Source organism: Hyaena hyaena, unplaced genomic scaffold (genome assembly GCF_003009895.1).
Source record: "Hyaena hyaena isolate Hyena2069 unplaced genomic scaffold, ASM300989v1 scaffold_1397, whole genome shotgun sequence".
Taxonomy (NCBI): domain Eukaryota; kingdom Metazoa; phylum Chordata; class Mammalia; order Carnivora; family Hyaenidae; genus Hyaena; species Hyaena hyaena.
Genome location: NW_024082027.1, coordinates 161,426 through 233,514, shown reverse-complemented (window position 1 = coordinate 233,514; position 72,089 = coordinate 161,426). Strand labels below are relative to the sequence as shown.

The 72,089-nt window shown below is 39.6% G+C and overlaps 2 long non-coding RNA genes across 3 annotated transcripts; one reads left to right on the top strand and one right to left on the bottom strand.

Annotated features, from left to right (window-relative positions):
* Nucleotides 1–31,354: 31,354 nt before the first annotated feature.
* On the bottom strand, nucleotides 31,355–32,278 carry LOC120225419. Its single transcript, XR_005526800.1, has 2 exons — nucleotides 32,197–32,278; nucleotides 31,355–31,881 (listed from the first exon to the last, which is right to left on the bottom strand). It is a non-coding gene; the product is annotated as an uncharacterized LOC120225419 (long non-coding RNA).
* A 2,074-nt stretch (nucleotides 32,279–34,352) lies between these two features.
* Nucleotides 34,353–55,103, top strand: LOC120225420. Of its 2 annotated transcripts, none has more exons than XR_005526801.1 (5): nucleotides 34,353–34,488; nucleotides 38,418–38,684; nucleotides 42,615–42,697; nucleotides 52,418–52,528; nucleotides 54,937–55,103. It is a non-coding gene; the product is annotated as an uncharacterized LOC120225420 (long non-coding RNA). The 2 variants fall into 2 exon arrangements; XR_005526802.1 differs by having other exon boundaries at nucleotides 52,415–52,528.
* Nucleotides 55,104–72,089: the final 16,986 nt, after the last annotated feature.

Genomic DNA, 72,089 nt, shown 5'->3' with positions numbered 1-72,089 from the left:
CTTCTTTTTCTTCTCCAGGTCCTTTACAGGACTCCAGCTCTGTATTTACCATGTTGAGGAGGAACTGTTTGCCTTCCCTATTATTTGTAAGTTGTTTGCAGATGGGCACCATGTCTTTTTTCTTTCATTTTTTAAAAAAATTTATATTCAAGTTAACATACAATGTGGTCTTGGCTTCAGGAGTAGAACACCCAGTGATGTATCTCTTACATAGGGCACCCAGGGCTCATTCCAATAAGTGTCCTCCTTAATGCCCATCACCCATTTAACCCATCCCCCCACCTACCTCCTCTCCAGCAACCCTCAGTTTGTTCTCTGTATTTAAGAGTCTCTTATGGTTTGCCCCTCTCTCTTTTTTTAATCCTTCCCTTCCCCCATGGTCTTCTGTTAACCATCAGATAATCCATGCTGAAAATATGTTGAATTCTCCTACCTGAAGTGGCCCATTTAAACCAGAGTTTCTCAAGATTGAAGAGCATAATATTCACAGGCAGGACTTACTAAATAAGCATATACCTGGTTCTGCCTCCCAGAGAGTCTGGTCCATGAGGTAAAGAAGGAGCTCAGGTCTATACTTTGAACAAGTGTGCACTCTGGAAAGTTCTCATGGTACACACTATGAGAAAAACAGCCATGGACACATAAAACTTCTGGCTTTCTAGAGATTATAGGACACTGAATGCTAACTGAATAATGGGACATGCCCTCTCACCTAAGAGGAGATCACCACAGTTTTAGATCCCCACCCCAAGAGTTGGGGTCTCTGGTGAGTCTATCAAGAGAGGAATTTTTGGAAAAAACCTAGATCCAGTGGCCTCGTATAATCCATTAGATTCCATCTTTCTTTGGAAATCAAGAGGGACACAGCATCTCTAATACAACTAAGGAAACAGCTGCTACAGCTAAGCCTCTACTTCTGAGGTAACATCTTCCTGTACATTGGGAATAAAAGGAAGCTCTGTGAGGTTCAATGAGAGATTTTTCTTTTTTTAAAAAAAGATATTCAGGGACATTTTTGCCAATTGTTTTTTGGAGGTAGAGATCTTAAGGACATGACACAGACTGACAAGAAGCCGAAAACTCCAAATCAAGACTGGCACCTTGTCCCCAGTTTCCATCAGTAAGTTGAGAATGGGTTGTCAGAGTCAACGTTTTCCTTATGTTGAATTATTTTATCAAGTAAATGGTGTTCTTTGGAGAAAATATATAAAAACAAGAGAGATCCATCAGTTTGAAGGTTAAGTTTCTCTTCTCTAAGCACAGACATATCTATATATTACATATACATATATATTATGTATACTTTATATGTATGTGTATATTATATATACTTTATATTTATGTGTATGTAATTATATGCATACATATTATATATGTTTTATGTATATATATGTATATATATACATATATATATACACACACACACGTGTATATAGAGAGAGACCAAGAGAAGAAGAGAGAGAGAGAGAGAGAGAACATAACCAAGTCCTGCAGGCAGTGGTTATGCTTTACATAATCATTACTCTATGGAGAAACCACTCAGAATCCAGCCACTCCTATAATGTATCTGGGTTAATGTGTCTGTAATACAAAACCAACAAACCAAATATAAATACAGAGATAAATAAATATATAGACAAACCACGTGCAAACACATGAATGTATGTCACGAGCAAGTACATGGTCATCCAGGAAAATTTAGCTTAGTTCCTCTGACTGGAATGTAACAAATAGTTTTTTAGTTTTGCTTTGTCATCTACATCTTCCTAATGCAGACAAGGAAAATATTCTTGAAAAGCAGCTGTGAATGGATGGTGACAAGTGGTTTCCTGTGGTCTAAGAACAAGCCAGCAATTACTGCCCGTTATGTTCTTTTAAATTCCAGAGGCAAAGGAAGTTCGATAATGTTGTATTGGCTTTATGGTTATTGAGCGAAGAGGAGGAATCTTGAGATAAAACAGGGTTGTTTTTTTTTTCCTTTTAGAATGAAGTTATAAATATTTTCTCCACAGACACTATAAAACATCAGGGGAACTCTGAGCTTCAACATGGCTCCCTAGATCTCTTTGAACAATATAAATGGTAGAAATGATAGAACTCGGAGCAAATGTGAAATTTCCCCAAAGAAATCCAGCAATACCAGTTTCCTAGGAGACCTTAGGGTAGCCCTTAACCTCTCTAGGCCTTCAACCCTGCATTGACAGCCTTCTGAAAATGCTTTCTGGTCTACTGACTCTGATTTCATTAAGGTAGGACAGAACCCAGGGGCTACAATGAACTCTTGGGGAAGAAAGGGCTAGAATCCCAGGGTATGAGAGTTTATCCTCTGTGGGCTTAGGCTTCTGAATTCTCTCCTCTCTTCTTTCCATGTCCAATATTGTAATTACTGGGTAAAGCAGAGGGGTATTCTATCTTTGGAATTCCAGGAGAGTAGAGGGAAGCAGAGGGAGTGGAGAAAAGGCTTGAGGGAGAAGGTGAAAGCTGAAGGAAAGGCACAGAAGATGGGAGAGCATGGGGTGATTATCCACAGGCAGGTCCACCCACTCAAATTCTGAAACAGGTGAACCATCTTCCCTCAGGAATACATGTGCAGGTGTCTCCTCAGAGAGACCACCTTGTCTAAAGGGATGCATGCCCACAGTCATAGCCTTCCATTCTGCACCTTAAGAACTCTATTTTTTTTCTTCATGACAATTATCATTGCCTGAAATCATAGCATATAGTTATTTCCTTGTTTATTTATATTCCTTGTTCCTGTCTCCCTCATTATCTATGAGGTAGCACCAGCAACTTGTTTACTGCTGAGTCTCCCAAAAGCTGGAACAGTATCTAGCACATAGTAAGTGCTCAGTAAACACTGAGCTGGTGTGCACTGATGAATGAGGCCACAAATGGTTGGGTAGAGTCAGGCCTCTGTATGCCCCTGTGTCCCTATGGGGCTACTCCAGGCAGCACCTACCCATAGCTTAGAGCCCAAGGCCTAGGATGAACAAGTAGAACCGTGGGGGTTCTTGAGATGAGAAACCTTCAGTGCTAAGGCTGAGGAAGTCCTGGGCAAATCTGGACAAGTTGGTCACTCTACCTAGAGACATTTTTTTTTAAGTTATTTATTTTGAGAAAGAAAGAATCCCAAGAAGGCTCTATGCTGTTAGCACCGAGTCCAATGCAAGGCTCAATCCCATGAACACTGAGATCATATCCTGAGCCAAAGTCAGGAATCAGATGCTCTTAACCTACTGAGCCACCAAGGGTCCCTCTACCTAGAGACTTCTGAAGGTCTTTGATAGCTTACATGAAAGGAGAGTAGGATCAAAGTCTTTATTATCCTTTCAAGGTCACCTCAGTCTGGCTTATCCTCTGACCAAAGGTCATGGCTCCTCTCAGGTGGTACCCAACTCTTCCCTTACAGGCTCCTGTAATTGTTCTGTATCTCTGCGGCCTTGGGTGGTGACAGCTTGGCTACTTCTAAGCTTGAATATCTACACCATCCCTTGTGGTTCTTCTCTACTCTCCATACTTTAGTAAATAGTCTTTTTCCAAATAAACCTTCCTGGAATTATCTAAAGTTGAGTGAGCCACTGTTTCCTATGGGGACCCTGACTGACAGGGAGAAAATGGGAAATGTAGAAATAAGCATTCTGAGAAATCATTAATATGCAAAGGCATTTAACCTTCTAAGCCTCCAGGTTCCTCATCTGTGAATCCGGGGCCACCTCACAGGGCGGTTAAAAGAAGTGACTGAGAAAATCTGCCTAAGGCTGTTTGTTAGCATATCAAAAGCACTCAGCACTATTTTTTTAAGCCACTGTTATTGGCTACTGTTTTTCCTTCCCTCTTTTTCACAACAGAACAACCAGGGAGGGATCAGACTTGCCACAGGTTTGAGGAGGGTCCCAGAATTTCACCTCTCCAAAGGGCATGAAATAATAAGCAGAACTACTATAGATTTAAAAATTTAAACATGCATGAATTGCTATTCTCTTAATATTGTTACTGCAGGGCCTTGAGTGAAACCCTTAATGTTATATATGTTTTGAGATTTAGTGGTAACTGATGTCTGTTTTGGGGGAGGGTAAGAGGTAAACTTTGTAAATTTGCAGGAAACCCCCTATCTGATGAATGAATCCATACCTCCAGACTAGGCCTTGCTGCTGAAATCAATAGGCCACAAAATGAAACAATTTTGAACTCAAGAAAAAGGTTTTCCATTTCCAATTTAATAGGCTGTGACCTGTCTGCAGACCTTAGGTGAAAACAGGCCATTGAAAATGTCCCTGGGGTGGGAGCGTGGGGAGTCGATCAGCTTGGAGGCTGAACATTAGCAGCTGAAAAGATTTTTCTTCATTACTATAAAGAAAGTACAAGCAACAACATGAAAATTCTGTGATGAAATAAGATGATTTAGAAAAGACAAAGGGGTGGACAGAGCACTCAACTCATTCCAAAGTGAATGAAAACACACACATATACATGCACACATATGCATACACACACATGAAATGCTTTGCACATAACTAAGAAAAATGAGAAAAAGGAATATATGAGGAAATAACACCCAAGTTCATAACAGGAAGGCCCAAATTAAATCAATTTGTAGTGTATTAGATAGTGTCCTCCACCAAAATCCACATCCACCTGAAACCTCAGAATATGTCATTTAGAAATAAAGTCTTTGTGGATGTAATTTGTTAAGGGTCTCAAGATGAAATCTTCCTTTATTTAGGTAGAGCTCTAAATCTGATTACTGATATTCTTGTTAGGCAAAGGTGAGGGAGATTAGGACATAAAGACACATGGTCACATGAAGGTGGAGGCAAAGGTTGGAGAGAGGTTTCCCCAAGACAAGGAACACTGGGAAATGCAAGAATCTGGAGAAAACAAGGAAGAAGTCTTCCCTGGAACCACTGAAGGGAACATGGCCGTGCTGGCACTTTGATCTCAGATTTCTAGCCTCCACAATTGTGACGGAATGAATTTCCAGCATTTGAAACCACCCAGTTTGCAGTAATATGTGACAGCAGCTCTAGGAAACCAGTGTACACCATCAAAGTTCCTTCTATACTTTATACAGCAGGAGCTCATTAAATGCGGTTGCTTGGAAAAGACATCTGGATGAATCTGCTGCACTGTGAAACCATGAAGGTCCCACCATGCTCACATTGTGGTCTTGTCTCAGAGTGAAGACCCAGCACTTCATGCTTCCTGTTTTAAAATTTTGCAACCAGTGCGTTTCATGTAGAACGAGCACAGAGTTCAGAATATGGAGCAGTCAGATTGAGATTGACGGACCTGCTAATCAAATCTGGCATTCTATTTCCAAACTGCTCATTCCAGCGGAAGTCACTGACTAATTACAGCCCACAGGAGACTGGTATGCAGCCCTGGAGGGATGTCTATATTTCCCACATCTCTCTCAAACAGTGCCCTATGAAGAAATCTTGCCTAACCTTTGCAAGGGTGTAGGTGCAATCCCAGGCCTTGGTCATCCATCCATCCAGGGCAGAATCCCAGCATAAGACCCCCTTGTCTGGGAATATTTTTAATCCCTCTTCAATGTCCAGGTGCACTTCACATGGCCCTCGTGAGGATTCTTTTCTCTATTTCACTGCCCACCTCTTTCCCTGCAAAACTGTGGGTTTCAAGCCCACCTGTGTTTTCCCTTCTTCTGTTCTTAAATCACACTATTTCTTTTATCACTGCAATTCTGATTTGACTCCAAGTTGGCCACACTGGTGACTGATGACTGTGATAGTGTTTTCCATTTGCCTCACCCCATCCCTTTCTGCTCCTCTCCTGGGTACTCAAGTGTCAGCCTCAGTGGCTTGCCTCATCAGCCAGGCCTCCTTGCCCTAGCTTATGGTTAGGTGCCCTCGCTTAGGGTTAGGTAGGGGAGGTACTACTTGAAAATGGGAGGTTGGAAGGAAAGACGAGTCCAATCAGGGTATTGATTCCCCTCTGCTCACCCTCAGTGTCCAACCTCTGTCAGCAGTTACAGCTCCTACTGGAGCCCCCCATGCAAGGCTGAAAAATCTGCTGATCCTTTAGGCTGGAACTACAGACCGCTTTCTGCTGGAGCAAGTCCCTGACTGTCAGCCTCTCTCCGGGGCTCCCTCAGCTCTGTCCCCACATCTATAAACAGTGCCTCCATTAAATTCTTTCCACTTACACCTCTGATACAGTTATCAATATCAGTCCTTATTTAACACTTTGCCTAGCTACAAGCACTGAACACACACGCACGCGCGCATGCACACACACACACACACACACAAAGTATCTATATCACATGAAAAATATGACTTCAAAATCACCCCTAAATAAACAGTCATGCCATTGGATTGCTCTGTTCATCTGGGTTATTTAGTTTCTGTGAGTCCCAGTTAATTCATCTGTGAAATAAGACCATATGCCTTGTAGGGTTATGAGGAAACTGAAATGAATGAACACAGAGCATTTCTTGTGTGCCTTTTCTTCACATCTTTATTCAACTTCCTACAAATATTCCAGACCCTGCCTGGTGATCACCCTCGGAGCTGACTTCTGAGCTGAGGCTCTCTGGTTGCCTAACCTGTTTCCACTTGTTGTCAAGGTAAGGCCCTTGCTAACCAGTCTCTTTGTTAGGCTGGCATTTGGGTGATCCTGCCCACATGGCAAAGCACTTTCCCATAAGGATTCACCCCAGTCTCTGTACCTCCACATCAAGTGGGATAGATATGCTATTTCCAGAGGAGGTCGTTGAGGCAGACAGACAGGTGAAATGACCTGTCCACAGTCACCAAAATTCCATTGCCACAGCTGTTATCTCTTATGCTGGGACTCTGTTCTCACCCTGTTGCCTCCATTCTCCTGGAGGAGATCTCATCTACCGCGAGGTTTCTGGTTCACTCTGCTGGGTGTGATACATCCCAGAGAAGATGATGACAGCAACAACTCTTTGTCACCAGCCATGTGTCAGGGTGGGGAAGGTTGGAAAAAGAACTGTGGAGGAAGTCTCTGTGGGCACAGAACCAGCCCCCATGCCTTACACACAATGACTTGGACGGAAACAGACTAGCTTCTCAAACTGATGAATTGGCAGATGGACATCCAGCTGCTGGGTGTTTCCATCCTGATTGAAAAGCCTGCGTGACATGGCCATGACCACTAAGCCAGGAAATGAGTCCTAAGTAAGACCCTGGTCATCCCTCAGCCCTTAAGAATCGTGGCTGGTGGGCACAGCAATGCATGACAGAGGCTAGTCTGTAAGGAATGCAAAGTTGTCATTTCACAAGTAAGGAGAAAGTTGCACACATCTCCAAGATTTCTGAAAGAAAGAGAAATTAATTCAGAAAATGTGAACAAAGGCAGCATAGAATGGGAAAACTCAAGATTTGCTCATGGAGAATTCACTTTTAAGATTCATTTCAGCAAAACAGAAAGGAAAAGAGACACTAATATCCCTTTCAAGAACGATATAAAAGTAAGTAGACCCATGAAAGGAGGTTGAAGAAAGACTCCAACCCATTCGCTCACCAAAGAATCGTCAAGAAAGAAATATGCTTCCTTTAACAATTCCCAAATATTCAATAAAAGGTTTAGAAAGAGTTGTTTATATCTGCTTTGTTTTGGAATTTAATTTTCGAATTTAATCTATTTAATTTTTTAAAAACCCCAAATTTACAGAAAGCAAGTTAAATGGTGAATAACAGATTGTGATGGGTTCTATGTTCAGCAAACAAACCTTAAATTGTAACTTCTGGCAATACTGATGGTCAGGATAGTCATCCAGACTCACAATTAAGACCGAAGGACAGATCACCCACACCCATTCATCAGAAAAGTGGGAAGCTCTACCTCATAAAAGCAGTGCATGCTCACTGCCAGAAGCTGAAAATCTAAGAAAAATCTCTCAGCAAAGTAAATGAAAATAGCCACTAATTTCACATTCCAGAGGTACTCTTTGTTAATACTGGGGAACGCTTTTCCATAGCTTTCTAGTTCTTATATCAATAAAATAAATAAATAAGATTTAAATATAACTAGCAGGTGAATATAAATAAATAATGTGAAATATAAAGAAAATAAAGTTGTGCAATATGTGTACATTTTATTTCACCTCTACCCTAATTTATTTTGTCTGCTTCTTGTTATTAGTCCTGTGATCTCAGATCTTTCCATGATAAAGCCAACAAAGTTCTGCTTCCAATGTTTAAAATAAATTTAGGGTTTGTAACTTGGTGCAGCCACTATGGAAAGCAGTATGAGAGTTTCTCAAAAAAATATTTACAAATAAAACTGCCATATGACCCAGCAATTCCACTTTGGAGAAGTTATTCAATGGTGGTGAAGGCACTAACTAGCAGCATTATTTACATCAGCCCAGACATGGAAACATGAATCGATAATGAAGATATGGCATATATATTTATACTTACAAATATATAATATATGAATATTATTCAGCCCTTAAAGAAAAGGAAATCCTGCCATTTGCAACAACGTGGATGAATCCTGAAGGACATTACACTAAATGAAATAAATCAGATGGAGAAAGACAGATTCTGTTTGAACAGTGTGGATATGTGGAATCTAAAACAGAAATACCAAGTTCATAGAAAAAGAGATCAGACTTGCAGTTACTAGAAGCGGAAAGGAGGGAGAGGGGAAATTGGGGGAAGGTGATTAAAGGCACAAATTTCCAGTTATAAGTGGTAGAGGTATAATGTACAACATGATGATTATAACTAAAACTGCTATATAATCTATAAGAAAGATGCTTACAAAGTAAATCCTAAGAGTTCTCACAAGGAAAAGTTTTTTTCCTTTAATTTTTTTCCTTTCTTTTCTTTTTATTATATCAATATGAAAACTGGATGTTAGCTGAACCTATTGTGATAATCATTTCACAATATGTGTAAATCAAACCATCATGGTGTGTGCCTAAAACTGATACAGAGATATAGGTCAGTTATTTCTCAATAAAACTGGAAAAAAATAGGGTGCCTGGGTGGCTCGGTCAATTGAGCATTTGACACTTGATTTTGGCTCAGGACATGATTTCGTGGTTTGTGAGCTCAAGCCCGACATTGGGCTATGGGCTGACAGTGCTGAGCCTGCTTCAGATTCTCTGTCTCCCTTTCTCTCTGCCCTTCCTCCCTTCATTCTCTCTCTCTCTCTCTCTTTCTCTCAAAATAAATAAACATTAAAAAATCTTTTTAACTGGAAAAATAAATTTAATCTCCTATCCTAACTGAAAAGAAAAGCCAAACAACTAAATTCCATGTCATGCATCTATGAACTTTCCATGTTATTTTAGACCTCAGGACTTTTACACATGCTATTTGCACTATCTTAAATGCTCCCTGCTTTCTGTTCATCTGACTACAAACTCCTGGCTTTTGGTGAAAGGTGCTTGATTGCTTGGTCCCCTATGTTTTCATTAGAGGCAAAATAAATAAATAAATAAATAAACAAACAAACCAGACTTACAGTCATTCCCAGAAGGGCATACTATAAGAAGCATAATTCCAGGTTTCCTCTCCTCCTTTGCTCAGTGCTTCTAAGAGGTATCATGTAAGAAGAATGTAACATTAGTGAACCTATCTTTCTCCACTGCGTGGAGTTCATGCTAGAGCTCAGGCTTTTATGTGAGTTCCCTTTTCTGGATTTTTGCTTTAGTTGTACTTACTCCTAGGGGAGGCTGGCCACGGTCACACTTCTGGCTAGGTAAATACACTTCAAACTCAGTTATCATCTTGCTGCAATCCACAGGCTCCCTCACATAAAGTCTTAAGTGGATGTTTTGATAGCCATCTGATTTCTATGTATAGAAATCTGTATATGCCTCAGTGTTCAGAATTTGTTCAGAACTCGGAAGTCTTCTCCACACCACATCCCTCATAACCGAATTAATCTTTTATACCACCAAAGTAATTATTTACCAAATTAATCTTCTGTCACACTGAACACACTGAATCACAATTATTTGTTTATATATGCATATTTTTTAAGAGTCTCTGAACTCCTTGGAGCAGAGACTATATCTTATTCATCTTTTTATTTCCAGCATAGTACCTGACACATAGGAGACACTAAGTCAAACTTTGTTAAATAAACACATAGCAAATTGTCAACAATGTCACATATTTTAAACAATCAGACCAAAGGGCACCTGGATGGCTCAGTCGGTTGAGTGTCTGACTTCAGCTCGGGTCATGATCTCACGGCTCATGAGTTTGAGCCCTGCGTTGGGCTCTGTGATGACAGCTCAGAGCCTGAAACCTGCTTTGGATTCTTTGTCTCTCTCTCTCTTCTTCTCCCCAACTTGCTCTCTGCTCTCTTTCTCAAAAGTAAATAAACATTAAAAAATATTTTTTAGTTTTAAACAATCAAATTTTTATAGATAGTTTCCCTAGACACAGTACATTATTATAACCATAAGAAGTCCATTAACACTGATTCTCACATTTTAGTGTGTTTCAGAATCATCGAGAACATGGTACTATTGCTGGGTCTTGAGAGTTTCTGATTAGCAGTTTTGAACCCCAGGATTTATACTTCTAAAAGCTCTGGGGCAATGGCAATGCTGCTATCCTGGGGTCCACATTTTGGGAACTGCTATTCTAGAACAGTATTTTCCAAATTATCATCAGTATCACCTCCGGTATTTGTGAAATTTCCAGATACCACTATAATATTCTAATTCACAAAGGTGGACATGATTCTACTGCAGCAAATTTCCTGCATGAGTCTATTGTAGCCAAACCATCCACAGACAATTGAAAATTCCTGGACTTGAGCCACACTCACAAGTAAACTTTGGAATGAAATGTAAAGACTAATTTCCTGGTCATTGTTTTCTATGGCTTAGCTGAATGATTGAGTAACTAAAACAACTTTCTGGGGAAATCTACTCTGTGATTTTAGCTAAACTTTACTATTTAACTCCTGACTTCATCACACACTATAGAGAGCTCTCTTCTTCTGAACTTTCTGATCTAGATTCAGCAAACTTCAGAGTAACAGTCTCTCAATCAACAAATATTAATTAGGTGCCTATTAAGCAAAGGCACTATGGAGGCCCCAATAGAGAAAGAAAGAAAGAAAGAAAGAAAGAAAGAAAGAAAGAAAGAAAGAAAGAAAGAAAGAAAGAAGCAACATATCCAGTTGTCTTGTAGAAAGATCTCATCATCGGCTGGTTGTGAAGGTAAGAAGTAGACATTTAAGAAAAAAAAAAAAAAAGCTAAAATTTCCAAATAACAAATGACAATTATCGAAGAATGCAGGTAGAGTAATGCTAAGGTCATTTGGAGGGAGGAAAGGATGTACAGCTAAAGCTGGAGAACCAAAGAGAAAATCATTTGAAGGAGAAGGCATAGAAGCATCTGAAGACAGAATTGAGGGAGGATTATGCCTAAAGAAGTTTCAAAAAGAGTTTGAGACTCAAGCCAATTGCAAAAGAAAAGTCCTAGTGATAGAAGTAGGTCATCTTGAGACCCCTGGGTGGTTCAGTTGGTTAAGTGCCTGACTCTTGATTTCAGCTCAGGGCATGATCTTATGGTTTTTCAGTTCAAGCCCCACATTGGGCTCTGTGCTGGCAGGCAGAGCCTGCTTGGGATTCTCTCTCCCTCTTTCTCTGCCCCTCAAGGTCTCTCTCTCTCTCTCTCTCTCTCTCTCTGTCCTCTCTTTCTCAAAATAAATAAATTAACTATACAAAATTTAAAAAAAGAAGTAGGACGTCTTGACTTCTCTAAAAACTGCAAGGGTATCTTTGTCAATTAGCTATTGGCTCTCTTCTGCCGATGACATTGCTCTGGAATAGTACGAATGATTCCTTAGTGCCATCTGGCATTTTCTGGCTAAGAACAGCTCTTGTGCTGAAAACACAAAGATGGTAGCAGCAAAAATAGCACAGAGAAAATGGTGGCCTGTGTTTATTAACATGTCTTGGATATAGAAGTAGGAGTTGAGGACTGCTAGACTATAGAAACCACATTCATGAGTCCTGAGGCCTGGGAATGCCTTTCTCCACTAGGCAATAAAATTATTCAGTAATGATTGCCTTTGCGAAAAGAAGTTCAAGTAGAAATTAAATAGGCCTCTGATGAATAATAGCCCTTGATTTAATTTTGAAGCAGGCATGCGTGTGGCCACCCACCCTTTAATTTATTGGAGCAATGATACCATCAAGGGATTCCTTAGTTATTGAAAACCTTGTAGAACTTTCTAAAATAATGCTTTAAGACAATCTTCTATTCATCCCATCAGTGAAGATGGGACCACATATGGACTCAGAAATGGAAAATATTGAATGTTTCTAAATCAAAGGCAGGATGTGCTAAAATAAGACATAGTTGCTTATATCTTGTTACACGAGCAACATCGAGGGACTAGCTGTGGATGAATAGAGTACTGAAGAGGCTAGTCATTGCCTTGCTACCTTCATGCTCTTACAAAAATTCTACCCACATCTACGGCTTTGGTTAGGGAATATGACCTGACCATTGTGTTTTTAACCAATAAACTAATATCCTGGGAAGCAGTTCTGTAAGGTAGTGTTGGATACAACTCAACCCTGGTCAATCAGATTAGATTCTTTCTCATAAAGAGTTGGACTCAGCACACTGAAAGATTGGGTCAGTTCCCACCAGAAGCCAAGACAAAACCATGTGGACTTAAGTCTGGTGGCCATGTTGAGCCATAAGCAAGCAGGGGTCCCAGTCTGCGTAAGAAGAGGTCCATGTCCTTGGCTTGAGAACCTGCTCTACTAACTGTTCATAAACACATTCCATGTATTTTCCTTGATCAAAATGAATCTTTGCAGTTTTTACCTGAGACATCACTGTAGGATCAAAAGGGGATCACATTGTCCCCCTCTTAAAATTCAGAGGTTCCTTGGAATACTGGATGAAATCAGCTGACTTCATCCCAAGGCTGTCCTGTGGCAATGACATGAATGCTGTGGACGTTGGTTTTTTTGTAACCACAAAGTTTTCCAGGAATGCCTCTTCTTCCCCTATAAGTATTAGAGAAGATTTGACACAACAAGACCACTCTGCACATTCATATAGCCTCAAGGAACCTTAGTCATGGGCTCAGGATTCTTCCTGAATGTAGTGTGACACTATTTTGGCAAAAGGCCTTTAACAAAGTCCTGTGAGTGGGAGCATGGCTAATGAACAACCCACTACAGCTGGAGGCTATTTTCATCTCATATCCCAATTCTTCAAGAGATTCTGTTGTAATTTCTCTGGAACTGTCTTCAAAAATATCTTCCCTATTTATCTCACATCCCTGCCCCTACCCTAACCTTCCAAACCCATTCTGGGCTAGGTGCCATTCTGTATTCCCCCACATAATCCACCGAGTATACTTGTATGTTTGAATGTACATACTTACTAAGACTTGATGATATTTTTGAAACACTGATTTTTTTCCTTGTGATATTTTCCCTCTTTCCCCCTTGTATTTCCTGCTCCCATTCAGTTTCCCTATCCATATTCAAGCAGCTATCTCTTCTGGATTCATTGCCTCAAGGAAGGACAGAAGATAGAAATGATCTACTGGCTTAGCTTTTGTATTTCCTAAAGCCCCCCAAAATTAAGGAAATTACATCAACATACCACAATAGAGTGTTCTAGAGAGAGGTAAAAGATCAACAGTCTCTGGAGAAGGGGAGACCTCATACCAGTCCAAGGCAGGGCCTTCAAGAGATAAGTAGACCTCAGAGGGAAACCATATCTAAAGTGTTCATTTTCTTTTCTGGACCAAAACCTACAACGAAGGTCTATTGGACTTCCAGGGAGATGAAGACAGCAGCATTCATGAGATGGGTAGACTGGCTTCTTTCCATATTGTGGGTGCCATGGTTCTTTTGCAGCCCTAGTAAGATAGAAGACTACAGTAACAAATGAGATTACATTTTCTGCTATCCTAATTGCACTAGAGTTTCGGATCAGAATTAAGTACATGGAAAGGAATTAAGTAAATCAAAGGTACACTTTCTAAAACTGAGCCTGCTATATCAGTGTTATGTAGTCTTGTAATTAAGTAACTGCATGAAAGGGATTGGTCTCTGTGTTCTCCTATAGACTCTGTGGAGCATGTGTTTTCTGTGTGATGGAAACCCTGCTGGCAAGAACACTCACCTCATGTATGAAGAACCAAGTTTTTCTGGGAAGTTGTTCACTTAATAATCTCTGTGGCACATGGTAAATTGGTCAGTGAGACAAAGATCTTTCAGTGAGATTAATAACATAGGCTTTTTTTAACTGCTTACCACAAATTGTTAAGAGAGGGTTTGTATTGTTTGTTATTATCTAAATTTTTTTCATTTATTTGCTTCCTTTTAAGACTTTCCTTTTGCTTGCTTTCTTCTTTCTAACACGATTCTATTGTTATTTCTAGAAATAACCTCTTAATCAATAGAAATATAGATAAGAGATGAGTAGACTTTCAATAAATAAATTCCTTTTTAAAAACACCACCAGGGGGTGGGGAAGTGTCTGGTGCAAGATGGCTGACTGAGCACATGAGTATACTACCCTCTTTGCCAGAGATTCCACTAAAATGACAGTGTCAGAGTACAAGAAGAAATAAATCTGTAGCAATGAGGAAACTGGGAATGAAGGTTGATTGTAGATGAAAGACTTCAACAGATTTCTTGAATATGAAAGCAGATGGCAACATGTTGATGGATGAGACAGAGAGAGGAAGCCAGAGTCCAAATGTGAGTATGAGGGGAATTTCAGGGGAAGTGGCTGCCAGTTATCCCAGCAGAATGCCAGTGAAGTCTAGGTGTAGTGTTAGTGGCTGCCCATCCCATCCCATACACATGGATAGACCAAAGAGAACCAGGTTTTTACATTCAGAGGTAGAGGAAAGATAACTGGAGGATCTTCTCTAAAAAAAATGAATGAACTGGCTGAAGAGGGATTTGTATTTTAGTGTGAGTATTGGTCTAAGAGTAAAGCTCTCCATGTCCTGGCATTTGGTGGGAGGAGATGAAACAGAATGTATAACTAAAGCCTTGTTTTTCATGTATACATCCTAAAGCAAAATCTGCCTGTTAGCTGGCCATGTGCATTCACGTGAAATTAATTCCTTCTCTCCCGTCCCATTCAGGAGAAAATCACAATCGTCTCAAGAAGCATATGAACCCAAATTCAGAAGAAACCAACAATGGATAGTGATCATTAAGAAATCCTTCATTTATAAATATGACTGAGCAAATAAGATCAGCAGATATCTGAGGAAAACTACCAGAAGGAAATGAAAAGTCCAAAATGCATGAAATGTCAAAGAAATAGAAATAACCAGGAGCTAGAAAGAGATTTTTTAAAGTATTTAATGAATATCTTCAAAGATATTTGAGAAGACATTGTGTTTCTAAAACAAAAATAGTATGATTGAAAAAGGAACAACTAGAGAATAAGGGAGAATTTCTATAAATTAAAAAATATAGTACCTAAAATGTGAAATTCAGTAGAAAGACTGAAATATAAGACCAAAAATCTATCCTAAGGTTTACAAAGAGCAAATTTGAGGGATAAGGATAAAATTTAGAGGATTAATACAGATGCAGAAATCCACCAGTTGGCTAAGAGGAATTACAAAAAAAGAGAACAGAGAATGAATGGGAGATTTTTTATAAGAAATAATAGGATATTTCCTCAAATGTAAGAAAGACAAATCCTCACATTTGATGAATCCATTGAGTAATGAGCACGAGGAATGAAAATAGCTACACAGCTAGCATATCCTTTTGAACACCAAAGACAGAGGAAATCCAGAGAAAAATGCAAGGAACCACCCAACATCTCATTAGTCACATTAGCTTTGGAAGATAACGAGTCACTGTTTTCAAAATTCTATGGGAAAAAATATTTTGAACCCATAATTCTATACCCAGGCAAATTAGCATTGAGTGAGAGTAAAATAAAAGTATTTTCAGACATGCAAAGACTCAGTTACAGTACAGTACAGTTACCATACAGTAAAACCTTGGATTGCGAGTAACTTGTTCCACAAGATGAACAAATATTTCTATAAATTTTAACTTGATAAACAAGCAATGCCTTGCAATATGAGTAGTATGTAAATGTCACATGATCACAACAGAGCCAATGGTTCTTGAAATTCACTTTGATATATGAGTGCTTAGGATTACAAGCATGCTTCTAGAACAAATTATGCTCATGAACCAAGGTTTTACTGTATTTTCTGTCTCAGGACACCTTCTGAGTATATACCCTAGTAAAACCAAGGCAAAGGCCAAAAAGAAGACATGGAATATAGGATTGGCCTTGAATCCAGGAGGTCACTGAAGAGAATCCCAAGGATGTCAGCCGTGCAGCAGATCCAGACAACAGGTCCAGATTAGAACATTCTGGGGAGGACCTTATTGCAGGGGGCTTTGAGTGGATAAAAGGATTCTATATAATATTGAAAGGCTGGATACATATGAGATTATGGTGGAGACCTAAGATTCTTTTTTAAGTAAGAAAAAAGAATTCCAATTAGAAGTACCTGGTAAACATAAAGAAAAAAAAGTCAGGGTTTAAAACTGAAGGGACAAAAATATGACTTGATTTTGAGTAACTAATAAAGTATAAGAACAGAAAAATCCATGTGACCCGAAGGCTAGAAACATTTTCTTCGAGTGCACAGGAGTCATGACATTAGACCTGTAAGGCAGGACATGTAGTCCTTAGCTCATTCCTCGTCTCTGAAGTCAACATTTATATAGTCTTAACAATGTCAATGCTGCTTATTAGTTTTCTGGTTTTAGAGTCCATGGAGAGATAAAAAAACAGAAGATTTAATTATCATCATAGAATAGAATAGAAATGTTCTCAACTTTGACAAAGTGAAAGCACAGCTCCAGCTGCCAGCACATGGGAGGTGGAAGGGCAGTGGGAGATGGAGGGAAGGGTCAAGGTTATGGCCCCAGGAGTGTTGAATTTAAAGATAGAGTTTCTTCTTGATCCATTAGTCAGTTGATGGACACTTAGGCTCTTTCCATGATTTGGCTATTATTGAGAGTGCTGCTATGAACACTGGGGTACATGTGCATCAGAGCTATGCATCAGTACTCCTGTGTCCCTTGGGTAAATTCCTAGGAGTGCAACTGCTGGGTCATAGGGGAGTTCTATTGTTAATTTTTTAAGGAACCTCCACACTGTTTTCCAGAGGGGCTGCACCAGTTTACATTCCCACCAGCAGTGTAGGAGGGTGCCCATTTTGCCACATCCTCGCCAGCATCTATAGTCTTGTGATTTATCTATACAATGGAATACTACATGGCAATGAGAAAGAAAGAAATTTGGCCATTTGTAGCAACATGGAGAGAACTTGAGGGTGTTATGCTGAGCAAAATAAGTCAGACAGAGGACAGATACCATATGTTTGCATGTATAGGTGAATTAGGAGGAATTTAATGGAGGACCATGGGGGAGAAGAAGGGGAAAAATAGTTGGGGAGAGGGAGGGAGGCAAACCACGAGAGACTCTTGAATGCTGAGAACAAACTAAGGGCTGATGGGGGTGAGGAAGAGGGGAAGGAGGGTGATGGGCATGGAGGAGGGCACTTGTTGGGGATGAGCACTGGGTGTTATATGGAAATCAACTTGACAATAAACTATTTAAGGAAAAAAAAAAGATGAATAAGTTCTGGGGATTTTATGTATAGCATGGTAATTAGAGTTAACAATACTGTATTATATATTTGAAAACCGCTAAGAGAGTAGATCTTAAATGTTCTCTCCACACAAATGGGAATTATGTGATGTGATAGAGGAGCTAGCTAACTCTATAGTGGTGATCATTTTGCATTACATAAGTGTATCACATCAACATGTGTACCTGAGACTTACACAAAGTTATATGCCAATTATATTTTAATAAAGCTGGAAAAAAAGAGATAAAGTTTATGAAATAATAAGTGGAGAATTATTATTAATATTTATTGTTGTAAAGGTAAAATATAATCACCTAAATTTTAAAAGAAGGGAGAAAAGAAGGGAGAGTGTTATAACAATACATTAAACCGTCATCTCTTAAGGCAGTGGTCAATATCCTGGTCAAAAGGATCAGTTAGTTCTTTACTGCAAGTGACAGAAGTTGGCACGACTAGTTTAAACAGAAAATAAATTCCTTATAGGGCATTAGAATCAGAGTCCCCTAGAGGCTCATGGAACTGGTTATGCAGTTTCACACAATGCAGAGCCCAGATACACTATGGGACTGGATACAGGGGTCCTAGCATTAAACCCACGGAGAAGAAAGGAAAAGCTAATGTTACCTCCTTAAACAGCTCTGCAGTGAGTGGTTTTGCATGGGGCCTCTCTCAGGAAATCTCCCCATCTCCATTCAACTTCTGGCACAGACTCCACAGCCCCTCCCAACGCCACTCAGGCTTGGACGGCAGATGTTCTGCCGCTGTTGTCCCCACAAGCTTGAAGCCCTGCTGTCATACTCAGCAAAGAAAGTGAATCCCCTAAAACCAGTTTCCTCTTTCTGCACCCTGTTAGGACACAGCCCAGTGTAGGTGGATCTGATTAACAAAGTCACTACCGTAGACTTGCATCTTTCCAACACAGGAGGCTGGAGAATGAGTTTTGTCTTCCACCTTGGAGAGATGGCACCCATAATGTGGGAAATCTCCTAAAGAGGCATACAAATAGAAAAAAAAGTATTCATAAGACATTGGATGTCAGAAACCTGGCAAGCGCCCGTCACACTCAATGTGACAAAGCAAGAAATCAAGTCATATGTGCATGGAGAAACATGGATATAATAAGCATAGTGTTTGGAAATATGACGTTTGCCCATCAGAAACAAGCAAACAAACAAACAAACAAAATGGTTAAAATGTTGCCCCTGCACTGTGGGATTGGAGTGATGATAGAGGTGGAAGGAGACTAGAACTCTTCATTATAATCCTGTGTATGATTTTATTTTACATATGCATGTGTTACTTGGCTGAAGTCCTCAATTTATAATTTCAAAACTCACCTTACAACATTTTAACTATGATATGGACTCAAAGATACCAAAAACCCTACTGGCGTCTCCTGCCCTACACAAATTCCAACTTAAAAATTTTAGTTTTCTTATATTTAAACATTAGCTCTGTGCAAGTTGGTATTGAAAATACTGAAAACCGTTTACTTTCCTATTAGCACTGATTTTCTTTTATTTCAGGAAAGAAAAATTTTTTAATAGTCTGTTGTCCTGGAGGAAATATAGGTGAATGTCAATGGTGTGAATGCTGGGAAGGTTCTTTTATGACACAGCAGTTTATCAAGGTAAAGTGAGACCTGAACTATCAGGAATAGGGCACTGAGTTCAGCGAGGCTGCTCTGTAGAAAACTGCCTCCCAGTTTCAAAAGTAGTGCCCATGGTGTTTCCTGGGTCCTTGATATGTTTCTCATACTCAGTTGAGAAACTGATCTAATACTCTGATTTTTCTTCCCTTTTTTTCTGCTTTGCTGTGCAAAAAGTTTGTAAAAAATAATAGCTAGTTTTTCCTATGAACTTATTATTTGCCAGGCACCTTTCCATTGTTTGTTTTATTTATTCAGCTAAGTTTACTGTGTACCCATCATCACGTGCTAAGCACTGGGAATACAACGGCGAACAATAAGTTTGGTCCCTATAAACACTGATGTTGTATAAGACAGTTATGCTTAAAGAGATTTGGATATAACTTACACAGGCTCAAGTTCTACATCACCATTAACTAGCTGACTGACTTTAATCCACTTACCTTAATTCTCTGTTCCTTGGTGTTCTTGTTTGAAATGGGAATATTATTTATCTCACGGGAATATTGTGAGGTAAAATACTTGGCACATGTCATTATAGTGAGGAACAATATGCAGGAATAGGCAATTATAACAGACTTATAGAGCAATAAGCATGAGAGTAGGTATAAAAGGATTCCGCAAGAGGCAACCTATTCCTGCCTCCATACGTTAAAGGTTTCCCAGAGGAAGTAAGATCTGAGTTAAGGACAGATAAATGAGTAGAATTGTTAGCCAAGAAACAGGAGGAAAGGGGTGTTCCAGCTGGAGAGAACAAGGCCAAGAGAGTTTTCTAGAGTAAGCAACTTTCTATTATATTCAGGGTGGGTGAATGTGGTGCATGAGTCAAAGTGCAACCAGAGAGGGAAGCAGGAACTAAATCTGGGATTTGAAGACAACATTTATAACTTTATCTTTCTTCTAAGAGCAATGAGGAACTATGAAATGACATTCAACAAGGGCATATTTTGATCAGCCCTGAATTGTAGAAATATCACTCTGGCTGCAATATAAAGCATGCATAGAACAGAAGAGAGGCTTGGGACAAGCAGACCCCTGAGAAGGCTTCTATTGATCAAAGAAAGAAAGAAAAGTGGCCAGTACAGAGTAAAGTGGTAGGGACATAAGGAGGTAGAAACCATGGGTCTAGGGAAAAGATTTAGTGTGAGGGCAAAGGAAGACAAAGAGGTCAAGGGTACTTAATGGTATGGGCATGAAAACATTCACTGAGACAGAGATCACAGCAAGAGAAGCATAGTTTAGGGCAAAAGTGATGAGTTTTCCTTTGCATATGTTGAGTTTGAGATGTCAGTGAGATATCCAAGTGAAAATAACTAGTAGACACTGAGAGATGTGTCTGAAGCCTAAGAGAGATCTGGGTTGAAGCAAGGTAGAGAGATACCCTAACAGCATTTCCTACCAGAGATTTTTATTTTCCTTGTTGAGAAAAGTTGCCAGTAACTTTAGGTCCTGGGACAAACAGAAATCATCTTAACGTGGATTTTCCTTGTTTAGTGAAGACCATTTTGGTTGGTTCCTTCTTTAGATAGGTGTGGACCTCACTGTCTTACTACAGGGGTGTAATAAGTCCCTTATGTTTGAAATGTGTTTTAAAAGCTACTTATACCATTTAAGAGAGTATGTACTTGAGTGGGAAAGAGTATGTATTAGTCAGGATAAGCAAGGTTCTGCAGTAGTAACAACTAACATGAACAATGCCAGTGGTTTATGACAGCAAAGGTTCCATTTCTTACTTTTCCTATGTTCCATTATAGGTCAGCAGGGGGTTCTGCTCATTGTGATGTTTCAAGTACCCATAATGACACAGCAACCATATTTCTAACCTTGTCACTGTCCACCAGAGAGAAAACAGCTGTGGAGTATCTAGGACCAGCTATAATATGCTCTTGCCTAAAAGGCCCACATTAGGGGAGCTTGGGTAGCTCAGTCAGTTAAGCGCCTGACTTCAGCTCAGGTCATGACCTCATGGTTCATGAGTTCAAGCCCCATGTCAGGCTCTGTGCTGACAGCTTGGAGCCTAAAGCCTGCTTCAGATTCTGGGTCTCCTCTTCCCTCTACCCCTCCCCTGCTCATGCTCTGTCTCTCTCCCCAAAATAAATTAACATTAAAAAAAAAATTTTAAAGTGGCCCACATCACATCTGCTCACAAGTCATTGGTCATAACAGGTTTTGTGGCCCCACTAAATGAGAAGAGGGCCAAAAAGTGCAATTGTATCCTCTACCTGTGAAGTAGAAAGCTAGAAATTTTAGGTAAATGGTATTAATGACTACAACAAAGGGGACTGTGAATTTGAAGCCTATGCCAACCCAGATCTCATAGGAACAACCTAGGTATTGCTTTCACTTTAAGATCTGCTGGAATAAAGCTCCCAGCAGCCCCCATGGTAGCAGCTGCTGCCATCATAATTTGGAGCCAACCTGCCAGCTCTGTTTCCTTAGCACAGGTAACATTTCCCTCCATGTAGCCCCATCTTCCAATGAAAGTTCACTTGACACCACATTCCTGAATAGACTCATCTCCCCTAAAGTGAAGACTCAAATGCCGCTGTTTATCTGTGTTCTAGGTGGCCTTGTGTCATCAAAGATACTTCAGTGTCTAGCTGCTCTGAGCATTAGATGTAATTTAATGACATTAAGTGACTAACACTAAATCCCATTGCTTTGACCCTAGTGCCTTGAGGGTGTAGCTAAAGGAGAAAATGTAATGATTTTTAATTTTGAGGCATTGCCCAGTTTGGGCAGAAGAACCCTTCCTTGATAGGAGCCCTGAAGTCTGAGAAACTCACCCTCAAAGTGTCACTTTCATTGGGCAAGACTCTACCCAATCACTGGTGGCCACTTGGGAGGTGAAGATTTGGTCTGCTGTCCACACTTATATAACTCACCAAATCTAGCTTCTGTTCAGCACACAGCATTCACCAAGCCCACAGAGGCAAAATAGGGCCAGGCTGGACTAGACTCTTCTCTCTCAGAGTCCTGCCAGTTCTCTGAGACTCCTGGACCCATAAAGGGGAAGGGAGTTGAGGAAGGGCTAGGGAAATAGGGCATGCAGAAAGGGGTGACCTCTGCATTTCCTGCACCAGCATATGGCCCTCAAGCATGGCCATCTGGAGACTGACTGGAATATGTTGGTTGAACCTAAATTATGTAGTGGAGACTCCAAAAGATGGATGGCAGCTGATGTCATAGATATGAATGGGACTCTGCAGCAAAAGTGTGCCCAAGAACAAGGAGATACAGAACAGAAACAGTACCACCAGTTTAGAACAGAATATGGAAGGGGCGCCTGGGTGGCTTCGTTGGTTAAGCGTCCGACTTTCGCTTAGGTCATGATCTCGCGGTTCATGGGTTCGAGCCCCGCGTTGGGCTCTGTGCTGACTGCCAGCTCAGAGCCTGGAGCCTGTTTCAGTCTGTGACTCCCTCTCTCTCTGACCTTCCCCTGCTCATGCTGTCTCTCTCTCTCTCTCCTAGAAATAAATAAAACATAAAAAAAAAAAAAAGAACAGAATATGGAAGAAGAAGAGATGGAGCCAATGGAGACTGGGAAGTGCCCACAGAGAGAGAAGGAAACAGTCTAGTGAGATTCTTGGAAGCAAAAGGGAGGGAATGCATCAGAAAGGTGGACTTGGTCAATGTTCCTGAGAAACACCTAAGACAAAGACAGTGATTTAGCAACAGAGGTGGCACTGGCCAGTACAATTCCAGTGGCAGGATGGAGATGGGAACCACACAACTGGAAGATGAGAAAGGAAAGATGGAAATATAAAGCAATATCATATATATTACCTCCAAACATCATATATCCTTCAGTCAGGCATTATTTTCCCCTCTTTAAAAAGTAGAAAATGGAGAGTTGTCTAAGATGCCCAGCTGGGAGGGAATAGAGCTGAGATTTAAACCTGGACTTTCTATACACCACTGTGTCCCCAAGCCACCTTGCCACCTTTCATGTCCTTAACCCTGATTCATGCCCCAAGTAGGTATCAGAATGGGCTCTTCATACTTCTGACATAAAAACATACTAAGCAGGAGGAAGGAAGTGCTATGCATATGCTTGTCTGTTAGTTAGAGAAATGGAGTTCCATGAAAAACTGGAAAAAAAACATCAGCAGCTTCCATTTTCTCTTCATGGCAACATGTGTGTTTGTTTTCATGGGCCCTGTTCATGAGCTCCTACTGCACATCTCAGAATTCATTGGACTCAGATACCCCTTTGCTATGGTGCAAAGATGCTGAACTGCCAAGAGCATGTTACAGGCTGTGCCTCTTTGAAGAACCAGCTTGAACTGATTGTTCTTCAGCTTTTCACATAAATTACAGAACATGAGGCCCACAGCTTTGCCCAAAGTTGTCAACAGGTTTTAATTGTCTCTGCTTTTCCATACACACAGATGGCTTCGTTAAGCTGCTCTGAGCAGACCTCTGCCGTCTCCACCAAGAAAAATCAGACACAACAAATGGAAATCCATTTAAAAAGAAAAATTATAATAAAACTCCAAATTAACTGTTGTTATTTTTCCCCCAGAAGGTAAATGTTATATAAAGGAAAATAGTAGAAGTGACAGTGCAGAGATAGAGGCAAGGTAAGAAAAACCCCACCACGAAAGTATGGACGTTTGAAGGCAGGTGCACAAAGTACTAAAAAAAAAAAAGTAAATATTTGGAAAAGTCAGGAGATCCTCTTCATTAATGACATCTAGAATGGGACCCCTATTTAAAGTTTTTGTTTCTAACTTAATTCAGAAAATCTACAAGGGATTCAGCAATTCCACTCAAAACTCTCTCCTTCAGAAAAATGGGAAAAATATTTTAACTTCTGTTAGAAGTTCATATTGTAGCATTTTTTTATAGTAGCAAAAACTGGAGAGTAAATTAGTTAAGTATAGTTTTTTAAAAATATTTTTATTTATTTCTAGGAGAGAGAGAGACAGCGTGAGCAGAGGAGGGTCAGAGAGAGAGGGAGTCACAGACTGAAACAGACTCTAGACTCTGAGCTGGCAGTCAGCATAGAGCCCGACGCGGGGCTCGAACCCACGAACCGCGAGATCATGACCTAAGCGAAAGTGGGACGCTTAACCGACGAAGCCACCCAGGCGCCCCTAGTTAAGTATAGTTTTAACTACATGGGAAGACACCATACTTTTCTGAAGTCGATCATAATACTGTCTGTGTTTACAGACATGAGATGACTGTGATTTATTAAGTGGGAAAAAGTAGATTATCCAAAAATAATTCGATCTCTATATACAATACCGGTTTACTTTCTTTGAAGCAATAAATGTAACCTATTTTTTGTGTATCTTCCAGAGATATTTTATGTTAGCTTATATACACACATACACATATACTATACATATACACATATACATGCATGCACCTACATGTATATGCATACATCGTGTTTACCCAAATAGCAACATACTCTATTCATTATTATGCATGTTTTTAAAAACTAACAATGTACTTCTCATATGCAATATATAAAGAACTGCCCCATTCCTTTTAATGGGAGCATAGTATTCCATACTATGGATACACCATATTTGTTGTCCATTAACAGGATTGTAATGTGTTTCCAATACATAGTGCTCTGATGGATAGCCTTACATACAAGTCATTTCACATGTGTGAGTACATCTGAGATAAATACATAGAAGGTCAAAGGATATCAGTATTTTATGTTTTTAAAGATGTTGCTAAATTGCACTCCATAGAGACTGTATCAAATTACATTCCCACCAGCAATGTTATGAGGGAACCCAGTTTCTAGTTTCCAGCCAATGCAATATATATTACTATGTAATAGGTAACACAAAAAGCAATGTGTCATTGGAGTTTTAATTGCTAGTTTCCTTACTATACATAAAGCTGAACATCATTGTGTTTGGTTGTATTTCCTTTACTATGAATTCTTCTTTCATATCTTCTATCCATTTTCCTGTTGGGTTGTTGGTTTTTCTTGCTGACTTAAATCTATCAGTCTTTTCTTTGATGACTTTATTCATTCTTAGGAATGGTTTCCTACTTAAAATTTTAAAATCTCATATTTTTCTAATTCTTATAATCCCTTTTTTAACATCTAAATTTTAATCAATCTGTAGATTTCTGTATATTTAATATGTAAGATGGGAATCCATTTTTTTCAGATTATTTTTAAGGTGATCTGAAACCATTATTTCCATTGTCCTTATTTTCACCTACTATATTAAAATTCTACCTATTTTATTTACTAAATTCCTATATGTAGTTCAGTATGTTTCTGGACCTCTTATTGTGATTTCTTTTCTAGCTATTTTTCTAGCCATGTACCAATATCATATTGTTTTAATTTTTGCAGCTTTAGAATATGTTTTGATATCTCATAGAGAAAGTTCCTCCTGTCTCTGTTTTTTAATGTTCCTGACCATTCTGATTTATTTTTTTTCACATTATGCTTACAATCAATTTATCTGGTTAAAAGAGTGTTGGAGTCGCATAACATTTATGGATTGAGAGAAACTTTATAACGTTGAGTTTTTCTACCCATGAAAAGACTATGGCATTTTCCAATAGAGTTCTTTATTGAGTCAAGTAAATGAAAATCAATCTTTATGTGCCAGGGATGTCAGAATCCTAATACAAAGTTTTATTCAGAACCTACAAGCCCATTTATTTGATTGACACAAAACCTTGCTTTGGTTTAGATGCTCTGTTTCTATTTTTGCAGAAAAAAGATACTCAATAACTTAAATAAGCCTCCTCTGAATGTCACATTTGCACAACAAGGGCAGAACCAAGACTAAATGAGTCACTCACATGTGGAATGCATCTATTTAATAATGCATTGACCTCCAAATGCTCTAAAATTAGTTAGATGTTCTTGCCCAACCCAAAACACAACTTAGTTCCATTTCTTCATCCCAGATACTGCATGATGCATCACCCAAGAAGAAAACATCTAAAATTAGCTCCTTTGGAAGCACTTAATAAAATAAGCATTACCGAGTAACATTTAATAATTAGCTTTGAAAGACAAAATTTCTTTGACAACTGATAATCTTGGAAATGCTTATTATTGAATATTCTCATTATATAATTGTCGCATTATCCAACAATTTAATAGTGTAATTTATAATCAAGTGCCATCAACCCCCTAGACCAAGAAGGAGACCTCCTACTGAATATTTACTGATTTTTCCAAGGTCATTCTGAGAGTCCGTTAAGGAGCTGAGACTGAAGGAAGGAACCACTTCATGATCACAAGAGTAAACCAGTGTTGTTCCAATAAGATATTGTTTCTGAAACACAGTCTATAAGCTCGGGGCTTGTTTTTAAACAGCTCTTTGTCCGTAAACTGATTACTTACTTTATACATAATTCTAGGATGGCCCTGAAACAGCCAGCGGACCCGCAATAATTGTTCCGCCCTTACTACTAATCCACAATCTGATATAGCAGGGGTAAAAGGATGGACATGGTTAGAAACAAATAGTCCTCTGTTCAGTCTGAAGTCTTCCCCTGAACCTTGTGAACTTGAACAAGTTATTTAAATAAGTGATTCAGATGATGCGGCCCATGGACACATGCACCAGAATCCCTTAGGTGTCTGCTTGAAACCTCATCCCTAATGTACTAAACTAGAAACTGTGGGACTGGTCAAGTCATCTTCATTGTTAAAAACCCTCCCAGGATATTCTTGTCCATGCAAATTGCCTCAATTTTGTTTGTTCATCTGTAAAATGGCACATGATCAACCTTCTTCATAGGGTGGTTTTGTGAGTTTCAAGTAATTATATATGCAAAGCACCTGACACATAGAAGTAGCTCAATAACATCAGTTCCCTTCCTTTCTTTTTCTCTTCTAGCAAATAATAAGGAAAAATGGAGATGAATATTGTATGCTATTTTAGAGGTTTTTGTTCTTTGCTAGGAATAGATGAAGCCACTATCCTCTTCTTAGAACTAAATAAATCTTAGTCATCTAAAACTCAAGCTCAAAAATTTTCATGAACAGCATTTAATTGATGTTATAGATCTGAACTTACCAGATGGCCACATAATTTTGAAATACCAGTAGGCAGCAATCCTCCACAATGTATATTACAGTTATCAATCTATTGCCTCTTGGCTCTAAATTCATACTTCAATACCTGCTCTAGGAAAATGGATATGGGCCCCTTAAATAGTATTTCTTGGCAAGAAAGCGTGATATTAAGCTTTGTCAGTAGAGGGCATTGGAGAGACATTATAAGAAGAAAAGATTTAGCTTCCTGGTTCTGGTGTGCTTGCTTGCCACGTTCCTGAAATGTGCAAGGTTTCCCCAGGACCCAGCTCCTGTAGCATACATGGCTTTCCCAGTGCCCAGATCTTAAAACATGAACAGATTGTCCAGCACCAGATTCTTGTGGCAATTATAGCTTCTCCAATGTCTAGCTCCCACAGTACACAGAAACCAGGAGCTTCTCTCAGTATTCCCTTCAGGCTGAGATGCAGACTTTTACTTCTGGTCACAGTGGGTTAACAGAAACCTGATTTACCTATAAACCTTAAACAACTATCTGGGTAACAGATATCCCAGGACAGTGATCTCTGAGAGAAGGGAGGCAAATAAGGTGACTGTTCAGCTTGATACTTGGAGTTTGCAAGCCACAGTGCAGCAGGGAAGGGGAACTCAGGGAGGGCCCAGTGGTCTTCCTGAGTCGAGGACTCAGGTTGAATTATTGAGAGTTTCTAAACTTCTCAGAACAGGATACTAGAGGAAAGAGAAATGAACAGAAAACTTGGGACATCTTCAGAAAATTCATATTAGGTGGTTAACTCAAGTATTAAGGAATGCATCCATGGGAAGGAGCTACCATACTAGATATGAAACACTGAAAAGGAGCAGGTGGAACAATCTGAGACAGAAATTGTTTGCTAAAGAAAAATACTTCTGATACACAGAATATTGAGTTGAGTCCTCAGCAGGGAGTTGCCTCAGTAGTGTAGCAAAGTAGAAAGGCCCTTCTGTATCTGCTATCTTAGTCAGCTTAGCCTGCTACAGCAAAAGCCATAGAATCAGTGACTTAACCAACAGACATTTATTTCTCACAGTTCTGGAGGCTGGAAAATCCAAGACCAAGGTACCAACACTCAATTGCTGGTGAGAGTTCTCTTCTTGACTTGCTGATGGCTTCCTTCTCACTCTCCTCATGTGTGCAGAAACAGAGAGCACTCTGGTATTCCTTCTTCTTCTGAAAAGGACACTAATCCTACCAAAGGGTCCCCACCTGCATGACCTCATCTAAACCTACTTCCTACTCAAATCCCCCACCTCTAAGTACTATTTCATCAGTGGTTAAAGCTTCACTACATGAATCTGAAGGGGACACATTCAGTGTATAACATGCTCAACAAAACTTAAAAGCAAACCTCTTAAAAATCAAGCAGTTTGCAAGTAAATGAGCTCTACCCCAAAACAACAACAAAAGCACAGTAAAAGCTTTTTGCAAGCACAATTCACTCTAGAAACATGCTTATAATCCAAAACACTCATATATCAAAGCAAATTTCAAGATCTGTTGGCTCAATTGTGATCATGTGACATTCGGTCATGTACTACTCCTATTGCAAGATATTGCTCATTTACCAAGTTAAAATTTATCAGAAACGTTTGCTCATCTTGCAGAACATTAGCAAAGTAAGTTACTCATAATCCAAGGTTTTAAAAGAATAACTACCCCTGCCCCACAAAAAAAAACAAGCACCAAAAAACAAAATTTAAAATGTTCAGCATCCAATACAAAGCATTAGGCTTTCAAAGAAGCAGGAGAATATCAATCATAATCAGAATAAAAAAATCAATCAATAAAAACAGACCCAGAAATGATGAAGATTATAGAATTAGTAGACAAGGACATTGAAGTAGCCACTATAAATGTATTCCAGGAGCACCTGGGTGGCTCAGTTGGTTAAGCATTGGACTCTTGCTTGACTCTTCCACTTAGGTAATGATCTTGTGGTTGTGAGATTGATCCCTGCATCAGGTTCTGTGTGGAGCATGGAGCCTGGTTAATATTCTTTCTCTCCCTATGCCTATTCCCTGCTCACTTGTGTGTGGCCTCACTCTTAAAAAAATTATTCCATATGTTCAAGGAGGCAAAGAAAGCATGAGCATGATAAGGAGAAAAATTAAAGATATAAAAGATGCCCAAATTGATCTTCTAGTGATAAAAACCACACTAGATGGAAATAAGAGCAGATTACACATAGCAAAGAAATAATGGTGAACTTTAAGCTATAACAATAGAAATTATCAATAATGTACACAGGAAGAAAAAATACTGAAAGAATGATGATGATGATGATGATGATGATGATGATAAAGGCAACAGAGCTTCTGTGAAATATGGGACTATATCAACCAGTTTAATATATATGTAATTGAATCCCAGTAGTAGGTTGGGGAGGGGGGATTAATGGCCTAAAATTTTCCAAACTTGATAAGAACTAACTAAATCCCCACAGATCCATAAAGCTCAATAAACCCCAAGCAGAAGAAACATGAAGGAAAACACACTAAAATACATCATAGTCAAATTGCTAAAAAACAAGGATAAAGATGCAAAGCCATTTCAATGGAGAAAGGATAGTCTTTTCAACACATGGTGCTAGAACAATAGGATACCCGCATGCAACAAAACAAACAAACACCTTCATCCCCACTTTGCACCCAGTGGGTCACAGACCTAAATATTAAATTTAAACTTAAAAATTCCAGAAGATAATATTTGTGAGCTTAGCTGGTCAAAAATTTCTTAGATAAGATACCAAAAGTATAAATCATATGTTTTAAAACATATACTTTGTACTACATCAATGTTAAACCTTTGGTTTTCAAAATTCACTGTGAAGAATATTAAATTTTGACAAGCCACTAATATAGGATAAATATTTTCAAAACACATTGATAAAGTGCTTGTATCCAGGACACAGAAAGAATTCTCACAACTCAAAAATAAGAAAAGAAAACCTCAGTGAAAACAAATAGAGATTTGGGCAAACATTTCACCAGAAAAATGTAAAATAAGCAACAAAGCACATGATAAGATGCTCAGTATTGTTAGTTAGGGACATGTAGATTAAAGCTCTAAAAAGTAAATAGTACATCAAAATAAAAGCAATTAAATGATAAAGGAATAAAAAATAAAATAAAAGCAATAAAAGAAAAAATAGATAACCTGGACATCATCAAAAGGGGAAACTTTGTGCCTCAAAGGAAATGCCTCAAAGTGAAAATAGTCCACATAATGGGAGCAAATTTTTTTTCAGATTATATATCTGATAAGGGGCTTATATCTATGTTATATAAGTGTATGTATGTAACAAATATATAAAACAAAACAAATTATATATATAAACATATATATTATGTGTATATAAAACAACTCAATAATCAACAGCGCAATTAAAGATAATGACACAATTTTAAAATGTGCCAAAGATCTAAATAGATACTTCTCCAAAGAAGATATACAAATGACCAGTAAGCACATAAAAAGATGCTCAGCCTCATGAGCCACAGGGGAAATGTACATCAAGGCACAATCAGGGGTGCCTGGGTGGTTCAGTTGTTTAAGTGTCTGACTCTTCATTTCGGCTCAGGTCATGATCTCACGGTTTGTGAGACAGAATGTTGATTAGAGCTCTACACTAACAGCATGGAGCCTATTTGGGATTCTCTCTCTCCTTCTCTCTCTGCCCCTCTCCCAGTCATTCTCTCTCTCTCCCTCCCCATCTCTCTCTCTCTGCCAAAAATAAATAAACATAAAAAAAACTCCACAATGAAATACCACTTGACACTAACTCAGAGGCAGAATAAAACACATAGATATATAACAATCCGAAGGGTTGGTGAGAAACCCTCATAAACTGCTGATGGGAATGTAAGGTATCATAGCCACTTTGAAAAATACAGTACCCCAAACACCTTGGCAGTACCTCAAATGGTTAAATACAGAGTTACCATATGGTTGAGCAATTCCACTCCTAAGTATACACCCAACAGTTTAGTGACAAAAGGAAAACCATCTCTAATGTGAAGGTCATTGTATTTTGAGGAGAGAGTTAATACCTGGCTTCCATACAAGAAAATACAGTCCCAGGAGGCACATGGTGCCTCAGAAGAAATATGCTGCTTATAATTGTTGAGGCCCCAAAGTAGGATCCATATCAGTCAGGGATACAAGTTGACAGTGTCTTTGAAGATGGCCTTCTGGTTGGCCGTTTGGCTTTAAAGTGCTCAGCTCAGTTTGAATCATTGAGTCTAGTCTTTGATTAAGGAGAGACAGTATAATCTGTCTCATTTGCAGGCACCACTAATCAAGTGGCTTCCATCCACTCTAATCTTTGTGAATTGTGGTTCACAGGTGTTTTCTGTGAGAGCGTTAGGAGATGAATTCCTCCTCTCCTGTTTTCAAAAGACTTCTTGGTAACAGTAAAGGGAATGGCGATCCAATAGAGTTCTCTGGTGAGGGATGTCAGACCCAGTGGTCAGTTAAATTTAAGGTGCTTCCAATTATTTAGAAGAGCCACCAGTGGGAAAGACTCTAAGGGTGATTCTGAAAGACAAGGGTCATTAATGTCCTTAATCTACTATATACCCTGGATCAAAGATGTTCCCTCCCCAGGTGTCAAAATTGTTGTTCTCCCTCTACCATAATAAACTTGACATTTCCTATCCCAGTAGGTATAACTTCATCTTTTATACACTCATTCCCACTTGCACCCATTCCTTTCATCCAGAAGGGTCAGGTGCAAAAAGCATAAGGGTGTTTCATAAAACTTATAAGGATCTATTATGTCCCCCACATGGACTCACTGTACAAGGACTCAGTAAGCAGTGTGCTTATGACCTAGGATTATGGCAATCTCACCAGAGAATCCAGGTGGCTGAACCAGAAATAAATTGAATTCCTAGATTTCTTTTGGCTTGGTGCACCAACCAGTCCAGCCTGGTGTTGCCGTTAAAGGAAAGAAAGAAGGATCATGTCTGGGAATAGTCAGAGTGCAATCCCAAATATCCCTGTAGACCTAATTAACTCTCATCCCTTTCATCCTGATCATTACTTGGGAAGCACCAAGAAATAACCCCTTTCTGAGGCAGCTGTATTATGAGGTATTTGGATCAAAAAGACTCCTGCACAATTGACTTAGACTACTTGATTAGCACCTGGATTGGTTCCCATAGTTAGTGACCCCAAAGAAGGGTGTCTTTAATCTGGCAGGCCTTCATTCTCCAAGTAACAGGCTAGATGCCTAGGCCACTGCCAATAGCCCAAGAGTGAAAAATATAGCCATATAGCCACGGTTTATCAGGGAACACATTAGCCGGAGATATGAGAACAGCGTGAATAATCCAGAAATTCAGATTAACCCCCATGAGGCTCACCTTGGACAAGTGTGTGATATAGGAGCAGGTAGATAATTCCTCCTTCTTTTTCTAGATGTGTTCTCCTGCAACATAGTTATATGGTTTTTTAGAGAATAGCCACATAAGATGGAGCAACCGACCACACGTAGCTGTGGGCAGCTCACCGAGGCATCTTCTACTGACCCTCCCTTCTTTCTTGTTCCTGACCCTGCTCCCTCACTCTTGCTCTCTAAGATTGTTTACTCCTCAATAAAGTGGTAGTAAAAGGGGGGGGGAACCAAGGCTAGGATAATAAGAACAAATTCCAGCCAGGAAGTTTGTATTCTGTATTTTGTTATTCTAGAAAAAAATCACCATTTTATGGCATGGTGACTAATAATATTCAAGAAGGTTATCATGTTGCAATTTTTGTGATAAGCTACTTTTGGGGGGAAATGGTAACATAGAAGCAAAATGTAATTGAAAACACTCCAGTTTTCTCTTTTTTAATAAGATTTTTTTTTTTTTTTGCTGAACTGTAAGGCACCATCAGCCACTTGTTGCTCACATAACCTAATTGTAGGCAAGGTAGGTAGAGGGAAATCAACAGCCTCCTGAGCACCAGCCTTGTGAAATCAAACCTATAAAACGATGACAAATGTTACATTTGGTGACAGAGCAGGACAATAATTGGATTTAAAACAAAACAAAACAAAACAAAACTGACTGAAAAGCATCTTTTTTTTTTTTACTCTGAATCAAACCTATAATTCATTAGCATACCCTTTCCCACTTCCCATCTGGAAACCAGAAATATCGATGATATATGTCATGTGGAAGCACCTAAGAAAATCATTTAAGAACTATAAATTTGAAGGTGTGCAAAAATTTGTATTTTATTTGTGTTTTTGTATGATTGGGGTGCTATCCCCTTTTGGAGGACTTATGATTTAGATAAATTTTTCCAGCACTGACTCTGAACTCAACACATTCTGGGGTGTTTTGGAATTTATGTCCCACTCTGCATTTTTCAGCCCCACTATTTCTTTGTAAGGTATCCCAGTGGGAAGGAACCAGAAAACCATTTCTTTTTTCTTCCCCAGGAATCTTAAAACTCACATTAAAAAGATGAAATGACCCACAATGGCTCCCAAGGGGAATCTGAGAAACAGAGAAGATTCATGAGGGCTTCTTAATGCACAAGTTTCTCTCTTTATATTCACAGCCCACATGAATGTCAGAGCCCACAGGTGGGAGGATGCAGGAGCCTGAGCTTCACTCACACTTTTAAGGAGACAGCTAATGGGTCTGACGCCGTTCTCACATGGTGCACTGGCTAAAGCCCAGTGGAACACATTATCTAATGCTTCTTTCTTCAATCCCTTCCGCTTCTGGTTGGAAGGGCTTAAGCTATGTGAAGGTGGACAAGCTGTACAAAGCGTTTTCCATACACTAGCCATTTGACTTAACAGCAGTGAAACGTTATCCAAATCAACATTGGCTGAATGCCAGGGACAGGGCAGAAAATATTACCTCACCTTTGGTTTGAATGTTTGTGTGCTCCTGGAATTCATATGTTGATGTTCTAACCTCCAATGTGATGTAATAGTTGGAGGTGGGGTCTTTGGGAGGTGATTAGATCATGAGGGTGGAGTCCTCATGAACAAGACTAATGCTCTCATTTAAAAAAAAGGTCTCCAGAGAGATCTCTTGCCCTTCTGTCATGTAAGAACACAACGAGAAGTCTGAAGCCCAAAAGAAGGTTCTCACCCAAACCTGCTGGCACCCTGATCTCAGACTTCTAGCCTCCAGAGCTGTGAGAAATACATTTTTGTGTTTATAAGCCACCCAGTCTGTGGTACTTTGCTATAACAGCCCAAATGGACTGAGAGTGTATAACGAGCAGGTCAGAAGAGAGAGAAACACGTAGACCAGGGAACATTTGTAATTTAGAGCAGCAGATTGCAAACCGATCAGACTTGCACTCTTGTGACAATGTAAATTCCTTGCTAAAGACCATGGGAGCATAGAAAGGAGAAAGAAAAGCCGAGGAGGGGATGCCACAGCTGGAAGAGAGACACAGGCAAGCAGGTTGCTAAGTTAATCATACTAGTCTAGGCCATGGGCCAGTGGCTGAAGAATAGAAGACCCCACATTTTCTTTTAAGAAAACACAAATAGTTTTCATATAATTTAGCCTTTTGGTTAAGCATGTTACATAAATTTAAAAATGTATCTAAGACATTGCCTTATCATGAAAAGCTGCTGATGGAACAGATTGAGGAAGTGGGAACAATGTTCATCAGTCTCCATGTCTGGGGCTTGGAATTAGCCATCACAGACACGAAGACACAAGCCCTTTGCATTTGGCACAAATTACCTGTTCTGTTTCCCTGCATTGGGTCTACAGGCCTTTCTTGAAGACCAAAATCAGTGGTAAAGGCCAATTGTCAGTAGGATGGCTACTTTCAGTGCTATTGTTATGACAACTCTGACTTCCAAAAGGATTATTAAGAAAAAAGGCCATCTCTTTGAAATCTACATCAAGTTGTTAAGGCAACAAACCCAGGATTAGATCTGGAGATGTTTCCTCCTCCACCCCCTTCTTCTACCCTATGATCTATTTCACATGTTCTTGTTGTCAGTGCCAGCTAACAGATCATTGCTACATCTCTGCCACCTCATGCCAGCAATCAGAGACAAGCATGGATTTGAAAAATGGCCTTGCCATGTGCATTTGTGTGTATGTTACATGAGTAGGTCTGCGGGTTTGTGTGAAACTCTGGAAACAGTTCATCAAATTTCCCCCTTAATTCTGTTTGTCATATTTAACCAAAGAGACAGTCCCTTATCCAGATAAAGGACACCCAGAAAACTTAAATGGCACTTGGTGGATTTCTGCAGGCAAAGATTGGAAGAAAGTCTAAAAGAAAGACAGCACTTCCCACTGCCTAGAGGTGGGGAATTACAGGGTGTGTGTAGAGTTAGCTGGTACAAACAAAGAGTATGGGTAGGAGAAGAGGTGGGAATAAGTCTTGAGAAATATTGAGGACATTTGGAATCTGTAAGGGTCAAGCTTGTGAAGGGGGGAATGAGCAACCTGCAAACTGAAGTTTTACTAAGAATGACACAGCAACAGTGGGAGAAGGGACAGGTTTGGGGAAGAGACAGTCAGTGATCATGGCAGTAGTTAAGCATAAAATGTAATGAAGGAGAAGGCTGGGACTCTGACTAACCATGAAGATAGCAATGAGAGGGCAGAAGGAGGATTTGGAGAAGCCTCGGCAGCCAGTGATGAAATTGGAGGGGGGATTGGGGGTGGAAGGCAAGTTGGGGAGGAAAGGAGCCTGGGGAGAAAGAGTCGGGCAACAGGCAGAGCATGTCTAGAAGGAAGAGCTGTTTGGGGTGGCAAGTAATTGTTCTAACTCATTATTGAGGACTGTCCAGCAGGCAACGAGAAATTCGAATGTGGGGCTCCTGAGAGACATGAGGGCCAGTGATCACCCAGTGAGAAGATTGGCCAGGAGAAAACAGGAGACAGTGCTTTTTTGAATATGACCATTATAGGCCCTACCTTGGTAAGCCTGTGAGGATGAAGATAGCTCATCCAAGACGGCATGCAGTCTCCTGGAGGCTAATGAGGTCTGCTGACTCCCAACAGTCAGTTGGTGGACATCTGAACTTAGAGGTGACAGGGGAAAGCCTTGAATTTCACATACTCTGTGATCCAGTTTCTATCTGGCTGATAGAAGTTCTTCCCACTTCAGATGACAGGTCTGAAAGCTGCCCAAGTAGAATGGGTGGTGAGTTATGTGAACATACTTTCACATTAATTGAATTCCCTTCAGTTGGACTTCTGTAAGCGATCTTTTGTTTTAAGTAGTACATTTTATTCTACTAATAGGGACTCAGCTGGGTGGGAGCACACTGCTTGCTGACTAGAGGGGATTTTCTACAGCAGATCTAGAGGGATAGGGTTAGCATTCCCGGAGGTGGTGCCACGGAGGCTGCGTGTGTAGTCAGTGATTCTGCCAGAGCCCACTCTGCCTTTCCTAGACCCCTGGCTTCCAAATCTGGGTGAGTTACTTTGGGGGTGACTCTTTAGTTGTACAGATGACTTAGTCCAACCAGACCAACTCAATTAGAAGCTCAGGAAGTAGAGCTCTGGAACCTGATTTTCAACCATCCTACAGCCATTTGGGACAACTTCCTCGGGACCCCCTCTTCAGGAAATCACTACTTTAGGGCATTCCATCCACGCTCTGTAAGAAATACCAAGTGAGTTTCAAGAGTTGCAGAAATGTTCCTGGCAAGGCCTGTAAGAAAAGGGGTAAGGGCTTGCTGATTGGAAAAAAAAAATCTTCTAAAATTGTCATTTGTTTTCACTGTGATATTTATTTGTAATATCACATCACATAAAAATTTCACATAAAATGGGTGTCTTTAGCAGAAGAATTTTGGATCAAAAATGACTAAGAAACTTCACAGCCTGGGATGATGCTACACTTTACTTATGCAAAATTGATCTTATCGGTTTTACCAGAGTGCCACCTCCGTGAATCTGAGTCCTTCAGTGTTTAAGCTCTAGACAAGTGCAAAATCTGGTGCCATGAGGGATGCTGGGGTCCCCACATTACTTAAAGAGAATGCACAGCATCCAGGTCAGAACCGTAGATTCCCCAATGATGCTTGCCAGAGGTGGAGGGGGGAGATTTTCCTTCATGCCCTCTCCAAACCCGGGGGATCCGGGGTGTACATTTCCCAGGGAATAATAAAAAAGCATCTATATCATAGACCAGCTCAGGGAGCAATTTTTTTCTCTTACCTCCAGCAACAAAACCAAACATCAAAACCCACAAAGTGGAGAGCCAACATTCAGAGACACACCTAAATGGATTTCTTTTCTAGCTCCCAGCCCTCTTCTTTTAAAAACCTTGGAAGATGCAGAGTGAATAATTTGGGCAGCAAGTGGGAAGATCTAGTCTCAGCTCTCCATTCCTTCTGAATCTGTCTCCTCGTCCCTAAATGGGAACTAGTGATCCCACTCACTTCACAGAGAGGGTTTGGGAGCTCAGAAGGGTTCACCAAATGATGGCAAGGGCCACAGCAAGGGGCAGGAAACCCCAGAGCAGCTATACCACATAGTAGGGTTTCTGGAGGTAAGCCCATCTCTCTGTCTCTGATTGCTCTCTTTCTCATAGATGTTGGGTTCATGTAGAGCTGCTTACTGCTGCTTTTCCCCCCAGAGCCTTGAGAAATCTAATGCTCTCAGATTATCAACATAAGTTGTTAGAGCTCAAGCCTCTATAGCTTCTCTATCCTAGTCTAGTTTTTTTAAATTAAGGTTTTAAAAAATGTTTTAATGTTTACTTATTTTTGAGAGAGACAGAGAGACAGAGCCTGAGCAAGAGAGGGGCAGAAAGAGAGGGAGACAGAATCCAAAGCAGGCTCCAGACTCTGAGCTGTCAGCACAGAGCTCTACATGGGGCTCAAACCCACAAACTGCAACGATCATGATCTGCGCCGAAGTCGAATGCTTAACCGACTGAGCCACCCAGGCACCCCTCTAGCTTTTTGGTTTTTAGGATTAGATTTATGGCTACAGTTTCCTACCTTCTCTCTCAGGGAAGACAGCACAGATTCAACCTTTGAGTGTTAGGTGCAAAAGGTTTGGGCACTTTCCCAGTGAGCCCCTGGCCTAAGGCCACCCATGCTGAGTCTTCACTATGTGATTCCTGTGTTTCAGAGAGCCTCACGCTGACTGCTGGCCTGGTCTCTGATGGACACCAGCTCCATCCATTGCTCCTTATGCTGCAGCCAGTTTTGCTTGTGCCCAATCAAAAACATCTCTTTCTGCCACATACTGGAGGCAATGGGGGGAAGTTATCCTGGCAAGTCAATTTCCAAGAAACTCCAGTTCTTGGCCTCCATGGTGCCCAAGGAAGACCTCTTTGAAAAAGTGACATGAAAGCTGAAACCTGATGATTAAAATGAGCCATCCAGATAGAACGGGGTAAGTGCACCAGAGGAAAAAACATGTACCAAGGACCTGAGACAGGAAAGACCTTGACCTATTTAGGGAACTGAGAAAAGACCAACCTGGTTGGACCTCAAGAAGAGTCCAGGGAGTGGGCTGGTGAAATATTTTGAAAGATGCTGATAAACACCGCATTTGAAGACATACTATGCAGATTCTTATAGGCCACCATAGAGTTTGAGCTTACTCCACCAATGAAGTTCACAGTTAGTTCCCAGGGATTCTAAAAGCCTTCGTGAAAATGATCCTTTGACAGTTTCTCCTGGCCTAATGTGAGGTCATGTTTCTGCATCCACCACATATTTTTGAAAGCTACTCTGTCCCAAACACTCAGTAGTCATACTAGATTGCTGTTACAAGCCTTCCACATACACACCAATCCACACACGCATGTACTGGCCCATGTATATGCATTTTGTTGCTCTGTTGTTCTAAAATAGAATCATACTACACACCACACTTAACAATTTAGTTTTTTCATGTAGCAATTACTGTGGATACCTCTACTGGTTTTTGCTAAGCTTTGTTCAATACCTATGCTTCACTCATATACTGCCATCATCCTCAGCCCCTCCCTCCCCCAAATATATATTGGGGAGAGACCTGGACATGACATTACAAGTGTACCTTTAAAAAATGCATAGTGGGGCGCCTGGGTGTCTCAGCTGGTTAAGTGTCCAACTCTTGATCTCAGCTTAGGTCATGATCTCACAGTTCATGAGTTCAAGCCCCCCATCAACCTCTGCACTGATGATGTGAAGCCTGCTAGGGATTCTGTCTCTCCTCTCTGCTCCTCCCTCACTTGTGCTCTCTCTTTCAAAATAAGTAAATAAACTTTATTTTTAAAAAGGCATAGCATAGAACTGTTGACTAGACTTTTTTTTTCTCCATGGAAAAAGCACACTTCAAGTAGGTCAGTGTTCGCTGTGGAGTAACTCCTGGGTTTATTTCATATACCTTCCCAAGAGTAATTTCCTTCATGCCATAAGATATGGTGGGGTGGCAGGAGATAGGGGGAGACTCTAGAAGATGTGAAGGATTCCCAGCCACACACTGGGTGAATCCTCTGAGGAGGCAGTTGAACATGGTACAAACAGTACAGATTTTGGAGCCGGCCGTGCTGGGTTCCTCAGGGAAGTATCTGAACTTCACTATCTATTTCCTCCACTGCAAAAAGGGACAGTGGAACATCATTCAGCCCTAACAAAGAAGGAAATCCTTTTGCACACCACAACATGATGAACCTTGATGACGTCATGCCAAGTGAAACAAGGCAGTCACAAAAAGACAAACATGTATGATTCTACTTGTAGGAGGCCCCTAGAGCCATCAACTTCACAGAGACAGAAAGTAGAAGGATGATTTCCAGGGGCTGGAGGCAGGGGGCAATGGGGAGTTGTTGAACAGTCACAGACAGTCAGTTTTGCAATATGGAAAGGGTTCTGGAAATGGATGGTGGTAATTGTTGCACAACAATGTAAATATAATTGATGTTACTGGACTGTACACTTAAATATGGTTAAGACGTTACATTTAAGTTACATGTTTTTACCACAATTTTTTAAGTGAATGAAAAAAAATGGATAGTAATACTACCTCATGGGGTTGGTAGGAGAAGAATATAATCAGATAAAACATTTAGCCCAGTGCAGTTCTTCCTTCCCCACTACACGTGTGCGCGCGGGCGCGGGCATGCGCGCGCACACACACACACACACACACATGCATACATACTCCTTCTGCTCAGCTGTTTCCTCAGACTCCCCTGCCAAGTTTCCTTATAGCATAAGCACCAACAGTAAGAACAAGTCATATTCAATGACTTCTATCCTCAGGAGTCTCCCCAGGCTGCATTCTGGAAGATTCTCCCATCTTTTGTCTTTCCTTACATGAATTCTCATTCCAAGGCATTTCAAGACACTCTGAGAATAATGGTTCTTAACTTAGAAACATCTACCTTTCACTTTCTGGAAACAATTTATTCTTCTAGTCAGACCCAGGATTTTGAGAGACCAAATTGACAAAAACATTCATGCATGCAACAAATATAACTGAGAGGGTCATACTATGCATGAGCCTCTCTGCAGTTGAAAGCATAAGATCCTTTGTTTTTTCCTACTCTAAAGAAGCAGTGGGCTCCTAAATTGTTCAAAATGTGAAAAAGTGCATTGCCTCATATCCAGATCAATTGCTGAATGCCCTCTGGAACCACTTTGATTCCTTCACAATCCCGTCCCACCCTTCTCTTCCTGCATGAATATGCCTTGAGATGTGACAAGATGTGGGCCTTTCCTGTAATGATTTGATTGCATTCCTTTCTCTTTTCTCATTTTCCAAATTTCTGCAATCTAAGCCAATAATTAACACACTTCTATAATGACAAAGTATTTTTAAAAGATTGTGTTTGTATATGCTCATAAATGAGTTCATAGACTTAGGAAGAAATGAATAGATACGTTTCTTGGCATGGCACAGATAAAAGCGAGTAGTTTGGTTGTTGTCCTTGTTGTTTTTTGAAGGTGTGGATACATCTACTACTTACAGAATCCTAAAATTTAGACATGGTGGGGCTGTTGAATCTGAGCTGTGTGTAATGCCACATAATAATGCTTTCTATTTGTATAACAAGTACTTTAAACTTTATAAAGTATTTTCAGATACATTAACACATTTAATTCTTAAAACAAATTAAAGAAGAAAAACAGATTCAAACAGTTTGAGGTGTGTTCCAAGCCACCCACATAGTACAGGTCAGAGGTTTGTCTCTGAAATAGCCACCTTCAACTCTTTTCTGCTGTTTTTACTTCATTACTGGGAAAGAAAGAATGAATCAGATGAGAGCTAAGGACTCAGGGAAAGCAGGGTAAGTTGCCTGGACCAAGCATAGAATCAGTTGAACTAGAAAAGAGTAACCAAGCTTCACCAAAGCATGGAAAGAACTGCTGGGCCATGAAAGGAGGAATACAGAGAACAGGACATGTGACTCTCTTGGAGCCTCATGCTGGCAACAGACTTCATGGGATGAACAACCAGATCATGTGTAACCACTAGAAGCTTAGTCCTGACAGTAAGGCTGTGTCCCCAGGTTCAGCATCAGAGGAAACATCCCAGAGTCCTCAGGGAAAGCACTGTCATGTTTTATCAGATTGGAGTTTTTAGGAAACTAAGCATGTCTAAGATATGAAAGAAATCAGAGACCCGACATAACAGTAGAGAGCAATGTGAAGGTTACAGAGAGAATGAAGAGCCCCAACTTGTTCTCCCAAACAAAATATAATGCCCTCAGCATCCATAGAAGTGTGCTGAGAAGAATCTTGTTCTCCAGGGTCACTCTTGAAAGGCATTTGCTCTTGTTGCACAATTCCCTCACTGCTAGGATCTGTGGTGCACTGATGTACTCATGAGTACATACTGCCATTAAGTCCTGTGCAGGCCCTGCCACTGGCAGTGAGGAAAACACCACCATCAGCGCTGCTTCCCAGTGTTTGGAGGAAGAAGAGAATGGACTCTCTTTCTCTCTCTCTCCACTCTATGCCACACTGACTTGAGCTCATAAGGGTATAGTTCTGGAGTCACATGCTCCTTTCACTATACACAAACACAAACACGAGACCCACCTGCCTGTCCCCCAACCTCCATATCCCCAGATTTTCAGGAGCAAAGATCTTTTCTCCAAGTACTTAGTGCTAATCCTCTCTTGACCCAGGATAAATTGTATTTCTCTTTGGGGAACCTCCGTTTTATAAGAGGTTTCATCCTGCTTTAGATGGGCCTTTTACTTCAGAGAGGAATATCAGAACTAAAAAGGTGGAGTGTGTTTTGAGGACAGAGTGCTAAGAATGAATTGACTGGATTAAAGAAAAAGGACATCCTAAGAATAAAAATAAATCTGGCTTTTTTTCCCAGAACAATTCATGGGAACCACAAGGTACTTGTCTATTCCCTGGAATGAAGGAGTGGAAGGTTAAACAAAACTCAGGTACCCCCAGGTAAGGTGCACACTGCAGAAAAGGCAAGTAAAGATGTAGATTTAGAGGTATCTGGGTGGCTTAGTTGGTTAAGTGTCTGACTTCAGCTCAGGTCACGGTCATGCACTTTGTAGGTTTGAGCCCTGTGTGGGGCTCTGTGCTGACAGCTCAGAGCCTGGAGCCTGCTTTGGATTCTGTGTCTCCCTCTTTCTCTGCCCCTCCCCTGCTTGCTCTCTCTCTCTCTCTCTCACTGTTAAAAATAAATAAACATCAAAAAATATTTAAAGATGTAGGTTTCCTTTTCTTTTTTAAGTTCTAAGTTCTAAGTTTTAAGTTTTAAGTTCTAAGATTTTAAGGCTTGAGCATATTAAATCTCACTTTCATGCTTCAAGAGAAGTCTGTCCTGTGGAACCAGAAGAAAGGACAGCAGGCATCTTAAAGGGCCGGGCTCCCCAGGAGGAGAGCCTGGAATGAGGATTCATGAGCAAATGAGTTTTTGAGAAAAGGTTCTTAGGGGAAGCCCTCAGAGGTGTTGAGGAGCAGGACAGTGAAGGAAAGAGGGCAAGCCAGAAGGTAGTTGCAGGCAGAGTCCTGCAGAAGGAGCCTCAGCCTGAGTCTGCAGGGAGCTAACGAGTGTAAGGTGAATAAGGTGTGGGCTGTGGTGCACAGAACACATGAGTATGTACTGCCGCTAAGATCTGTGCAGGCCTTGTCCCTGGCTGTGAAAAAAAAACAAAACCACTGCCATCAGTGCTTCTTCCCAGTGTTGGGAGGAAGAGACAGGGGGCTTGGGTTTTCATACTTCTGTAGCCATCATCTACTGGATAAGGGGGATAAAGTCCCCCTGGCACTTCTTGCTTCCAGTGCCCTGAGGCTATGGAAAAGGAAGGCACTCCAAAACCAATGGGCATACAAAAATGCCACAAAAGAGAGTAAAGGTGATCTGAGCAAAATATTGACATCGTCAGCCACAGGGAGCAAAGACTGCACACAATTTGAGAGATTCAGTTCCCTCATATACAAAATGAGTCCATTTCACTATCCTGCACCCCTGATCTCTTATCTGTCAAATGAGGAATGTAATAAATAATGCCTGCCTCTTTGGGTTGTTGCAAGGATGGGACAGTTCAGAAGGAGTACACATTAAGCACTGAGAAATATCAACTGCCTCAAATATTTATACGCAGTGTAAAAGTAATTACACCTGGTCCTTTGGCTCTGGTTATTTTGCCAAAGAGATGTAGTGGTCATCTATGAACCTAAACATGTCCAAGATTTCTCTCTCAGTAATTTGGAGAATGGGTTCTGAGTTACCCAGAAATTATAGGTCCCTGAAAAGCAAGAAGAATTTGGCCAATATACATGAGGGATTTTCAAATCACCTTTAGGGTGCTCAGTGCTGAGTGCATCCATCAGTTAAGTATCTGACTACTGCTCAAGTCATGATCTCACAGCTTGTGAGTTCAAGTCCCAGGTCAGACTCTGTGCTGATCAGCTCAGAACCTGGAGCTTACTTCAGATTTTGTCTCCATCTCTCTCTGCCCCTCCCCAGCTCACATACTGTCTCTCTCACTCTCTCTCTCAAATATAATTAAGGATTAAATAAATAAATAAATAAATAAAAGCAACTTCAAAAGCATTAACCCATTGTTTGAACTGTACACAAAACATTTTTTAGATAAAATTCAACCTAGCCTCTGTACGGCAGTTTCTGCCCTATTCATTTCTTAAACACAATTACAAGGAGAGCATCTAATGCAATTGGCTATGAACATCAACTTACTATTAGGTTAGCCCACAATGAGCTAAGTTAGGAGCCATGAGGGAGCTGTATTTATGACATTCGAGTAGCACAAAATGTGATTTTTCTCTAGAGAAGACTTTTGAGAATTAGAAGGAATTAGTCATATTTTCCAATGTGAGGATTTTAACAGTTGTGAAATTATGAAGGAGACCTGACTCAACAATTCTGATACTGCAATATGTCACCTAGCTGTCTTGTTACTTAAAATTACACGATTTAGAAGACAGTAACTTTAAAAAGAACCCAGCTGAGGTTGGAAAGAAAAGGGAGAGATTCAGACAAAGCAAAGGAAAAGTAGAAAATTGCTGAACATTTACAGAGCTAAGTTTAACAATTCTGGGCTCATTTAATACATTTCTTTCTTAAATAGCACGCTGAAAAGACATGTTTATCCTCTCAGTGAGTTATACATTAGAATTGCACTCATTAAACTGTTTTTGTAAAAGTACAATACTGAATCTAAACTGTATTTAATATGCTGTTAAATATTCAAATGAGTCACCCCTTTGGACTCCTCTTTGGAGGGTTAAAAGATGAATAGACGTTCACTGGGCAAAGATGATTAAGCCAATTCAAGACTCTCCTTGTGCTATATTTTTCTAGCCTCTTCATTAGGTTACTCCTCATTAGCTATCTTAAATGAGCTACAAATAATGATCAGGTCTGTCCTTTATATATGAAAATTAGGCTATTAGAAAGCTTGCGACTTTGGAGGTGTTTTCCAGGAGTGGTGAAGGGTTTGAACTTCCTCAAGCATGCTCTCTAGGTTTCTCTTATTTTCAATAGCATACTTTTGCAAGATGATTGGCCCGGGTTAGGAGGATGCTGAAAGACTCAGAAAGAGATGGTTCTAATGAGCTTGGTCTCATTAACATGGTGTGATAATTAGATAACCTAGCTGAACAAATGCAGCAGTGGGCAAGTTTGAAGAGATATAAATAGCTCCCTGAAACTTAAATACAAACTTAAATACACTAGAAGTGGTGTTATTCCTTAAAGGACTAAATAAATCACTGAATAGAATAAGTACTAGCACTTACAATCAGATACTGTAAAGAAAAGAGGGTAAGTGTTACAGTTAAGAAATGATTACAATTAATTGAATTCCAAAATACACACAAGTCCTCTTACATGTTTTGCTCTTATCGTGATAATATAAATCAAAGAGAGATCCCAGGTTTATTCCAGACAAATAGAAAAGAGCATCTAATTTAATCCAAAGAAGTTTACTACAAAATCTTGACTTCAGAAACCACTCACTCACTCTTTATACACTTTCAACAAAGAGTTCTTTGTCTCCTTTCTCAAAGAGTTTGCTTTAACAAAACAATTCTTCCCAAATTGATCTAGAAAATAAATGCAATTCCAATAAAAATTCTCGTTAGATTTTGTATGACCTTGACAAATTTATTCAAAAAGGTGTCTGGAAGAACAAAGCAAGGAAAATTGCCCAATCAGATATTAAGATACTTCAAAGATGAAGTAATTAAAAAGACAAAAGAAAAAAAGGTAGTATTGACATCAGAAAAGACTAAGAAATCAATGGAATTGAATAGAAAGCCCAGAAACAAATCCAAGTAAATGTAGGAATTTATTCTATGTTAGAGATAGCATTATAAATCTGTGGAGAAAAGATGGAATTTTTTAGTAGCTGATATTAGGAGAACTGGTTCATAGCATTATTAAACATTCTACCTAATGACATACAAAAATACAACCAAATTGATTAAAAACCTAGATATAAAAATTAAAACTGTAAAGCAATTTAAAAATATTTTAAGTTGATACTGTCCAAAGCAATCTACATATTCAATGCAATTCTATCAAAATAACAAAAGCATTCTTCACAGAGTTAGAACAAACAATTCTAAAATTTGTATGGAACCAGAAAAGATCCTGAATAGCTAAAGCAATCCTGAAAAAGAAAGCTAGAGGCATCTATGGTACTGTATGGTACTGGCACAAGAATAGACACATAGATCAGTGGAACAGAGTAGAGAACACAGAAATTGACTCACAAATGTATGGTCAACTAATCTTTTACAAAGCAGGAGAGAATATCCAATGGGATAAAGACAGTCTCTTCAGCAAGCGGTGCTGGGAAAACTGGACAGCAACATGCAGAAGAATGAACCTGGACCACTTTCTTACACCATACACAAAAAGAAACTCAAAATGGATGAAAGACCTAAATGTAAGACAAGAAGTCATCAAAATCCTCAAGGAGAAAACAGGCAACAACCTCTTTGACCTCAACTGCAGCAACTTCTTACTTGATATGTCTCCAGAGGCAAGAGAAATAAAAGCAAAAATGATCTATTGAAACCTCATTAAGATAAAAAGTTTCTGCACAGAGAAGGAAACAATCAGCAAAACCAAAAGGCAACTGACAGAATGGGAGAAGATACTTGCAATTGACATATCAGATAAAGGGTTAGTATCCAAAATCTATAAAGAACTTATCAAACTCAAAACCCAAAAAACAAATAACCCAGTGAAAAAATGGGCAGATGACATGAATAGACACTTTTCCAAAGAAGACATCCAAATGGCTAACAGACACATGAAAAATGCCCAACATCATTCATTATCAGGGAAATACAAATCAAAACCACAACGAGATATCACCTCACATCTGTCAGAATGGCTAAAATTAACAACTCAGGAAACAACAGATGTTGGCAGGGATGTGGAGAAAGAGGAACACTTTTGCACTGCTGATGGGAATGTAAACTGGTGCAGCCATTCTGGAAAACATTGCAGAGATTCCTCAGAAAATTAAAAATAGAACTACATTCAGCAATTGCACTACAAGTATTTATCCAAAGGATACAGGAGTGCTGATTCAAAGAGGAACATGCACCCCAATGTTTATAGAAATACTATGACAATAGCCAAAGTATGGAAAAAGCCCAAATGTCCATCAACTGATGAATGGATAAAAATGTGGTATGTATATACATTGGAATATTACTCAGTGATCAAAAAGAATTAAATCTTGCCATTTGCAGCAATGTGGATGGAACCAGAGTGTATTATGCTAAGCAGAATTAGTCAGTCGGAGAAAGACAAATATCATTCATATGTGAAATTTAAGGTACAAAACAGATTTACATTCGGGAAGGGAAGCAAAAATAAGATAAAAACAGAGAGGGAGACAAACCATAGAAGACTCTTCAATACAGAGAACAAACTGAGGGTTGCTGGCAAGGTGTTGAGTGGAAGGGAAGACCAAAAGGGTGAGGGACATTAAGGAGGACACTTGTTGGGATGAGCACGGGTGTTATATGTAAGTAATGAATCACTAAATTCTATTCCTAAAATTAAAATAAGTAAAGAAATAAAAATTTAAAATGAAGTATAAAAATATTTTTAATATTGTGACATGAAGATACGTGGAAGAAGTTTTTACACTCTAAAAACATAAGGTGAAAAAATTCTCAACTACAACAAAATTGAAGATTTCTATCTAATGTAGAGAAGATATGCAGCATTTAAAATGTATTAGTGTTAATATCAATAAGAAAGAAAGAACTCCTACAAATTAATAACAACAATATAGGAAACAATTTTAAAATACACAAGGGATATGAATGAGTAATTCACAGAAGGAAGAAACCCAAACAACTAATAAATATGTAAAGGAAGCACTCAACTTCATTCACCAAGAATCAGAGATCTATATATTGAAATAACTTTATAATTATCCAGTTGGCAAAATTTGAATGTTGGTAAATGCATTAGTGATGATACTGGCATATGGGAAACTCATGCACATGAGAGAATATTGGTTACAATATATCAGATTATTGTTTAAATGCATTCACTACCTCTCCATCACTTCCATAGAAAAAATACATTTCCTCTCCCCAAGGGACTTGGCCATCTGACTCAACTTGCCCTAACAGCAGGCATCCCTAAGCATTTCTTTGATCCTGGGCTTTAAGCTTGGTCATATAACTTGTTTTGGCCAATAACATGCTAACAAAAACAACTTGAGCACAAGCTTGAAATGCATTTGGTGATTTACCTTGATCCCTTGTGTTTCTGCCATTGGCATGAAAAGAACATGCCCTAGCTAAGTCCATGAGTTCAAAGAGGATGAGAGACACATGGAACAGGCCTGAACCCAGCCTAGATCCACCCTAGTTGAACTCCCAGCTGACCCACAGAGATATGCTCATATTATATATGAGCAATATAATAAAATATTGCTATTTTAGGCCATTTAATTTGTGGGCAGTTTGTTTCACAGCATCATTTTGACAACAGCTGACCAATGATAGTATTTGCTGAAGTATTTGCTCAGTTTTTAATGAATGTAACTAGCATGTATATTATGTAGCAGAAACTGCCACACAGCCTCCTCTACTCTTTTTCTGTTGGCAGAGAATATATCTCGTATTAATCAGAATACTCACAGAAAAAAAATCAATAGGATATACACATATATATAGAGAAAAAGATTTATTATAAGAAATTGACCCATGCAATTAAGAAGGCTGAGAAGTCTCTCAGTCTCCTGTCTACAAACTGGAGACACAGGAGAGGCACTGGTATAGTTGGTATAGTTCCAGTCTGAATCTGAAGGCCTGAGACCCAGACAGCCATTTGTGTAAGTTCCAGACCTAGTGCAAGGGAAGACCAATATTTCAACTCAAAAACAGGAAGAGAGAGCAAATTCTCCCTGACTGTACTTTTTGTTCCATGGAGGCCTCCAATGGATTGGATTAGGCCCACCCACAATGGAGATGAACCTTACTTTACTAGTCAACTGGTTTAAATGTTAATCTTGCCCAGAAACAGCCTCACAGACATACCCAGAATCATGTTTAACCAAATATTCGGGCACCTTGTGGCCTGGTCAGACTGACATCTAAAATTAACCATCACACTTTCCATCCTGGGGGCCAAAAATTCCAGACACTTGTTTTCCCAGTCTCCAGTTCAACATGTATAAAATGCTAGTCCATGGGACCGAAGGGAACATCTATTAAAAGATGTGAAGTAAAAGTTTTCCTCTGTGATAAGAAAGATATATGGTCCTCTGTGATAAGAAAGATATATGGGAAGCTATGGCCGTCATTACCTCTATGGCTGTGATCATGTTTGCATGGTATGCCCAGGCCTGCTACAACCATCTGTGACTACTGGAAAAAATAACACTGACTTAGAGAGGAATGGTAGAGAACGGAACACATCTGGATCCTTGATGACATCACTGAGCCGCCAATGCTTCCTCTAGAACTCTTGTTATCTGAGACAATTTAGGTCATTACTATTTCAGTCACCTATAATTAATTATCCATGTATTGGTCCACTAGTTTCAACTCTTGGATATGAATAGGCACATGCACAAGAAGATAGGTATGATGATGCCCACTGCAGTATTATTTTGTGGTAGCAAGAACTTGGGAGCGTCCTAAGTGTCCACCACTTAGAAATAGGTGATTAAAATGTCTGCAATAAAATATTAAGTAATAATCAGTAATAGTAGACTATATTTACATAAGAAATTTGAATAGATCTCAGAGATATAAAATTAAAAGTAAGAAAGCAAATGATAAGTAATAAAAGTAAAACCTGGAATGGGATATATATCACAATGCCATTTATATATATAAAGAACACAAACACCTAAGACAGCATTGTAAGTTTGCAAATAATTCACATATATTCAGGGAAAAATGTTTAAAAGATTACAGTGCATGTTTAAGGGTGAAGGACCTACTTTCAAGCACACTTACGTGATTATTAGGAGGATTCTGTTCCTTGTGGGCTGGTGGACTGAAGATCTTAGTTCTTTACTGGTTGTTGGTCAGAAGCCTCCTTCAGCTCCTTGCCATCTGGGTCTTTTCCGTAAAGCAGCTCACAGCATAGCAGCTTGATTCCCTCAGAGTTGACAAGTGAGTAGGAGAGAGGTTGTCCAAGATGGAAGCTATGTCTCACTTTTGTCATATTTTTTTTTAATCAAAAACAAGTCACTAGATCCAGCCCACACTCAAGGGGAAAGTACCACACAAAGGAGTGATTATCAGGAGGTAGGGATCACAGAACCATCTTAGAAGTCCCCTACCACAGCCCTCAATACCATGACCAGTGATGTTCACTTATCATGAACTGTGGAGTAGGATTAAGTCAACTTTGTATAATTGAGGTCCGAAAATGAAATAAAAGTAAAAACAAATGGCAAAAAGAACCAATGTGGCTTTGGCTTGTACATATTTGTAAGTCAATCTGTAGCTAATTGACATTAAATAATGCCTGGCAGGCTTAGTAGCTATTGGGGCCAAAGTGTTGACTATAGGTATGTAAATATTAAGAAGCACAGAAAAAAAGTAGTTTTATCACTTAAGATCAATAGTAAGAGACAGGAAGAGAAAAGGGGGAATATTAGTATAGCTTCTATTAAAAAACAGCAGCTCAAATCCAGATTTAAAGTAAAAAATATTCTAGGTGCTAAAAGTTTTTGATGTAGATTTGGGTAATTTCATAAAAGGAGAAATATTTATCAATCCCTTATTTAGCAGGGGGAGAATCAAATCCAGATGGCCAGTGATTTCACTCCAACCATGGCAATAATCTCTTTCTTTGGTCAAAGCATCTCTTTATAAGACAGACTCTCCTGCCAGAGTAGAAATGTGATTATTATCATCTGCAAGCAGTTTCCTGTCTGACATTAACTGGGTGAGGCTTGGCACAGCCTTTCTTCCTTTTGTCCAGGAAATTTGCACCAAAGAGTTAATTGCATTAAAATGTTCCATATTTAACTTCTGTCTTTGCTGACAAACAAACTTTCAAAAACAGTCTCAATGTTCTATCTGAAACCAGGGCAAGACTTCTTTTTTGTTTCAGCACTATTTTCCTAAACCTCTCTCTCCTTTTCATGCTCCTCATTGCAGTGTAAGCCCATGAAAAATTAACACTGCTGTTCAGCAGGGAAGCTACCTCTTTTAAAAGAGTGCTCTGGCAAACCCCAACACCAGGACATGCATCTCTTAGCAGATCTGCCTTAGAAAGGCACAATGTGTTACAGAAGCTTCTCCCTAGAGAGTGTGAATCTGAATGCCTATGGCAATTATACTAGATTTTATGTTTACCATCCCTTATTTAGTTCTTAATAGCACATGTGGGGTCCATGAGCTTACAAAATTTGAGGTAGATCACTGCAATGATGTAGGAACCATGGCCTACATGGTTCTTGGACTCCGTGGCCAGTGAAGGAAAGCTGATATCTCAAAGTCCAAACTCTACAAACAAAATGATATTTGCAGTTATTAATTAAAACAATTGGGTTTTATGGGTAAGACATTTGTTCATACCAAAGAGTACAAAATATCAGCACCAATCAGAAAAACAGGCCATGTAATAAGTGGATCTAAGAGCTTATCAATGTCATGAAAGTCCTAGGCAAAAACATGCCTAGTGTAGCATTCAATGAAAAAGTTGTTTCTCTTCTTAAAGCTAAAATTATAATTCTTTTTAGTTTAATACATCAGGTTATTTTTATTCACAGTTACAAATAACCATTTTGATCAGAATTTTTCACTGTAGAATTGATTGGAGTTTTCAATTCATGAAATCATAATTATGTCACATTATAAAATAATTTCTCTTGGTACAATATGTAAGAGTAACCCAACTAAACATCCATTGGTAGGTTTGATACAGTGGCTAAATAAGATCACAATTCTCCACTACAATACCCATCCCTCTTCCTTCTCCCATCCTAGACTTTTTGACTTAGCTCACTTCAGATTTATACCTCTTCAATATCATCTCATAAAATCACAAAACTGCCAGATGTCTCAACGGCTTTAAGATATTAGACAGTAAGGTCTTAGAAGATTGGCACTTGTTGACCACCAATGGAAAACCTTACCCAAGTGAATTTGCTTTTCAATATCTTCATCTGCCACTCTTGTCCCTTTTAGCAGAGCCCACTGGACTCAGCACACTGTCCATCTCCTCCATTTATGCTCCATCTCTGCTTCAACAAACAGCTCTGAAAATCTTAGTGCTCAGAATCAAGTTAGATACCCAGCTTGGTAAGTAAGTTTTCATTCTGCTCACCATTCTTACCTTCCTATCATTAATATCAGTAACACTAACACTCCAATTTAAGAGTTCCAACAATTATATTCAAATCAAGTTCTTGATTCTGTCAGACTAGCTTATTCCCTAAGGCTTCCTCAAAGCCTCTAATAGTACTCAGACCTTAAATGTATGGAATAAAGGATATGTAATTTTTAAGTCACTTTTAGACATTAACATGCAATGCTACCTTTTCTCAAAATACTTCACCTGTCCACCACCTGCTTCCTTAAGGTTTACAAGTAATAAAATGAATGCGTATGGGACAGTAATTTCTATGGTATGTATGCATTTTGAAACAGCAGCAATAATAACCATGCCTCTTTGGTGAACCAAAAGAGTAATCAGAAAAACTCTGGTAAGTCCTCTCTCTCCCTGACCAAGGTTGTCCATTGCTGAGCTACAATCTCTCAGAATTAGATCCAGCCACCTCTATTCCTCTTATATGTGCCTAAATCATTCTACATAGAAAAAATCCATTAACTATCCACTCTACAAGATGGAAAGTGTAAGATGGCTTCTAAAATAACTAACACGCCCAGGGCCACACTACTAGAGGCATAAAACTCAGAGCTCAAAAGATGATAGTTACACCATGTGGTCTTAGACCATCGTATAACAGGTAGGATGGGTAAAAAAAGGCATTTAAAACACAATCTTTAAAAATAGTCCTTTAGTCAAAAAACTACTATGCCCTAAATCCAATCTAAGTCACTGCAAGATTCAACAGAAACTCAAAGGAAACTAAACGCTAATGGATCCTCAAAAGAAAAACAAATTATAATTGAACCATCATATTCCTTGGCACATATAACAGCTGGTCTGACCCCACATGGAGTATTAAGTTCAATTCTGGTGCCGTATTTTAAGAGGGACAATGATAAACTGGAATACATTCAGAATAGTGCAGCCTACTCTGGAAACTATTTCATATGATAAATGGCTGAAGGAATTAGTGATCTATATCCACCAGTGAAGGAAATACAATAACTGTCTGAAATAAGAGGAGTGGTTAGCAAGTAGGAGTAGAATTATAAAGAGCGGCTTAGAGCAGTAATCAAGGAAAGAAAGCTAATCAAATAAATGCAAATTAAAACAATAGTGAAATACTATTTCCACATTCCCACACCTCAAGAATTTGAGATACACACACACATAATATATATATGTATTATTGCATTATTATATTTTCCATTGGAAATAATATATATATTATATTATATATATATATATTTATGGAAATAGCTAGGAAGGATAGGAAAAGCTTTTCTGGTGGCCAATTTGGAAATAAGAGTCAAAAGACTCAAAACTATACATATCTTGTCACCAAATGATTTTGCATCTAAGAAGTTATCTTAAGGAAATGATCTGAAATATTTTCAAAGACTTTTGCAAATGAATGTTCATCAGAACATTAATTATGTTTACAGAAAAAAAGGAGGAATACTTAATTACTCAATAAAACCTTTGGATTTTCTATACTAATAATTGTATAGTGTTTACAATTTACCAGTCACTGTAAAGTATTTTCCTCATGACTCTGTAATTCCCATAAAAACCCTAGGAAGAGGATATTTTTATCCCCATTTTATAGAAGATAACACTGAAGTAAAAGATGTTACGTTGCTCAGGGTCTCACAGACAATATACAGCAGAGTCAAATTCTAAAATAGACATCCTGGCTTGATACTCTACACTCAACTAATGCTATGCTAGCTTGGCTAAAAAGTCATGACATGATGGGGTTCCTGGGTGGTTCAGTTGGTTAAGCATTTGACTTCGGCTCAGGTCAGATCTCACGGCTCATGGGTTCGAGCCCCACATCAGGCTCTGTCCTGACAGCTCAGAGCCTAGAGCCTGTTTCAGATTCTGTGTCTCCCTCTCTCTCTGCCCCTCCCCACTCATGCTCTGTCTCTCTCTGTCTCAAAAATAAATCAACTATTTTAAAAAAAGTCATGACATGTCAAAATATGGAATATCATCTTTAAAAGTGAAATAAAGAAAGGAATACAATGAGCTCACCTGGTATCAGTCATCAATATCTACCTTCATCCCCTTTTTAGAAAACCAAGACCACATTCTCCCTTCTTCAGTCTTCCAATCCTGTCCTGTTCTCCAGGTTTTTAAAGATCTCACCCCTATACCCTTCCAATTCCTTGAGATGAAATTACTCCAGGCCAGAGGGTTAGCAAACTGGAGTAAGAGCTTGCTCACAATCTCTGGATAACTTTGACTCCTTTCTTTCGAGTGCTATTGTTCCATAGGATCAGTAGGCACAAGTCAGTGTTCAAAACAAAAATGTTTACAGGAAAATCCAAAAATAAAAGTTAATCATGACTTATTTTTTCTTTTCATTTTAAAGTAATGAGGAAAAAGACATTGGATGGTGGATACAATTAACAAGAAGAAATTTTAAAACGACTTCAGTCAATCTCAGACACCTTTCAAATGAGGTCACAGTCTGTTCATCTTTTTCTCCTCAAGCTGAGTTGTTCCTTGTTATGCTGCAGAGACAAACAATAAACACCTTGGATGACAAAACCCACAAATACAAGTGCTATTTCTTTTGTATTGGAAAATATCTTGGTTTAATTTTTACTTACTTGTAAATATAAGCACATGTTTTAAACTCATGCTATTTTTCTCCACCAATTCCCCTTAAGGGCTACATAAAGACATAAATGACCAGATGGAGGGTTTTATAAATCTCTTTATTAATACCAATCAGAAGCAGAAAAAATATAGAGGAGGAATTGCTTTGAATAATGCAAATTAGTTTGTTATAGCAAAGTAAGTATTATGTCAAAAACAGTTCTGCTTACTCAGTATTCCTCCAAAATCTACAAGTTTGATGAATAGTCTGTGAGAGCTGGCGAGAGCCAGGAGTTGCCTGATCTTTTAATTCCTTTGGCTTGAACAATATCAAGATTTGTGGACAGTCTGATGTCCTGCCAAAGACTTATGTGACTTCCCAGGAGAGCCTTCCATTCTCATGGTTACTCCTGGATGTCAGCTCCTTATTTCTATAGGACTAGTTGCAAATGTGAATCATATCATAATTTCCTACATGCCCTTCTGTTCTGTACCAAATCAATCCACATGTGGAAATGGTGCTTTGCTTCATTTTCACAAAAAAACAAACAAAACTCACCAAACAAGCAAGTAAAACCATGCTCACACCAATACTCGACATGACAGACTTTATTAGAAATGGGGAAATATCAAAGAAATTTAGATCACGGCAATGCAAAGAACAGAAACTGAGCAGAATATAATCCTTTATCCAAACCACTTTTGGTTACCTGGTCATGAACTGTTCACTGGTTACACCACACAAAACTTCTGCTTCTCGGCATCTTGCTAACTCTCTTCTCCTCTAGCTCTTTCCCCAAACCTTCTCTCACACAGCAGTGCCAGTGTTATACCAAGAATGGGTTATTTCTTGCAGAGAACATTTAGCTCCTTTATTTCCTTTTCTCCTGCTAATCCCATGTGACTTATTATATTATTTTTTTAACAAAGGAATTTCCCTCTACAGGAATGATAATGCTGCTACTAATAAGCTTTTATTATGTCACTTCAGTTGTAATCAGAGAATCTTAGAAGTTATTTGGGGTAAGACCCTAAACTCAACAAATGAAATATCCCTAAAAAAGAAAAAAGAAAAAGACCACCTGATTTACTCCAAGGTCTTATAACTTAGTAGTGGCAGAGCTAGTAGAGACCAGACCAGACCAAACCAAACCAAACCAAACCAAACCAAACCAAACCAATCCAAAACAAAAACATGTTCTGATTCTGTCTGGTGTGTTTTCCATTACTAAATACAAACATTAAGACATGTTAATATTTACTAATATTAACCAGTCTAATAAAGTTTTAGCAAACAGGGTAAATAAAATATATTTTATATTATAGTGCTTCATTGATAGGTTGTAGTAGGGAGGGTTCAAATGTGGTCTTGTTCACCCTGCGACCCAACAGTTTGAAAAGTACCTAACTTGAAATAGTACGCATACTATACTTAAGGAAGGTTTATTTGCTGATCTGAGAGCAACAGCTGGAGGGGTGGGAGGTGGATGAAATTCTCCTTGGAGATGGAGACACTGGCGGACACCATTGTACCATTATTGCACTCTACATGTAACAGGTTAGCACAGGAAGATGAGCTCAGTCACCACACCCTTCCAAAGTAGAGGGCAGGAATCCTAGCACTTGCTGATGTTGGAGAATGCAGGCAGTTGGGACTTATTTAATCTGAAAAGAAATTGCACTAATTAATAACATGAAAGGATATGAAGATAAGTCTTACTGGAAAAGGTAAATATATAGTAAAGGTAGTGATTAATCACTTATGAAGCTACTAAGAAGGTTAAAAGAAAAAAGTAGTAAAATTAACTATAACTAAAATAATTAGTTAAGGGATACATAAAATAAAATGATATAAAAAGTGACATCAAAAACATAAAATGTGCTAGCGTGATAAAAATGTAAAATTTTAGAATTTAAATGTAACCTCAAATGTAAGTTGTTATAAGCTTAAAATAGTCTGTTATAAACATAGGATGATACATGTAAATCTCATAGGAACTACAAAGCAAAGAATTATAGTAAATACACAAAAGAAAATGAGAAAGGAATCTAAACATAAACTAAAGAGAAGAAAGGAACAGAGAGAAACCACACACACACACACACACACACACACACACACACACACACCAAAAAAGACAAAACAATGAATAAAATGGCAATAAGCAAACACTTATCAATAATTCTTATATAATCACTTGAAAAGTCCTCAAATTACTCTTTTAGTTTCATCCCTAGGTTTTGGTATTTAATATTTTCATTACAATTCTGTTTAATGTCTCTTTGATAGTTCTTCTCTGAAGTTTTTCTAGGCTTGCTTTAAGGACTATTAAGTGTCAATTTTTGCAAATGCTATATGTACTCTTGAGAAGAAGATATATTCTCCAGTTATTGGGTACAGTACTCAATATATACCCATTAAATCCAGTTCTTAACTGTGTTTTCTAATCTTCCCTATCTTTTTATGTATTCTTAACCAATCAAATATGAGAGGTAGTTTGAAATCTCTCACTATGGCAGAAAATTTCTGTATTTCTCCTTGAACTTGCGTAGATTTTTGCTTTCTATATTTTATATCCACATATTTAGAATTGTTATGTATTACTAGTAATTTGACTCTTTAAGCATTCCATAACTAACTAACCTCTATAGTCTTAATAATTTATCTTTTGTTTGACATAAACATAAGGACCCCGGGTAATTTTGTTTTGTTGTTATTAATAAAGTTTTGGACTTCTGTTTGTTTTGGGTTTTTTTGTTCTGGTTTACTCTTTCTTTTTTTTAACCTTTCAATGTCCTTAATTCAAGAATCTAATAAGTGGATTTTTTTTCTTACCCAATCTGATTAGGCTCTGCCTTTTAATTAATAAGTTTAGTCCTTTATATTCATTATAGTTATGAAAATATTTGGATTTATTCCAACCATTTTAAGCATACTGCCTTGTGCTTTTTGGTTATCCTGAATTTCTCATGCCCTTTTTTCTCTCCTTTTATGTGTTTAGATTGATTGAGCTTTGTTTTTTTCTTAGTCATTCTTCTCCGTCTGCTAATTTTAAAATTATAAGCTTTATCTTCAATCTTTCCGTGCTCACTCCTTAAATTTTATCATGCAAACTTTACAATGTCAAAAGTTAATCAAATATATACTCTCCTACTTGAATAGACAATTTTCCAAAAACATATGAAGGACCAACGTGTACATGGAAAGGCACCAACTTCACTAATCATAGAGGAAATGCACATTAAAAATACAATGAGATATAGCCACTATGGAAAAGGCATAGCCTTTTGGTATAGCCACTATGAAAAAGAGTATGGAAACTCCTTTAAAAATTAAAAATAGAACTACTATATGATCCAATAATTGTGCTTCTAGGTATATATTCAAAGGAATTGAAATGACTATCAAAAAGAAGTACCTGTACACCATCTTCATTGCAGGATTATTCACTATAGCCAAGACATAGAAATAACCTAAGTTGTAGATGGATAAATGAATAAAGAAAATGTAATATTGGTATATATACTTATTCACTCTTGGATTATTTTTAGCCACAAACACACACAAAAAAGGAATTCTGCCATTTTAATGGATGGACCTTGAGAGCATTATGCTGAGTGAAATAAGTCAGAGAAAAGAAAAATATTGTATCATTTCACTTACATGTGAACTCTAAAGAGAGACAAACTCTGGGTGCCTGGGTGGCTCAGTTGGTTAAGCGTCCTACTTCAGCTCAGGTTGTGATCTCATGGTTTGTGAGTTCAAGCCCCGCGTCAGTCTCTGTGCTGACAGCTCAGAGCCTGGAGCCTGCTTCAGATTCTGTGTCTCCCTCTCTTTGTGCCCTCTCCTGCTTGTGCTCTGTCTCTGTCTCTCTCTCTCCAAAAAATAAATAAACATTAAAAAATAATAAATAAATAAATAGCCAAATTCATAGTAACAGAGTAGAATGGTAGTCACCAGGAGCTAGCAGAAAAGAGGAAATGTTCATGAAGGGCACAAACTTCCAGTTATAAGATACATAAGTTCTGGGGATCTAACATATACTATGGATTATAGTTAACAACACTACATTATAAACTTGAAAGTTGCTAAGAGAGTAAAATTTAAATATTCACAGCACACACAAAAAACTTATGTGAGGAAATGGAAGTGTTAACTACCTTCACTGTGATAATCATTTTGAAAAATATACATATATCAAATCATCGCACTGTATGCCTTAAACTTACATAATGTTGTTGTCTTTATACCTCAGTAAAGTTGGAGGGAAAAACTCTACCTCCTCCTGAGAAATACAAAAACCTTAATTTCAATCTCTTCTCTCTGTGTAAACAGGGAGGGATAGAGAGAGATGGAAAGGGTGAGAATCCCAAGTAGGCTCTGCACTGTCAGTGTGTATGTAACCTGACTCAAGGCTCAAACTCACGAACCATGAGACTATGACCTGAGCTGAGACCAAGAGTCAGATGCTTAATCAACTGAGTCACCCAGGCACCCCAGATGTAGTTTTATTAGGATTAGAATTTTAGGTAGTTATTTACACCTCTCATTTTGAAGATTTTGACTAATTTTTTACTGTCCTCTGGCCCATTATTGCTGATGAGAATTCTAATGTTAATAATTTTCTGTATTTTGTAGATGACTTTATCTTTTCTTTCTGTATTCTTTTATGATCTTCTAAGATCTTCTTTTTTGTTTTTACTACAACCTATAAATGAAGTTCTATAATAAAATATATTTTATTTACCCTGTTTGTTACTCCTATATTCATGGAAGAATAGCTTTTATCATTTTGGAAAACTTTTAGACACTATCTTTTCAAGTATTGCCGCCCTGTCCCCCATCCTTTCTATTACTTCATTTGAACTTTGATTAGACATATGTTAGAACTTTTCATTTTATCCTCCATGATTGCATACCTCTTTTCTATATTTTTCCTTTCTTTGTTCTGTGTGGGTACAATATCAGAAACATTCCTCAAGTTAATGAATTCTTTTAATTTATATATAACATGTTAGAAATATACACTGAGCTCTAATTTCAATTACTCTATTTCTAGGTTCTATTTGCTAATTTTCAAATCATTCTAGTCATTGTTGATTGCTTTTTGTTCTTAACTCATTGGGGGACTCCATTTTTTTATTTCCTCAAAGATTTCATATTTCATTTTATGTCTTTGAGCAATCTAATAGCTAAAGTAACTGGTGGTCTAAATCTGTTGTTTACTTTTGCTAATTCTTATTAGCTATGGCTTGCTGTCTGGAGTGATTGTAATTTTAATTTTGAGCTTATATTTACACCATGAGAATTCAGAGGGGCCTGCAGGGATTGTTGTTTTCCAGGAATGATTTATGGGTGCTTCTACAAGGTGCCAGGAGGCCGTCAGAAGAACACATGCCAGTATCCATGACATCTTCACTCACTCTTAGATCCCATTGTCACTTTAAGTTGAAAACACAGTTGCAAATCAGAAACTAAAATACTCAGTCACTGACAATTATTAAAGCCTTTTCACTTAATGTCCAATCTGGTCTTCTCTAGTTACCTGAGAAGGAAAGTTGGATCTGTGCATTGTCCCTCTTCTCCTCCACCCCCACACTAGGCATCCTTCTCTTGCAGTTTGCCAACTTCAGTCTTTGATCTCCCTGGATTAGGACCCAGGGGGAAGGGATTAGGGAAATGGAATCATGCAGCAGCAGAGCCATTTTTGTGCTGGATGTGTGGCTGGCTGCTTCTTCCTCTCATAGGCATTTTCATGGGTGCTTGAAAGATTCCCCCCTTGGATTTTTCCAAAAGCAACTCCCGGCACATGAATCTTTCTTCCCAACTCAACTGGCTGCTTCCCCCTCAGTCCTGGGTCTTCTGACAAGTTTGTCTTGCACAGACTCTCACAGTTGGAGTTCATTTTTTCCTCCGCCCAGTCCTCTGGAGCAGACCTTAAAATGGCTTCCAGCCAGCTCCCACACAGACTGCATCTGGGCCATGAAGGAGCATCTTATGACCCTCCAGGGAAGCACAGTCACTGACCCCATGCAGCAGATCCTCTTTGCTCCACCCTTCCGGCCAGTGTCTCTGTGCCTCCCCATTTCTTACCTGGTAAATATGGGTTGAATATAAAACACTGTTGCATTGCATTAGGCTATCTCTCTCTAGCAAGGCTTTGCTTGGCTTGTGGCAGAAGATAAAATACATGAAAGCAATCTGCCTATATCCTGGCAAGAACTGGGCCCTTTTGAACCTATGCTGGATATTCTGTGAAGGCTGCCCTCTGGCTGTTTGCCCTTACTCCCATGGCTTAATCTTTGGGGGTCTCAACTGACAGTCCAAAGTGTTTACAGGACTCCTCCTTTTTGGTGGTCTGAACTGAAAGTTATGTCCACCCAGCCCCAGGAGCATACCAGCATCTTTGCTCTGCTTTTAAGCCTCTTAGCAGCTGCTTTTGTTTGGTTTCTTGGCCTTTCATTTTTCACATGTACAGCTTGGAAATCAGGAAATGCCTTGAAGAGAAATTGCCTGCAGACTCAACTCTCTTTGGTTTCCTTTACTCTGTGTTCATGGCCCATCAAGTCCTGGCAATCTTATACTCTAAACTCCGTGTGTGTGTGTGTGTGTGTGTGTGTGTGTGTGTGTGTGTGTGGCAAGCTATGAGCTCTCACTTTCTGTCTGGGTTCCGTACCCATGACAGGACCTGAATCAGCAAATGCTCCAAGGGAACAAAACAACTGTAAAGAAAAGACTCACTTCAATGCATTTCTCTCCTGTCTAGCATCTTGATCCTTTGAATCCTGGCAACCTTGATTGCTCTTTGATGCTTTCAGACTATTTTACATTTATTTTATTTGGCTTTCACAGTTCTTCAGCATGAGGTTTATTCTGATATAAACTACTTCATAGCCAGAAATGGAAATCCCCTTCAAGATTTTCTTCCCCAAGAAATGGACCAGGTGGTATATTTTCTCATTTAATAGAACTATCTGTTGGCTTTAAATGTGGAAGGTAATTTGATGCAGAACAAAATTCTTGGTTGACAAATGCCTTTTCCTCAAAATTCTGTAGTTGCTGGCCCATACTCCTTTTGCACTTAATGTTTTAGAGGAAAACGCTTATGTGACATGGATTTTTGTTCTGTTGTAACAGGTGTTAAAATTAATTAAATTAATATTTTGGGCAAGACACCAAAAAGAATGATAGCTACAAAGCAAAGTCTACATAGATTTTCTGAGTAGGTGGTTGAGAAGGGATGTCTCACAATTTGAACAGAGGGATGGGAAGTTGGGCTGATTTGGGAGGAAGACCTTCCTGGACACCTTTGGAATGCTGTGAGTCTCAGACCCACACTGGTTCTCTCACTGCAAGTGTTTGAGGGATGGGGGCTGGGGGCAACTCAGTGGACCACTCAGAAACCTTGAGATGCTTCCCACCATAAGGTTAGGAGACCTTTTTCACATAGGCTTCTAGAAATGCTCATATATTCACGACGTCTAAAAATTAATAAATATATGGTCTCACCTAAATCAAACATGCACAGCAAAAATGTTTTAAGGAAACAGACCAAAAGAATTATAATGTACTCGGGAGCTGGGTGATTTTTATTTTTGTCTTTGTATTGTCCCTTGTTTTCCAAAAATTTACAAACATACCTACTTTATATAATCAGAAATTGGTTTCTTAGTACCTAGATGCAAAAATTTTAACATACACTATGTATGTTATATACATATGTATTCTTAACGTACAACTAGGCAAAAAACTTGAATAGCACCCCCACCACCACCATCACAAAACAAAACAAAAAACAGTGCTTTTCTCTGGGTAGTGATTTTCCTCTATCAGTATTTTCAAACTGTTATATAATGAGGGGAGGCGGGGCTTTAAGAAAATACCAGTTCCAGATGCATGATAGGCCCATCTGTGCGTCCAGCGGTCTGAGTGGCACAGCACAGTGTTCTCCCCCACCTCACACACAAAGTTGGACACAGTCAGTCTTAGTCCTGTCTCTTTACTGGGCCGCGTGTTGGGCTCTTTTCCCTACCCTCAGAAGCTCTAGTACTCACTCCACCCTTCCTCCTCGGGACCCTGTGCTGGTTATGGTCAGTCCCACTTAACAGGCCCTTGGTACATATCCTCCAACGTTTTCATTAAACGGTTTCACCCTTTGTAAGGTACAACCCCCCCCCCCCCCCCCCAGGTAATCTCCCCACCTAGGGCATCCACGGGACTCCTCTCAAGAGCCTTCTCTAGGTTGAACTCAGGTGGGGCTCTCCACTAAAGCCATTAAATAGAACAGGTGCCTCCAGTCTGCCTTTCACCGCTTGCACCACGCCTGGCCCCATTCCATGGAAGCCCCAGCCCCAGCTTTCCTTAGAAAAATCAAACAAGGCCAAAAGAGACAGAGAGCGCCCCGGTGTGATCAACAATGGCCCTCCCCCAGGGTCAGTAATTAGCGCAGTCGGGGGAGGGGCTGCCAGCGCACAGTTGGGTCCTTAATGGCTCCAGCCCCAGAGGCTGCCTTCAGATTGACAGCCGAGTGAATCTCCATGAAAAATTCATCAGCCTTTGCAGGTCCGAGGCCTAGATCCCGGCGGAGCGCACGACCCAGTCAGGAGCACGGGGGTCATTAAAGCAGCCGCCGCCGCAGAGGGGAGGCAGATCACTGAGCTCGCAGGTAGAGGGGTGAGCACGCAGGGAGGGACCCCCGAGCCCGCAGATGGACGCTTAAGGGCCTCGGGAGCCGGCTCAGGCCTCGTGGGAGCCAGGAGCCCAGCTTAGGCCTTGACCTCCATGGCCGCCGCGCCCACCTGCCCAGAAGCGCACACGCCTCCTGGGACGCTCAGGCGACCTGGCCCTGGGGGCTTAGAGCCTTGGTAATTCTCCAAAATACCCACGGGAAGCACGCCCTCGGCTCCCCGGACCCCTCGAGTGTGTGATTAGGCCCTCCCGGGTGACTGGGTCCCCCGACAGGGACCTCCTCCCTTGCCACAAGCTCCTACGGCCACTGCGCGCTGCCTCTGGGGTGCAGGGTGCCCGGAGCCCAGAGGTGCTTCAGCCCAGGAGCTGGGGCGGTGAGGGAGGGTGGCGGGCCGGCGTTGGAAAAATGCAACAGTGCCGCAGGTTTCTGGAGGTCTCTGCAGCCCCTGCCATCTGGGCACTGCGCACACAGACGCTGCGTGGGTCCCCGGAGCTCGCCACCTCCGCGGAGCGCTGCCAGCCACGCCGCTGCAGCTTCAGGAAAGCTCCACGTCGGGGACTGCGGGAAGGAACGCCGGGCCAGGCTGGCCTGCTCCCCAAAGTCTCTGCATTTTGAAGTCATTTTCCTAAAATCAAACTTTAAATAGCCACCAATGACTTGCCTACGGGCCACGGCATACTGTGAGGGGCTATACTCCGACCTCGTTGTGATGCGCAGCATTTTTCTGCTGTTTTGCTTTTGAGTCAAATGCAGTGATTGGGAAGTTTTAGATTCAGGTCAGGTTTTCCCTGGACCTCCGGGCCAGGGAAATGCTAGATTTTAGAGCAACACCGCCATCTGGTGGTTATGGTCAACAGGTGCGGGCCTGTGTGGGGAGACCAGAGGAGTGATGTAATGGTCCACATTTGTCCCTTGGAGAGGCCTCTGCAGCAGGCTCTGCGTCGCCAGGCGTTTTATGCTTCCGTTTTTCTTGTAAATGAGCCAAGGGGTCTCTCCACAGGGCCAGTGTTATACGTTGTAACTGAATTTTCCCTCCTCGTCTATAATCTCTTCTAGAACTCTCAGAATTGAAATTGAAGGGGACATGAAGATTAAAATTCAGCTTCCAGGATCCACAGCCATGAAGCCAGGTGCTTGTGACCTTTCCCATGTCCGGCCAAGCCAGGATGTGAAGCCATGGCTCCTGACTCCATACCTGGAAATGTTTCACTTTCAGTGCTCTCTTGACCACAACTAGCTCTTTCATCCCTCGGTCTTGAAGACTCCTCACTACCTGAAAAAACTGGGGTACGTGATTCCAGCTAGGACCTCCCGCAGTGCCTCATCCTCTCCGGCTCCCTCTCTGTCGCACACTCTGATCCTGCCACCCCTCTACCCCCCACCCCACCCCACCCCCGTTCCTCCCCTCTTTATCCCTCACCCTAACCTTGGCTGATATCCCCAGCTGAGTGTTCTTTTCCAGCACCTCATCGAACAAAGACTAACTGGAGGTCACCACAGTGGGGACTGGTCCAGCAACAAATTGAGGCTATTGGACTTTAGAGGAGCCCTCACTACCACTCACTGCCTTCAACATTTGTTGATTCCTGCATTGCAGACATTCCAAATGTTTCCTTGCCTTCTTCAGCTCTTGCCCTTACAATACCTCACAGTTTTGAGACAAATTCTCCTCCTTTCCGGAGAGGAAGCTTGCCTCACGTGAGCGTCCCCAGTGTTGCCTCCTTAGCACTTAAAATGTTTGCATCATCCCCTACCTTGTCATTCTCTCTTACTTAAGGGGATAAAAGTCCTTAGTCTTTTCCAAACCAAATGCATCTACTTTTACCGCTAATATAAAATATTGAGCCCAAACAAAACAGAAAGAAGGAGGAACTTAGAGAAAATATAACAAGTGAAAGGAAACTTCGAGAAAATACCGATAATACTCTCAGGAGAATGAGAAATAAATACTGCATACCTGAAGAGAAGATGCTATGAAGAAGGGAATATTCAGAAGTCATAAAGGAATTCTTGGAAATTAAAAAAGTATATATCTATATGATAACAATAATGAAAAGTTCAAAGGCAGAGCTAGAATAGAAACTTAGGGAAGCCCCCAGAAAGTCAACACAAAGACCAAAAGATTCAAAAATATTTTTAAAGAAAAAAAACTGTAAGATTAGTCCAAAAGACAGAACAGCAATGTAATTTGAGGGGCTCGGTGCTAAAGGATAACGTGAGGTCTCTTGTTCACAAATAGTTAAGAATTTCAAGATGGTGACAGCAAAGCGTTAACCCAAGCAAAGGCCTGGCATATGGGCACCACTGTCTGGTCCTCCCTCATTCCTCACAGTTCAGGGATCTCAGCAACCCACAGCATGAGGAATACTCCTGGTCAGAGTTTTGAGGCACAAGATCATTGCATTTTAGACTGTTTTCGGGTTGGTGGGAGGCGATGGTGTCATATCAGCTCTATGGATGTGAAACTGCACAGTCTAGTACAGGAGCCTTACACACATAGCTATTGAGATTCAGGCATGACTAGTCTGATGGAGATGTGCTCTAAGTACAAAAAGCCACTGGATTTCAAAGATTGATAGGAAAGAAAAAAGGAATGTCAAATATCTCATTAACATTATGTGTGGAAGTGATAATATTTTGGATATGCTAAGTTAAATAAAATATATTATTAAAATTAATTTCACTTGATTCTTTTTATTTTTTTAAAATGTGGCTGCTAGAAAAAAAATTTAATGTGTCTTATGCTGTATTTCTGTTGGATAGCACTGGTCTAAAGAGGCTTATTATCAAAGCACACTCACAAAACATTACTTATATGTTTTGTTTCCTGCTCTCTTATGCTCTTACTGCCATCAGCTTCTAAAGAAGAAAACAGAGGGGCATGTGGGTGGCTCAGTTGGTTAACTGAATGACTTTGGCTTGGGTCATGATCTCACAGCTCATGGGTTTGAGACTCCCTTTGGGTTCTGTGCTGACTGACAGCTCAGAGCCTGGAGCCTGCTTCAGATTCTGTGTCTCTGGCTCTCTCTGCCCCTCCTCTCTCTCTCTCTCTCTCTCTCTCTCTCTCTCTCTCTCCTCCCTCTCAAAAATAAATGAGGGTGTTATGCTGAGCAAAATAAGTCAGGCAGAGAAGGACAGATACCATAGGTTTGCACATATAGGTGGATTAGGAGGAACTTAACAGAGGACCATGGGGGAGGAGAAGGGGAAAAATAGTTGGGGAGAGGGAGGGAGGCAAACCATGAGAGACTCTTGAATGCTGACAACAAATTGAGGGCTGATAGAGGTGGGGGAGAGGGGAAGGGGGGTGATGGGCATGGAGGAGGGCACTTGTTGGGGGTGAGCACTGGGTGTTATATGGATACCAACTTGACAATAAACTATTTAAGAAAAAGAATAAATAAATATTTTAAACATTTAAAGAAGAAAACAAAAACTACTGTAGGTATTTCAAAATGAAAGAGATCTAATATGGGGAATTAGGTTACCAAATTATTATAAAGACTGGAAGAACAAAAGGGGAAAGTGGTGTTTCCAGAAATCCAGACCTGCAGAAAGCTGCTACCACCCTCTGTAAGAGCCAGTGTGCATGTAGCCCACACACCTCACCCTATGCTTTTGTGGGGAGCTCCATGAGTGGCTGGTTACCCTCAACAGGAACCTACTCATAGTAGGTAGTAGTAGTATTGAACTGTTGGCAATATTGGAGGAGCCAACAGTCACCCTCTGCTGTCACTGAGCTGGAGTCTCTGACACTGTTGCTGAGAGAAGGCCTGCCATAAACATAATGGCTTCTAGCTTTTCACACATTCTAATTTCTGTGAATGGCTCCAGTTGGCGGGCTTCGCTAGAATTCAGCTAGCAAAGGAGTTGGGAAAATATAGTTTGTAAGCTCCCAGTCCTAGAGGTGAGCAAGAGGATAGTAGGATGAAGCACAGAGATCTGTAGGTTCTCTTCTAGAAAATGAAACTGGTAAAAGTTGTTGAAGGGACTGGAAGAAAAGTCTTTGGTTGAATGGAAATGAATTATTGATAATGAAACAGAAAAGTAGAGGAGCAAAAATAATTAAAAATAAGTTAATTATGAACTCCAGGAAAAAATAAAGTTGGACATTAAAAGAAATATAATTAGAGTGTACTACTTGGTTCAGTTGTAAACAGTGTTTTTGTGGTAGTATAATACAAATTCTGAATATTAATTTACTGAGCATTATTTATAATTTTATGGGGATGTAGGGGCAAGCAAGACCAGTGCATGTGAAAGAAGTAGGTAAATTTGATCTCCAAGTCTTCATCCCCCATGAAAGTAATTTAATACATGCACTCAAATCTAGAGGAGAAAATCAAGAAATAGAATTATAAAGTGGTTATTTATATGTTTGAGAATATATCCTTAAAAAAACAATTGAGCTGTTAGAATAAGGAGTAGGAATCTGAATGGGAGATATGGGGCAATAAGCCTGACAGATTTACATAACTTGCTTTAATGATGTACATATATTCCTTTGAAAGAGATAAAATTCAATAAGTTTTTAATTTCAAAAATAAGGAAACCCTCTGTACCCTAAAAAAAACCTCCCACTTCTCATAGAGCATTTATTGTAGACAAAAAGAATGATGAAAAGAAAATGTCATTACTGTCAGAGTAAGGCCATGCCTGACGACACTGAATGCCATGATTTATTTATGGAACAAAAAGTTGACCAAGCAAGAATTAATTATCTTTAGCCAGTATTCTTTACCATAAATCCACATAAGTTTTGTTATTCTTTGAAGGAGCAATTGTGGTTACAAGTACAGTAGACCCTTTAACAACATGAGTTTGAATTGTGTCAACCCACTTATATACATGGACATTTTTCATTAAGCACAATACATGTATTTTCTTTTTTTAATGATTTTCTTAATAACAGTTTCTTTTCTCTAGCTTACTTTATTGAACTATGTAATACATATTACATACAATATATGTGTTTATTGACTGTTTATGTTATTGGTAAGGCTTCCAGTCAACCATAGTGTCTTAGTAGTTAAATTTGGGGAGAGGAAAATGTTATACACAGATTTTCAAGTATGCAAGGGGTTAGTGCCCCTAATCCCCGCATTGCTCAAGGGCCAACTATTTTGGAGGGATTTATGGAGCATATTGTTTTAGTCTTCAGTCAAGCCAAGATTATTAGATAACTGAAATGTATGTCAGTTGTTTGAAGCAAAATTATGTCTGGATAATTTTTACATTTACTTGCGCCAATTATCCACATTCTTATCATTAGGTAGGGCCGTGTGACATTTTAGCCAATAGGCTATGAATAGAATTGATTTGTGTCCCTTCTGAGTCAAAGCACTTAGAAGCCAGTGCTTGTTTCAGCCCTCTCCTTCTTAGCTTTGGTGATTGTTGGGAAGAACGTTACAAGATGGTGGCAGCATCTTGAGTTGCTGAGTCACCACATGGAGGATGGTTGCCCTAAGAGTCATCCATCATTCAGTGGAAGTTGTATGGTTGAAAAATAAACCCTAGTTGTTTTAAAGCCCTGAGATTTTTGGCATATGTATTCATGAAACATAACCCAACCTATCCTGACACAATGTTCTCCTGTATTGTTTTATTTACTCTATAGTTTTAATATGTGCTATTTATAGACATCACTTACTAATCTATCATCATAAATCCATCATAAAATTTATTTAAGCCATTCGTCTAGTAGGAGGATGGACTTATGCTGACTCCCATACACTCCCTTACACAAGGCTCCTAAGATGACTTTCTTTATGGTGATTGTTGGAAGAGTGAAGCACAGTAGGTGGGCGCATAACAGACCTTTTCTCTACGTGAAGTTAACTCACCTCTGAGGGAACTGAAGTCACAACTGAAGGGCCATCATGTTCTAGCTAACTGCGGACTCACTAAGGAAACAGAACAAAAAGGGTTAGACTGTAGACTGAGTCAAATATTTCAATCAATCAGTCAATAACATTAATGGAAAGCCTGCTGAGTTAAGTGTGTTGAGCCAAGTATAACATGAGACTGAAAATTAACGGGAGATGCATTTATTTCCCCAACACAGGAAAGAAAGAACATCATGAGAAAGCAATGCTAAACATTTATATAAAATGGTATCTCAACAGATACACAATAATATACTCCACACTGCATGCTTGTGCTGTGGCCAAGGTATGAAGGAGATGGGAGAAGTCAATCAATGGCGGATGGTGTTTCCAGCTGGGTTTTGTAGGAGGCAAAGACAAGGATTGGTACAAAAGTGAAAAGGGTATACACCAGATGAAAACACATAAGGAAGTGCAGGGAAGAGCAGAGAATGTACAGAAGACAAGAAGATCAGTGTGGACAGAGGGAGAGTTCCCCTATGGGGATAAGAAAATGATATGGGGTAAGGAGACATTAGTGAGAGACTTGGAAAGTCAGTGATCTAAAGCATTAAAAAGAATTGTTAGAGGCTTTATATTAAATGATCTGGAAAAGAGAGACATGATAGATTGGGGACAGAAGACCTATTAGGATTTAATGCAATGAGTCAACTATGAAATTATGAACTGATAGTTTGGGGTTTGAAAGGAAAGGAGAAAAATCCAAAAGAACACTCAAAAGGATTCGATGATTAGATGTGAGGGTTAAAGAAAGGAAAGCAATATGACTAATTCCAGGTTTTCAAGTTTGGGGAAATAGAAGAGTGTCTGCTTTGAGGCAAATAAGGAGCCTCCAAATTTAACACTAATATTTTCCTATAATCTCAATGAGAAAAACAAATTAGACCCAAGGAAGAGAGAGACATGAGCAGGTGGGGAGGAAATGGACCCTAATTTGTTAGCTTTTTGAGGTCAGTGATCATGTTTACTTAGGATCCTCTTTATGTATTTATTACAAAGGCCAGTACCTGGAACCAAAAGACTAGTTATTGAGTGAAAGAATAGATTTGTTTAAAATCTAGCTTATCTGTATACCAGATATGTCAGCATGATTGCCAATCTTCCAATACATTCTGCAGGGCTGAGGTCTCTATTCAGGAATTATCAAAGTTGTTTTTTTTTTTTTTTTTTTTTTTTTTTTTTTTTTAATGAGAAACTAACTCTTCGTGGGAAAGAAACCAGGTTTACCCAGATTGAGTACATAATAAAACCTGAGTCATCAAAGGGAAGTTATGATTCAGAGTAGATGGTTAAACTGTTTCTGTACAATTAACTGCACACAGCTCTGAATCCTCAACTTTGAGTGGTTGAGAAATTAACTCTTACCATTTTAAACCCCTGAGATTCTTGGCATATGTGTTATTGAAACAACACAACTCATCCTGACACAATGTTCTCTTGTATTGTTTCACTTACTATATAATTTTAATATGTGCTATTTATAAAAATCACTTACTAGGGTGCCTGGGTGGCTCAGTCGATTAAGCATCCAACTCTTGAGTTCAGTTCAGGCCATGATCTGATAGTTCGTGAGTTAGAGCCCTGTGTCAGGCTCTGCACTGACAGCACAGAGCCTGCTTGAGAGTCCCTCTCTCTCTTTCTCCCTCTGCCCCTCCCCCACTCATGTGGGAGTGCACACTCTCTTTCTCCCAATATAAATAAACATTTAAAAAATTCGCTTACTAATCCACCATCACAAATCCATCACCAGATGTATAGGCTTAAAAGGGCTATAAGAATGAAAGAGCTGCTTCCTCACCACCGCAATGAAGCATAAGTACAACTGTGAGTCCTGGGTTGGCCATCATGAAAGTGTGAGAAGCTACAGTACCCAGAAGAGCAGTGATGAGTGAAAACATGTTGGCCACTTGGGAGAGCAACATGGAGCTGCCACCTTGTCATGACAACATGGAAACCATGGTAGTACCCATACATTCATCTGGAAACCCCCCTGCCGTCTCTCAGAAGTACTTGAAGAAGTAGGAGATATTGCAGGGAACAGAGGTGCAAGCATCAGTGAACTGAAGCCACATTAGACAAAGTCAGGACATAATCAGAGCCTTTGGCCAAAGCTCTTGAGAGTGTGAAGGGCAGCACTAAAGCTACTGTTCATTGCCAACACTTGAAGGTACATTCCAGCCAAGAGGGGCCCCTTCTGACCTGGAAAAGAGAAGGGATGCATCAAAAGTCATGTAAGCTTCTGATCAATAAAATGTACCAGGTATGTTTTACCACAATCTTTTGCCATAATGAAAGGAGAATTGAAAAACAATGAGCTGCCCCACACAGAAACCATTGTGCAGACTTTT